Here is a 72,089-nt window from a genome sequence, read left to right as displayed (position 1 = left end):
GACCTACCACCGGAAGAAGCCCACGACGATGAAGATCCTAGCAACACTGGTGCCGACAACCGACGGAAGTGATGTGCACGGCCAAGCTAAGGAGAGAAGAGAGGGTTTGGTAAGAGAGAAATGAAAGGAAAGAGAAGATTTCATTTGAAATGGAGAAGATATTTTTTAATAAAGTTAAAAAAAGAAAAAATAACTGAGAGGTCTTTAATGTTGGTTTTAAACCGACATTGTAGACCATCTTCAATGTCAATTTAAAACGGACATTAAAGATCCTTTTTTTTAAACCGATATTATACATCCGGTTTCACTTTTTTCAACCGACATTAAAGCCCATAATTCTTGACATTAAAGCCCATAATTCTTGTAGTGGTTAGAAACGAAGTAGGCCTCTACAATACAACTCAATAGATAAGAGAAGAAGATTCTTCTCTTACTCAAACAAGAATGGAGAAACTAGAACTTGAATATTACTTTATTTTCTTGGCTTGATTACAAATGACAAATCCTACACATATTTATACTAGTAGGAAAATACAAGAATGGAACGACCACCATTTTGTTTCTCCTTTCCTAACACGAAAATGCCACATCAGCAACCAAGGAGGAGTCAAGAAGATACATCAGTTGAAGGTTGCCATGTCACTGTGAAGAGTCATGAAGAATTATTCCATTTAATGCTCCAAAATTTCTATTAGGATTGGTGATAACAAACAAATATTCCTTCCTCATGTATTGGACCACGTGTCCTCACTTTATTAGTTGTTCAGTATATAATTCTTTTAATTCTTTGAATCCCTAAAATAGGGAACAATGTATAAATCGAGCATGCTGCCCCTTTTCAATGCAATACAGAAAGAATAGTCAAAAGCCAACATCACTCTATCTATTGCTTAGTAAATTTATTTCATCGTGTACAACAATCAGCTAAACGATTGAATACATCATTCATCATTTAGCACCTAGAGTCCATTGTGTACAACAAAAGGATAGACAACAACCTCCATCATGTAGCGCCAACGTTCTATCGTTTAGTAAATAAAGGTAAACGATAAAGTGAACGATACTACTATCGCTTAGCTTCTGCGGCTCCATCGCCAGACAGAGGAGTTGCGCATATGTGCTGATCCTGGTGACTTGCCTTCGTTTTGGCTTGTCCCCATGTATGTCATGCAAACATCCAACTTCGAGTAAGTGCCTTTCATAGCTTAACTCTTATCAACATAGGTTTCCCTATTGCGTTGACAGTGGAGTTATTATTCTCAAAATCTCACTTCAACTTTTTTTTTTGAACAAATGATTGCAATATAATGAACGCAATTCTCCGAGACCACTGCCACCCCCAAACTTAGAGGTTGGCAGCATTCTCACCGCAAAGCTAAAAATAGAATTATAAGAATGCAATAATAAATGTTTGAACAAAGGTTTGTGCAAAATAAAACTTAAGACTTTCAAAATTTGAGGAAGCTAATAAAAGTAAAGAATGCCTTGCATTTATTAGTTAGAAAATGTGGTGAACTATACGTACCATCATAGAAACATCACAAAACAACACAATCGGGAAAAAGAAAATTTCAAAAGGATGAGGCATACAAGATAACAAGAGAAGACCTTAGGCAGAACAATGCATGCGCTCATGCGTTGGAATCCACGTGATTGAAGCCATGCGTTGAAGGGTGAAAGGAATTCTTCCGTTGAACTACGAACCAAGGAGACTTATTGTTACACCTACAAGAGCAAATTCTTCCGTTGAACTACGAACCAAGGAGACTTATTGTTACACCTACAAGAGCAAACGTACCACAACCAAGGAAGTAGCCATATATCCAAAATAAAAATGAAAATAAAATAAATAACCTATACTAAGAAAGCAAAGTAAAGATAGAGTAGAAGACGTCCTTGGAAAAATAAGAGTGTTGTCACCGCAAGGAGTCTTCCATGCAGGAGATGGCTCTCAACTGCTTGGGTCAGGTTGCCCTGACCATTGGAACTTCCAGCAATTGTTGGGCGCATGTTGGCCACCATGAGCTTAGAACTGCCTTCAGCTCTTTCGCGACTGATTGCCCTTCTACCTTGGGGTCAACATTGGCTTTCAGCGTATCGCCTACACTTCAATATTGTTTGCAACCTGGTCGCACAAGCTGTAATACACCCAAGATAAAAAGTTTGCTTGCAGAGACAAAAAATTTGACAAACATTTAGCTGCCAAGTCCCCAACAACGACAGCAAAAACTTGATGGGGGAAAATTAGAAGTCAATTTTACTCGACAACCAAAATCCCGTGGATGCGTTATGCGATGCATGTTCCTAAGATATGCGTTGATAGTCATGCATCAGTGGTCATGCGTTGGACTGATAATGCGTTAATGAATGTATGCGATGACCATTCATTCTGCCACAAGTTTTCTTGCCTAGATCCTGTCTTTAGACTACCCTCTCGAGTATCCCTAATGGACGAATGAAGCATACATAATACAAGAAAATCGCATGAACTTGGTTGATGCAAGATTGTTACTATCCCTAGTGAACAATGCATACATTGCTTATGCATCCAACCACTTACCCTCCTGGGCAGTTGATTGTTGCTGACTTCACTCATAGACAAGCAATGCGTTAGCCTATAGACAGGCGTTGCAGCAGCTTCACACTAAGCAAATAAGATTACTCACACATTCGCATAACGCACACCTCTCGGTGGGTTGCTACATGCTTCATATCCCTAATCCACATGACTAAGTATGCGATACCCAAGCAATCCCACTAAGTGTTGCAATGAAAGTAAGTATGCGATACCCAAGTAATCCCACTAAGTGTTGTAATGAAAGTAAAGATGCTAAGCAAAGAAGATGGAGATGGAGTCGAAAGAACAGAGAAATGCATTGAAAACAAATTATATTAATTCCTTAATTCCAAGATGAATACAATATAAAAAAGAAAGGAAAAGGAAATGACCAGCTGGAAGCAAAGATTTGCTCCCATCGAATGTGCGTCAAGGCTGCCGTTGGTACCATAGATGGGCAAAGGAACTAACTCATTCGAGACCTAGCTCCGGTCGAAGACTCCGGTCGTCACTCGGAATGGATGAAGGAGGTGAAGAACTCTCTACCATCTCCACACGCATTTTTCTGGTTCGCAAGGATCTGCCCTAGGCAAACCTCTGGCGAAAACCTTGGATCCTTAAATTTCTGCTCATCGACTTTTATTTATAGAGCTTGGGTCACCGACAACATTAATTGGACTGCTCTGAGTCTGACGTTTGGCGCGTTAGTCCTTTCTGGACCTCTGCCACTAACAGCGTGGTAGGTGAAATGTCAGCATCATCTTTGGATTTTCTCGAGGTAGATGCGTTGATGCGTTCATTCCACCTACCTTGCATTAATCCCATGAGAATGCATTGTTGCGTAGCCGCAATCATTCAATGGCCGTATTCGTTTAATACCGCAACTCTACATGATGACCGCAATCACTTGACGAGCGCAACTCCCATGCGATGGACGCATACGGCTGATTACTACAACATCCAAGCATTGATTGATGCATTTGCCTTTGCGATGGAGTGTTTCTCGGCATGTGGTCGTCTATGTGGTGGTCCAATTTCTGCGTTTGCATTCGTTTCCTGCGTTAGCTACAAAAGTAGAACATTGAACGCATAATAACGCAAAATAACGGGTTAGCTGAGATTCAACATGCTAATCGACACAAGCTCACTTTCTCGTGAATTCCTATCATGATTGCCAAATATTCTGCCTAACAACCTTCATAATTCTAAGTAAAAGGCCTAAGATAACATGCATATCTACATGTCATCACTTAGTAAGACAAGGTAGAAGATAAGGTAAGCGATATCACTATCGCTTAGTTTTCGAGGCTCCATCGTTTAGTAGAATAAGGTAGACGATAAGGTAGGTGATACCACTATCGCTTAGTATTCAAGGCTCCGTCGCTTAGTACGATAAGATAAACGACAAGGTTATCTTGCATCGTTTAATCGCGTGACTCGATCATACACAAAGAAGAGGTAAACGATTCAGTTTCCATCTCTTTATATTTTCTAACTTGGTATCAGAGCTACTAGGGCAGACACCACTATCACAGGACTGACTTAACATAATTGGTGAATCATCGAAGCTCAGCACACCTCCTCTTAATCAACTGCTGAATCAGATAACCAGCACCAAGTTGGAGAGAGGTAATTTTATGATGTGGAAGACTTTAGCTCTTCCCATTTTGAAGGGATACAGACTAGAAGGTCATTTATCAGGAACAAAGGTTTGTCCTTCTTTGTTCATTGTGTCTACTTCGTCAGCAGTTGAACCTGGAGAAGCAGACTCTCAAGCCTCAAAAGGAGCTTCGAGCTCCACTTGTGTGAAGTCCTTGAACCCACAGTATGAAGCATGGGTTACAGCAGATTAACTCCTGTTAAGGTGGTTATACAACTCCATGACTTCTGAGGTCACCATACAGTTGGTGGCGTACGAGAGTGCAAAGAGTCTATGGGATGCCATACACTCGTTATTTGGAGTTCAGTCTATGGTAAAAGAAGACTATCTTCTCCAAGTTTTTCAACAGGCACGCAAAGGTAATAAGTCAATGTCTGAATATTTGAAACTTATAAAGCTTCACCATGATAATTTAGCTTAGGCTAGGAGCCCAGTATGTACAAGCAACCTAGTGTCTCAGGTACTACTTGGATTGGATGAAGAGTACAATCCATTGGTTGTCGTTATTCAAAGCAAACCAGAGATATCTTGGTTGGATATGCAATATGAACTACTATCGTTCAAAAAGAGGTTGGAACATCAGAACACTTCAAAAGCCACCACAGCGTTTACTCACAATGCCTCTACTAATGTTGCTTACAATCGGAATAACTCTTCATACAAGGCCCCTGGACAAAACAACACACAAGGAGGTAAAAAACAACAGTTTAATGGATCTAGAGGTTACAACAATAGTGGAAGAAATAGAGGAAGAGGTCGAGGCACAGGAAATAGGCCTACATGTCAGGTTTGCTCCAAGTATGGACATGCTGCAGATGTGTGCTACCAGAGGTACAACCGAGAGTTTGTCCCAAATCAAAACAGTGGTAAAGGAAATACTCAGACTCAAAATCAAGGCAACCATGTAGCAAATCCCTCAGCATTTGTCACCTCATAAAACCTCAATCCGTTTCTTCAAACAGAATCAGCAAGGGACTTCAATTGGTATGCAGACAATCATGTCACAGTAGATCCCAACAATATAGCAAACCTCTCTGAGTACACAGGTAACAAACAAATTATAGTAGGAAATGGACAGTAGTTAGATATATCTTCAATAGGAAATGCATGTTTAAGTTCCTTTAGTTGCAATCTGAATCTGAAAAACATACTATGCGTGCCAAATATTGCGAAGAATATAGTTAGCATATCAAAATCGGTTCAAGATAATGATGTTTCTGTTGAGTTCTATAATGATTGTTGTGTTATTAAGGACAAATGTTCAGGACAAGTACTAGTGAAAGGAACTCTTAAAAACAAACTATATCAGCTAAATGAAGCAGAGGTGATTCTAGTTGATGTAAATATCATAGAGGCAAGCTTTTTTCTCAACCCAATGAACAAAAATAACAATTATACAGCCTTTGTTCTGACCAAAAGTGAAGCAAACTTAATAGAATCTAAAGGGTTGTGGCATAGGAAACTAGGTCATCATTCTCTTCGAATTTTGGAGAATATATTGAAAACTTGTAATCTTCCTACTAAGCTGAATGAAGAGATTAAGTTTTGTGAACCTTGCTGTCTTGGTAAAGCTCATTCCCTACCCTTCCCTAATTCTTTGACTCGTGCATAACACAAATTTGATTTAATACACTCAGATGTATAGGGTCCAGCCTCTACAAACTCCACTAAAGGATATAGATATTACATATCGTTTATAGATGATTACAGTAGATATCTCTAGGTATATCCACTTAAACAGAAGTCTGATACACTATAGGCCTTTAAACATTTTCTCCAAGTTGTTCAAACACAATTTAAAACAAACATAAAAGCACTGCGATGATAATGGTGGTGAATATATCAAATTGCATCAGTTGTGTAGCTCACAAGGCATTGCCTCTTGGTTCTCTTGTCCCTATACATCTCCACAAAATGGAAGAGCTGAAAGAAAACATAGACACCTAGTAGAGATAGGGCTGACTTTGCTAGCACAAGCACCAATGCCTCTTTAGTTTTGGTGGGATGCATTTCTCAATGCATGTCATCTAAGAAATGGTCTTCCCACACCGATACTAAATAACCAGTCACTTATACAACTGATGTATGGTAAACTACTTGAGGTCACAAAATTAAGAGTGATTGGTTGCGCCTGTTTCCCATGTCTGCGAGCATACCAGCCGAACAAGTTTTAGTTTCACTCTGATAAATGTGTTTACTTGGGTCCAAGCATGGTTTACAAAGGACATCGATGTCTCAACAGAGATGGTAAAGTATTCATCTCCAGGAATGTTATCTTTAGTGAATCTGATTTCCCTTTCTCCTATGGTTTTCAGGTACTTGGTCCTTCAACTAACAAAAGTACAGTGAATAGTGGCCCTCAAGTCCTCTTTCCCAATACAACTCCACTATTGCAAAGTGCCTCCTTTCACTCATCAACATCTATCCCAAGTTCTTATAATAGTATCTCACCATCAAACACTTCCATACCAAATGACAATCCAGCTTCTCCCTCCTACCCTATACCTACTGAACATGTCTCCTTTCCTCAAACTTCAAATGCCTTGCCATGCAACTGTCCAGAACATACAGCCACCCAAACTCCCATGGCCAGCCCTTTCAATCAGCCACCTAGCAAAACCCTTCTGCATACCTCACATACAACCCATGTTCCTAACACCTCTCATCCTTTGCAGCCTACGCATCCAATGATTATGAGAGGCAAAGCTGGCATTTTCAAACCAAAAGCTTGGCTAAGCACTACTCAACATGACTGATCTTTGGCTGAACCAATGCGGGTGTCTGATGCACTTGCAACACCTCAATGGAAGCAAGCTATGGACAATGAATTTCAAGCACTCATCAACAATCAGACATGGCAGTTAGTTCCTCTATCGCCATCCTTCAATGTTTTGGGCAACAAATGGATTTTCAAACTAAAGAAAAATTTAGATGGCTCAATACAGAGATACAAACACGTCTAGTAGCCAAAGGGTTTCATCAACATCCTGGAATTGATTTCTTTGAAACGTTAAGCCCAGTGGTAAAAACAATAACAATCAGAGTTGTCTTAAGCATTGTTGTCTCCAAAGGATGGGTCCTTCGTCAACTTGACTTCAACAATGCCATTCTAAATGGAAAATTAATAGAAGATGTCTACATGCATCAGCTACCCGGGTATGTCAACTCTAAGTTCCCTAATCATGTATGCAAATTGAACAAGGCAATATATGGACTAAAACGAGCCCCTCGGGCTTGGAATGATCTTCTCACCATTACTCTAATTAGTTGGGGATTCACTAACTCGAAGGCAGACATCGTTGTTTATACTTAACTCGAAAGGTTCAACTATATTGCTCCTTATCTATGTGGATGATGTCATAATTATAGGAAACAACAACCACTTGATCTCTCGATTAGTAGCTACTTTAGATAAAATGTTTGCTCTCAAAGACCTAGGAAAGCTGAATTACTTCTTAGGTATCCAAGTTTAATATCTAGAGCATGGGTTTATATTGAATCAGTCGAAATATGTTGATGATTTGTTACAAAGGATTGGCCTTTCAGATCTGAAACCTACAACCTCACCGAGCAACCTAGGTAAGCATCCATCTACCAATGATGGAGTTTCTCTCATTGATCCATTTCTATATAGAAGCACAATCGAAGCACTCCAATACTTAACCAACATTCGTCCGGACATAACTTACATGGTGAATCACCTTACTCAATTCCTCAAAGCTCCCACAGATGCTTACTGGCAAGCTACAAAAAGAGTTCTTCGATACATTAGTGGTACCAAGAACTATGGCCTGCTGTTTTAACCTAGTCATTCACTTGAAGTATCAGCTTATTCAGATGTAGATTGGGCAGCAAACATTGATGATAGGAAGTCAGTAGCTGCATACTGTGTATTTGTTGGTGGAAATCTTGTCTTCTAGTCCTCAAAGAAGCAAACAGCTGTAGTTCGATCAAGTACCGAGTCAGAGTATCAAGCCCTTGCCCACACGGCCTTAGAAATCGTTTGGCTTCAACAACTACTAAGTGAAATCCAGCAGTCCCATCAGCCAAACCAATAATCTGGTGTGATAATGTGAGTGCAGGGGCCTTAGCCAACAACCCGATCTTCCATGCTTGAACCAAACCCATAGAAATCGATGTTCACGTTGTCAGAGATCTAGTCCTCAAAAGGAAACTTGAAATTCGGTATGTTCCTTCATCAGATTAGCTAGCTGACTACCTCACAAAACCATTGACACACTCTCAATTCTTCAACTTAAAGTCCAAACTTGGGATAGTTGAACTCCCCACAAGTTTGAGGGGGATGTTAGAGAACATGCCACATCACCAACCAAGGAGGAGTCAAGAAGACACATCAGCTGAAGGTTGCCATGTCACTGTGAAGAGTCATGAAGAATTATTCCATTTAATGCTCCAAAATTTCTGTTAGGATTGGTGATAACAAACAAATATTCCTTCCTCATGTATTGGACCATATGTCCTCATTTTATTAGTTGTTTAGTATATAGTTCTTTTAATTCTTTGAATCCCTAAAATAGGGAACGGTGTATAAATCGGGCATGCTGCCCCTTTTCAATGCAATACAGAATACGAAGAGTCAAAAGCCAACATTACTCTGTCTATCGCTTAGTAAATTGATTTCATCGTGTACAACGATAAGCTAAACGATTGAATACATCATTCATCGTTTAGCGCCTAGAGTCCATCATGTACAACGAAAGGGTAGACGACAGCCTCCATCGTGTAGTGCCAGTGTCCTATCGTTTAGTACGACAAAGGAAAACGATAAGGTGAATGATACTACTATCGCTTAGCTTCCGCGGCTCTATTGCTTAGCAAGACAAAGTAGACGATAAGGTAGGCGATATCACTATTGCTTAGTTTCCAAGGCTCCATTGTTTAGTACGATAAGGTAGATGATAAGGTAAGCGATACCACTATCGCTTAGTATCCAATGCTCTGTCGCTTAGTACGATAAGGTAAACGACAAGGTTGTCTTGCATCATTTAACCACGTGACTCAATCGTACACAAAGAAGAGGTAAACGATTCAGTTTCCATCTCTTTATATTTTCTAACTACTCTCTCTCTCTCAAAGAAGCTTTGTAAAGCTTGAAGCCATGGTGTTTAGGCTTCGAAATCCTAATTTACTTTCCTTGATCCTTCTATCTCTCGTTGCTATCGCTTCGGCTAAGGTTTTTTTCGAGGAGCGTTTTGATGATGGATGGGAGAAGAAGCGGGTTAAGTCCGACTGGAAAAGAGACGATGTAGATATTAAAAAGAAAAAGAAAAAAAAATGCTAAAGTAAAATTAACTTATATTGTTCCAAAAAAGAAAGACAATGTAAGTTATATTGAATTCTACTCTAGTAATAAGGGAATGAAACTTTTTATTATATCTTCAGTAAGTATCAATATGTAATTAAAAAAAAATAAGGGAGAAGTGGGGAAGCTTACGAATGAAGTTGCAAACAAGGGTATTGTCCAAGAAGCCCACAAGCAGTGCAAACACTCCTCATAATTAAGGTTAATGAGGTTTTCAGTATGTTAATGAGTATTAATGATAGAAAAATGGCCCATAGAGGCAACTAGTTAGTGAAGCCACAGACACACAAATTGCAGCCAAAAGCTTCTTCTTGGTCGAATCTACAGCAGATGAAGCATAACATTGTCATAAATTGTATTCATCTTCACAACATACATTCAAAATAGCTAAAAGATGACATAGAGAACAAAGATCATTAAAATCAAGAAATGATACGAACATTCTAGTTTAAGAAAGCTGAAGAAAGTACACTGAAACAACATATAATAATGCTTAAAGCCATCAAATCAAAGTTAAATAGCACCTGAGCAAAAACTGAATCAAGAAAATCACAAAGCGGAGGGAGCAGCTTGCTTACTTTGACTGAAATCAGATTGAAAAGTGTTCCTTTGAAAAGATTGCTCTTAAAAGAGAAAAGTAGAAAAAGAAACGAAATGAACTACAAAATAAGATCTGAAATTTGGGGGAAGATAAAATTAAAAATAAATACCATTAGAATAAAAAACAAAAGAATGAAACAACTTTAAATTACTAAATTGAAAATAAATATCAAAAGAAAATTTCACCTTTAGGGCAAGCAAACAACTTAAACAACCCACACGAAAATTGTGAAGAGCTCCACTCAATCCACAAGCTTGAACGGATCTGACCTGAAGCTTGAAGATTGAAACAGATTTGAGCTGAGATTGGTAGATCTGACGAATGCACAACATTGACAAGCGGTGGACTTGACAAATGGAGTTGAATCGTGACGTCAACGACTGGATTTGAAGACCCACGAGCATATTCGACAGTGGCGACGAGTAGATCTCACACATGAACAACGAATAGAGTAGTATTAGCTGAATCACGATCAAACGACCTGCACAACGCCGAGATCTACACGACGACGAGCTGAATAAAGTGTTGGGAATGTCCTAGAACTCGCAGTTCGTAAACTTCGTGTTAAACATTCTATTTATTGATAAAATATTATTGAGTATCTTATTCGATAAAGTTGTTGATATTGCATTCTATTATGAAAATCCAATAAACATATCCATGGCTATAGTATGAATAGTTTAACCCTGTGTAGTGACATAAACAAGATCAAGTTAATGGTATATAGCCAAAATGGTCTATAATTATGTGAATGAAATTGGTATCTCATCTTAGTAACACTATTGGATTCGGATCATTTTGTATAGGCAATACAAATGATGTAATCCACAGATCATTCATGTAGAGACATGTGAGTAGGGGCATCCTATACAATGAGTTTGCATAAAGTCTCTATCTTAATCTTGAGCTAGCTATGAACTCTTGTTTATTCAAGATTGTCTTTTGATCTGCATGGGTGAGAGTAGTCCAACAACACTGCTCAATAAGTCTTCTATTTTGGGGATAAGATTGGATAGATAGCTAAAGACATAGCATTGCGAGATGGAATTCACTCCTACCTGTCTTAGGGTTAGCAGATAGGTTGTTCTCTTAAATGTTGATTCCTGATCGTGAGCAATCGGGGCCCCACGCTCTCATGGTAGAGAGGGACATGATTCATAAGTGGTATAATGAGTCAGTATTAGAGGGTCAGTGGGAGTTTAAGGAACAATATGTATTTACAAGGGTAAAATGGTAATTTTAACCCAGCTGTAAATACGAACAACCTATAAAGGATCGACTTACTAATTATAGTTAACATGGACAGAAATACATCTACGGTGAGAAGAGTACAATTATTGAGCTATAGTGATATGGCTTGATGGTTAACGAAAAGTAATTAATTTGGTTTAAAGAGTGTAACCAATTGATTACAAATTGTTGGAGCTCATAATCTGTAGCTCTAGTAAGTCCCTCTACTAGCTCATAAATTGGAATAATAAATTGAGTATTGATTGGATGAATTTTGAATTTAGGGTTATGAATTTGAAATATTCAAATTCGGTTTTAGGGTTTTCAATTGATTGTATACGATATAATTAAAACGTTTAATTTAGTTGAAATTAAAACAAGGTTGGAGAATCAATTAATATTTAAATTATGATTTAAATATTGATTATATGAATTTGAATCATATTGGTAGAATTGATGTTTTATTAATTTAATATTGAGGTATTAAATTAATTAAATTAGTTTTATTTAAATTAATTAATTTTGAATTAATTATATAAAACTAAATTTTAAATAAAATAGTTTTATTTAAAAGAAAATCAATTTACTTGAAATTGATTAGAGTTAATGGATTTTTTCCAAAAATTGAAAAAATTCACTAACATCATTTATGGTGTTTTATCATCAAATTCCACCATAAGTTCTTCAATTAATTCTAAGTAGGAGTTAATCAAGATTTTAATTAGCAAAGTTTTTGTTGGAGAGGGTATAGCTCAACTTTATTTTCTTATATCATTAATGAGGCTGAAACTTGTCATTTTATACACAGAGGATCCCTAAATTAGGGTTGCCCAAGAATGGTAAATAAATAATAGAATAATATAATGAAAAATCAGCAAATATATTAAAATAACCAATCAGAAAAGAATGAGGGAATAAGCTTTGTTATGGAAATCGTAACAACCAGAAGATATTTGTGCTTCCTCATCCATGACTAGGACTGGTGACTTGGCATGGTTATCTTGACATGGCATCAGTTGACCTCTTGACTTGGGCCACTCTGTCATTGTCTCTAACATCCCCCTCAAACTCGAGGGAAGGTCAATAACTCCGAGTTTGGATCCTAAAATTGCGAATAAGACAAAGGTTTTGTTAAACAGTTGGCTAATTGATCAGTTGTTGACACATATCGAACTTCAAGATTACCCTTGAGTACTTGATCTCTCACAAAGTGTACATCTATCTCTATATGTTTTGTTCGGGCATGAAAGACTGGATTTGCTGCGAGGGCTCCTGCACTTATATTGTCACACTATAAAATTGGCCTGTGAAGAGACTTCATTTTTAATCCATCAAGAAACTTCTGTAACCATATTACTTCTGAAGATGCATGCGCAAGAGCTCTGTATTCTGACTCAGTGCTTGATCGAGCGACCGCCATTTTTTTTTTTTGACGACCAAGAGATAAGATTGTTTCCAATAAAAACATAATAAGCAGCTACAAACTTTCTGTCATCAATATTGGACGCCCAATCAGCATCAGAAAAAGTAGAGACATCAAGATCATTTCTAGGTTGAAAGAGTATTCCAAAATGTTTAGTGCCACTGATGTAACGGAGGACTCTCTTTGTGGCTTGACAATGAGCATCCGTGGGAGCTTGAAGGAATTGGCTGAGCTGATTGACTATATATGCTATGTCAGGCCATATGTGTGTTAGGTATTGAAGAGCTTCGATAGTACTACGATAAGTAAACGGATCTTGTAGTAAGATACCTTCATTAGCAGACAATCGTTTTCCCAAAGTACATGGCGTAGAAGCAGGTTTAAGATTTGTGAGCTCTAACTTATGCAGCAAATCATCCACACATTTTGCTTGATTTAGTAAAAAAACTAGATTCAAGATAGTGTACCTGAATCCCAAGAAAATAGTGTAGAGCCCCAAGATCTTTGAGTGCAAATGTTGAATCTAGAGCATGAATCAGACGCGAGATCATAGTAGTGTTGTTCCCAGTTATGATAACATCATCAACATAGACTAAAAGTAACACAACTGATGGTCTAGAATGGTAAATGAACAAGGAGGAATCAGATCTTGAGTTATGAAATCCCTAGCTGGTAAGTGTAATCTGTAGCGTGTTATTCTATGCTCTCGACGTTTTTTTCAGTCCATATATCGCTTTATCTAATTTACAGACATAATCCGGTTGTGTGGTATCAACATATCCTGGTGGTTGGCTCATGTACACATCTTCATGCAGGTTACCATTCAAAAATTCGTTGTTAAAATCCAACTGTCGAAGAGACCACCCTTTTGTCACAACTATACTGAGGACTACCCGAATGGTTGATGGCTTGACAAAAGGACTGAAGGTTTCAAAGAAATCAACTCCAGGATGTTGAAGAAATCCTTTGGCAACCAACCTTGCCTTGTATCATTGGATCGATCCATCATCATTCCTCTTTGGCCTGAAAATCCATTTGTTGCCCAGCACATTGTACTCGGAGATGGGGGATTCAGATACCAGGTCCAATTGGCCATTAGAGCAGAGTATTCAACGTCCATGGCCTCCTTCCACTGTGGAGTGGCAAGAACATCCTTAACCCTAGTGGGTTCAGTTAAAGACCAATTTCTCTTGGTCTCGGTAATCCAAGCTTTTGGCTTAAAAATTCCGGCCTTTCCTCTAGTGATCATAGGGTGAGATGGTAATACTGCTTGATTGGTTTCTGTCGAGGGGTGTAGGTTAGTGTTTAAGGGAGACTTGGGTTGTGAGGTCGAAGATGACTCTTGTGATCGATCCGGAGATGGAATAGACGGCACGTGCGATGGAGTAGTAGTAGGCGAGTTTAAGATTGGGCTTAGGCTATGGTCAGGTGATGGAGAAGATAAAGGATCAAGTGAAGAGGGAGATAACAGATTAGGAAGTGTTGAAGGTGTGGTAGAGAGTTGATTTTAGGTAGTAGATAAATTGGGTTGGGCCAAAAGACTAGGCAGGTTGTTAGTTAATAGGTTAAGATTTAGTGTAATATGTTGTGGATTATGTAGGGCTGGGTTTGAATGGGCTGTGGGCTCATTAGTGAAATTTGGGGTACCAGAGGAGAAAGGAAACTCATTTTCATTAAAAACCACATGCCGTGATATGAAGATTCGTCCATCTGAATTTACACATTTGTGACCTTTATGAATTGGGCTTGGGCCCAAGTAGGTACATTTTTCTAAGTGAAATCCCAGTTTGTGGGCTTGATACGGTCTTAAGTATGGAAAACAGGCGCATTAAAAAAATTTTAAGTTAGTGAGATCCAATTTCTTATCAAACAATACCTGCATTAGAGATTTGCCTTGTAAGACTGACGTTGGTAGCCCATTTATTAAATAAGCAGCTGTAACAAATGCATCCCACTAGAAGTGCAAAGGCATGGAAGCTTGTGCCAGTAGTGTTAGAGCCATTTCAACGATGTGCCTATGCTTCCGTTCCGCTTTTCCGTTTTAGGTAAAAATGTAGGAGCAAGATTGTCTCAAAATGATCCCTAAGAAGCTACACAATTGATGAACGCGATTATACTCCCTCCATTATCTGACTGTAAAGTCTTGATTGTCACATTGAACTGATTTTTAATCAATTGTAGGAAATGTTTAAAAGTTTCCAATGTGTCTGATTTTTGTTTTAACGGATAGATCCATAGAAACCGACTATGATCATCTATAAATGACATATAGTAGCAATAACCATTAGTTGATGCGACGGGAGCAGGACCCCAAACATCTGTATGAATAAGATTAAACACTTGATCAACACGAGAAGTAGAGTCAAAGAATGGCAACGCTTTGGACTTGCCCAGTTGACAGGAATCACAAAAATCACATTCTTCATTAGATTTAACTTGCAGATTACATTATCTAAGTAAGGAATTTAAAACTTTGGATGCTGGATGACCCAACCATCTATGCCAACAGTCTTTGATTCAACAACATTAACACTGGTTGATAACATTAATGTTGTTAAATCATTATTTTTGTCCATTGACTGCTGTGAAGCTACACCATCTCTTCTTGAAATATCCACAGGATTCACCTCTACACCATTTAGTTTATAGAGACCATTGCTAAGAACTCCTTTCAGCAACATTCGACCAGTAAGCTTGTCCTTAACAACACAGCAATCATCGTGAAATTCAACACATGATTATCTTTAGCAAGTTTTGATATACTGACTAAGTTCTTTGCTATATCAGGTATTAGGCACACACAACATATTTTCCAAACTTAATTTATAGCCACCATCAGTCAAACAAGAGTTTCCTACATGAGAAATTTGTAAACTATCACCATTACCCACTATAACACTTTCTTTACCTTCATATTCAGTAGGGTTTGCAATGTTGTTGTAATTGGCTGTGACATGATTTGTGGTACCACTGTTCACATACCAACTGGGATCGGTTACTGTTTCAAGTGTAGCAAGGAATGGATTACTGTTTTGTGCTTCTACAAATGCTGATGGGTTATTGCCTGGTGGAATAGAACCATTTCCATTTCCTTTGTTTTGATGTTGTTGAGGACTGAACTCCTTATCATACCTGTGATAACACACATCAGCAATATGTCCTATCTTTTTACATACCTTGCACATAGGACGATTTCCACGACCTCTTCCTCGGCCTTGAAATTTGTTTGATCTTCCCCCTCCATTGTAGTTATTGTAGTTACCTCTTTGACCATTGAACTAAGACAATTTGTTTGTTGGATGTTTTCTGTAACATTATTCTGATTGGACAATTTCGCACCATTTGGAGATTTACTGAAGGCCACGTTCACAGATGCATTATGACCAAATTGAACAGTTGTTTTGGAGCTGTTCTGATGTTCTAGTCGTTTCTCAAAAGACAAGAGTTTTGGCTGCATATCAGGCCACAAAATATCAAGTTTACTCTGAATGACCACTATAGGGTTGTATTCTTCATCCAGGCCAAGTAGAACTTACGATACTGAGGCCTTGTAGTTACCGGACTTCCAGCCTGAGCCAAATTATCAGAGTGTAACTTCATTAGTTTTAAATATCCACTCATTTTTTAGTTACCTTTGCGGGTTTGTTGAGATGCTTGATGAAGATAATCTTCCTCTACTCTAGATTGGACTCCAAACAGACTATGAATGGCATCCTAGAGTTCCTTAGCATTGTTGAATCCCATAAGTTGAACAATAACCTCTGATGTCATCGAATTATACAGCCAACCAAATAAAAGTTTATCTGCTGTGATCCAGGCCTCATACTAAGGATTGACTACATTTGCTGCAGCAGAGCTAGATGCTCCTCCCGCAAGATGCTATGAATCGGGTTCAGTTGAGCTGACAGGGGTGGATTGCATAGTAGATGGAGAAATAAACATCTGAGGACAAGGTTCACCCCTCGTTAGGTGACCTTCTAATTTGTATCCACGTAGAATCGGGAGGGCTAGGGTTTTCCATAACATAAAATTTCCTCTCTCAAGCTTGATACTCGTGATTTGATTTAGCAACTGATTCAGCGGAGGACTGCTGAATTTGGTTGACCCGGAATTTACGCTAGAGAAATCGAAGAAGAAGGCGTCTGCCATTGCAGCTCTGATACCAAATCAAGATTTTAATTAGCAGATTTTTTATAGGAGAGGGTATAGCTCGACTGTATTTTCTTATACCATTAATGAGGCAGAAACTTGCCATTTTATACACAGAGTATCCCTAAATTAGGGTTGCCCAAGAATGGGAAATAAATAATAGAATAATATAATGAAAAATCAGCAAATACATTGAAATAACCAATCAGAAAAGAATGAGGGAATAAGGTTTGTTATGAAAATCGTAACAACCAGAAGATATTTGTGCTTCCTCATTCATGACTAGAATTGGTTACTTGGCATGGCTGTCTTGACGTGGCAGCAGTTGACCTCTTGACTTGGGCCACTCTATCATTGTCTCTAACAAAGTTGCCCTACATACAACCATCTTCTAATGCATGAAATCAATCTATATAATGAAGCTTCATGCATGGGATAGAATTCTGAGTTCTTTATCCAAGTTGCTGCAAAACTAAAACCCTACTACATTCTCTCAAGTTGATCCTCAATTCAGCTTGATTAAAGTGTTTCCACCACACATTCCTTCTTGAACATAGTGGAGAAGATCTTTTTGGTGGTCTATCTAAAGAATCCAGCTCAAACTTATGGAAATTCTGCTAAAATCGTGAAGAGAACTACAAAGATATTGTCTTGTTCAAACCTTTTTATGAAAGCCTCAAAAGTAGCATGTTTAAAACTCAAATTAAGTATAGTTTAAGTGCCTATTGATTCTGAATTCTTCCATTTCATGTTATATTACTCCTTCAATTGATATCAGAGCATGATTTAAGTGCTTAACTATTGTTAATTTGAGTTTGGTGGGTGTTCTTTATGAACTGTATGAAAATGGTGTATTGATATAGTTTTTCAGTGTTTTGGCATTTGAATCTTTTCAATTATGTTGTAACTCTTGTATTTGGCTCTTGTTTAATGGGCCTTAATATGTGTTTAAGAGTTTGTAGTTCGTTTGGAGTCATTAGAGTTGCAATTAGGATATAGTTGAAGAAAGAAGTAAAGAAGGTCGAAGCAGCATGAACTGAAAATTCAAATTTCTGCCAGATACTCGATGCTCGATGGGATACTCAATGGCATTCTCGATGAAATTTCATGAAATACTCGATGCACGATGCCATACTCAATGGTACTCGATGATATTTCATGAAATACTCGATACTTGATGCTAGATACCTTACTTGATGGTCGATGGCATCTACTCGATGGTATTTTTTGTAAAATATTTGATGCTCGATGACATACTCGATGCATACTAGTATACTTGGTGTTGGTTGCTTGTTGTTACTCAATGAGTTTTGCCCGATTTGGGGCGATTTGAGCGGTCCAAAATTTTTTTGAAGCCAGTTTTGCTGATTCATGTAATAGTTAGACTTTTATTTGTTTTAAAATGCCAAAGCCAAAAAACATATCAGTTTTATGTTTAATTATTAATGCATTTGATGTTTGTTATAATTAATTTTTTTTATAGGCATAAAGTATGCTATTTAGATTTAAAATCTCATCATAGGTAAACATGTTACATGCATTATTGTATGTTAGAATTAGTTATAATATATAGTATGCATGTTTTAGAGTTTGCTAAAACTTGATGTAATTGTTATATTGATTTTGAATACCTTTGAAGCATGTTATGGTATGTTAAAGCTTGTTTGTTTTATGAGTTATTTATAAAATAAAATTAGACTTTAAAATCCATAACAAATATAAACAACATGCTCACTTAGGTTAACAACTAGTTTTAACAGTTAAAATAGATTGTTACCTTATAAAATTTGGTTACAAACTTAAATCGGTTCATAAACTTGTTTAAGGCTGGAGGTACTTAAGTTGGCGGTTTACGTAATACCTCCTACCTGGGGATTAGGACTGAAATATTAAGTATTGTTAACTGATTTTATGAAGCTTGCGTGAGTTATGTGAGGTTTAAAACTGGTGTAAACATTTAGACATCGTAGGTTAATATCCAAATAGAATGTTATACTTGGATAAAAATCATATAGACTTAGGTTATTTAAAATTGGCCGTTTATTTACTAACACCCAAACATTTAGAACACTTTAGTGGGAGATTAACAAAGCCAATATTTCTCATGAAGCTATCTCTCATATAAAAGATTATTGTGGCCTTTAAATCAACAAAAACTTCCTCATGCACCCTTCACCAACAATCTCTAGCTATATTTGTCCTTTCCAATAGTCACATCTCGCACGTGTTTTTATTAGCTCAAATTTTTTAGTGGGATTCACTTATCTATTAAGTGCATATTAAATATATAGTTGAGTTTTTCTTCCTTCCTTGGATCAAATACCTCTTAGTGGACTACTACTCTTCATATAATTTGATGTTGATTAAAAAATCAGCATGTTCTTGATAATCATATATTCGATAAAGTCTTTTTACCATACTTATGTACATTCAAAATGGTATAAATTTTATTAGTTGCATTGTGGTGACTTCTTTTAACTAAATGTTGTTGCAAATATAGTATTGCTCTTTATTTTCCCCTAAATTATTAAGGCGTCGTTTAATAATCATTTAATTTTTATTTTTGAAAATTGTGCTTATTTTTTTATCACCATTTCTTTATAACAATCTTGATCTCTCTTAAGGTAACTAAAAATTGAATTTAAAAAATAACTCTGTTTAGTTTTCAAAACTTGAAATTTTGAAAATTGTTGTTATAAATTAAAATAGATGATTAAACAAAATTATCAGCTCGTAAGTAAATTAAAGGTAGTGTTTATGAGTTTAGTTTTCAAAAATTAAATAAAATATTGTCATCAAATGGAGATTAAGGTGTTGCTTTGTTAATATTTACATGATATAAAGTATAATACTAGTTTATAAAATGTCACCAAAGTGAGAATAACTTGGATAGAATACCATTTTGGTCATGTTACTTTGAAGTAATTTGTTCACTTTATTTTATTTCCTTGCATGTAATTATTTTTATACAATTTAATTTCAAATGACTAAATTTAAGATTTATTAAAAATACATAGGTTAAAATAAGATATTTAAAAAAACAAGGTCTAAAATTGAATAAATCTCAAAGTAGAATCACCAAAATGGTGTTTTAATTATATGTTCGTTTTGAAAGAGTGTTATAATTGTTGTAAAATTTGAGAGCACAACCGGAATATAGATATGAAAAATATAATATAATAATAAATAAATATATAGATATAAAATAAACAACTTAAATAAAATAAAGAAATAAAGAAAATATGAAATAAAAACAAATTCTCTATTTTTCCCAAAAGTTTGGATTTCTCACCAATTTCCTCCATCCTACAAAATGTATAAATGATCAATATTTATAAGAGAATTGGTATGTAAGATGTGGCTATTAGGACACTAACCATGTATAAATTTGTGATATATAGAGTAACGTATTTAAAGACACATGGTTGGGATGGACATCTATATTGTATAATATTTATAATAATAATAATTAATTTTATTAATTATGTTTGTTGATCTCACTATTTTCGGAGGTACAAATGTCAAAAATACCGAAATAGAAGTAGTTTTCATTGATTTTCCGTTCAAACGAACCGTTTTGAGCAAAATTTAGTAGGAAGGAAAACAAGCAAAAATAGCAGTTGCCGGGGATCGAACGCGGGTCACACGCGTGACAGGCAAGAATACTTACCACTTGAAACAGAATATTAATTATTTAATACTGAAGATATTTAATATATTTCCCACAATGAATATTAATAAATAAATAAATAATGTCTAACGTAAGTGTATATATATATTTTTCAATACAAAATCCCATTATCTTTTTTATAGTTAAGACAATTGTAAGATAAGAAATTAAACCGTTCGTGTTATTTGAAATGATAATAAGTTTCATATTTATTGACAAAATCTAAATTCATCTAAATTTATTCAATAAACATAATGAAAAAAATCAATTAAATTATAATTATGGATACCCACAGATTAGAATTTAACTTCATTGGTCAAAATATTCTTTATCTTTCCAAAAGAGAGATGCTTGAACCTCCATTTCTCTATTTGAACAAAAGAATAAAAGATGATATGAATTAAAAAAAAAAAAAACACATTATACTTTTAGTCGAATTTATAATATGAATTTTATTTTCTTTTTATTCTTATTCTATTTGGTCCCGAAACTTTAAAAAATGTCCGTTTTAGTCCCTTAACTTTTTAAAAAAATATTAATTTTGATACCTTATTATCAAGATTATGTTAATTCTTTAAAAATGAAATCTATTTAAGAATGAAATTGCATCTAGCGTTGAGTAAGATGAATATGAATTAAAATATCAACAACTAACGTGTCAAAATAGCGAACAACCAAAATTTTAGAGCAAAATAACTTTGAGATCTCGTAGGGAAAATCGTTTTATCATCTAATTCAAAATTGAAACCGTAGATTTTTTTAGCATGACTAACTTATTTAGTAGTCTAATCCTCCAAAAATATAAGTAATTTCACCATTATGTTTGAGAATAACAAAATCTTAATAGTAGAGACCAAATTAAGTACTTTTTTAAAATTCTAGAACTAAAACGGATGTTTTTAAAGTTTAAGGACCACAATAGAATAAAATGTAAAGTTCAGGAACCAAAATAAGATTTAGACATTTCTTAATTATATATTCATGTCAACAAAAGAAGAAAAAAAGAGAGAGAGAGAGAATCTTTTTGGAAAATCACTTCATTGGCGCAAAAAAAAGTCATGTATTAAAGAATAAAAAGATTAAAGTTCATTACAAATGTAATATACGAATTTTCAAGTTTGTGTCTATTTAGTTAAATTTTAAAAGGTGTCTAATACATTTTTTAACTTTTAATTTTTTTTTTTTTGCCTAATATTAGGTAACCTACATATTTGAAATTTACAAAAATCAACTGACTTATTAGATATGGACTTAAATTTTATAGTTAATAGAACTCTAAAACTTGTAATGTTGTCTCTAGTAGTTCCATGAATTATATATATAAAAAATAATTTAGGTCTCTTTAGTAATCATTTTATTTTTTACTTTTGAAAATTAAGCCTATAGACACTACTTTCACTTCCAAATTTCTTCATTTGTTATATACTTTTTACCAATAATATAAAAAGCTCAAACCAAATTTTGTAAACTAAAAAATAGCATTTAAAAAGTTGTTTTGGTTTTTGGAATTTAATTAAGAATTCAACCATTTTACTTAGAGAAAAATGCAAATTTGTAAGAAATAAGGAGAAAATATGCTTAATTTTCAGAAACAAAAAACAAAAAACGTAATGATTACCAAATGAGATTTTAGGGACCTACAACTTACAAAATTGATCTATTAAACATTATTTAATTTTAGAGATCAAATAAATAAAAACCTGTTAATTTAGGACTAACCTTCAAATTTAAATGAATAAAAATTAAATCTTTCTAAAAAATATATAACATTATTTTTTCAAAAAAAGTAAAAAAGAAAAAGTCTCCTGCTTCTCTCTCTCTCCTACTTATCCTATACCAAAAAATGAACATAGTTGATGATCAATGGCTCTTGCATCTCCTACTTATTTTTGTCCATAATTCACTAGCTTCTCATATATGGTCTTCAAATTCAATTGCTTGTTGATCAGTGGCTTGATGTTCAACCCTTAGCCAATTGCTCCTTCATTGTCATGGCTGGCGATGTACTCATGGTAACCATACACCAATCCCTTTTCTGCTTTTTCGTATCAAAATTTAGCACTCAAACTTTTAGGTCCTCGTCGAAATACATCTTCAAATTGTAAAACATAAGTATGGTAAAAGAAATAAGTTTGTCTTGTAAAACCATGTGATTAGAGGCCACAAGGTTGGATTGCAAAAAATGGTTGCTATCTAGCTAGTAGCAAAATAGTATTCTTAAAAGATATATTAAAATATAAATACGAAATTACAAATTCTATCTATCAACTTTATGGAAGATTTGTGTTTATCAAATTACAAATGCTTTTGGTGGGTAGTTTTTTCTTTTCTATTCAAATGTTGAATGAAATGTGTAATAAAGTGGGTTTATTATGATTTTGGTATTGTTTTTCTTTAAATTTCTTGTGGAAATTTGTAATTGCTCACATGTTTATGAGCATTAATGTGTGAAAAAGGTTTTGTAAATTTGTTGGAGTTATTAGAGTTGAAATTAGGATGTAATTACTCGATTTCGAGAGAGATGACAGCTTCAAATTTGGAGAAAAATGGCTCACAGACCCGAAGTAGCCACTAGACCCGAGAGATTGCTCCCAGACCTGACCCAAGAAGAGATCCGACCTGATTCGGAGTAGCCCGTGCGCCAGCTGTCGACGAAGCGCTCCGGCCCGTTTCGAGACCCGACCCGATTTGCCGTCCACGATTTCCGTTCGACCCGTTTCGTGCTCCGACCCGCTTCGAAGCAGCCTCGCACGCCTCCCGCCTCCGCGACCCGCGCGTTCCATTCGACCCGACCCAACTCGCGCCTCCGTTGACCGTGCCAGGTGCATTGACCAGTCGGTCCAGACGGTTTGGACCGGTCCGTTTGACCTGGTTGAGTCGATTTGACCAGTTCAACTTGGCTTTTGGTGTTTTTAGGCCGGTTCGAGTGAATTCTGAGCGGTTCCAGGTGGTTCAAAGTGTTTGGAGCCGGTTCCGGTAAGCTGGTTGCTATTTTTTGTAATAAATTAGTTTTTTTATTTTTTTTAATGCCGAAATCGATCCACTTTAGTGTTTTTTACCTATTATGTATGTGATGTATAATGTTGTTTGATTATGTGTGCATATAGTATGCCATATAGTTTTAAAACCCCACCATAGGAAAAGCATGTGACATGCATTTGTTATATGTTATAAGTGTTATATTAAAGCATGTTTGTTTGAAGGAAGCATGTTATAGATGAATGCTCTAGGATTATAATTGTTATAATTTATTTTATAATTGTTATAAAATAACCTAGACTTCTAAAATCTATAATAAAGATAAGATGCATGCTCACTTAGGCTTAACCATCGAGCAATCCCTTTTTTCATAGAAAATAGGCCGATATCTTATAAAACCAAAGTTACAAGAAAATTCACCTAGCAAGATTTTGGCAAAAATTCAGATAAGATGACTAAGGTTGAAGGTTTTTAAGTTGAGGATTCACAAAACACCTACTACCTGGAGATCGAGTCGGCGTCTGAGTTAGGTTAAACCGGTTTTATGAGCATGCGTGGGCTGTGTGAGGTAATAAAATTTGTTTATCACCTAGACATCGTAGGTTAAAAATCCAGTATAAAAGTTATACTCGGATGAATCACCTAGACTTAGGATATGTTTAGTTAGCCAAAATGTATTGCTAAGTATTTTATACCCTAACCGTCTAGAACACTTCAGCTGGAGAGAAGTAATGTACTTTTAGCTCTAGCGTCCCTAAGAGTTCACACCGTGAGATTTATGCTCGGCTTTGGGCCACCCTGGAAGCGGACTCCATTCGGAGAGTGTTTGCATGAGTCAATACCAAGGTGAATAAAGGAAGTTGTTCATAGTAAGTAGGAGAAGGAAGTGTGTCAACACATCCTACGATCTCTTCCATTAGGTCGCACCATGAGATTCCTATAATGCGCTTGCATGTCTGCCCTGGAGTGACCTTACCAATCGGAGGGTTGTATTATAGGATTCGGAACTCCGCGAACTCTAAAAATTGATAGGGTCTCTCAGGTCCGTTTTCATTCTTGTCTTTCCAACTTCGGGAGCATAATGATTCCGATCTTTGAAGTTTGAAAATGGAGGGTCACACTTACGAGAATTACTAAGTGTTAGTAAATTCTTGACCAAAGTAGCGATAACTAAAGTGCTATAAGAATAAAGAGTTATTCTGGGGTTAGTATCTAGTCAAGATTGTCTTGGTTCAAAAGAGGAATAATCGACTGCTCTTCGGTGGAGGTTATTCTAAAATTTTGAAATATCGTTGCAAAATATAATAATGAAGGGTACATTATTAGTTTTTTTGCTAAACTTGATTGGATTTAAAAGATTAATGTTTTTTACTAAAAAGGATATGTTTTTCTTTTCAGTATGACTAGCTCTTTAGATCAACTATTAGCTTCTGAAAAACTTAACGGCGACAACTACTCAACATAGAAAACAAATCTGAATTCAACACTTGTAATAGATGACCTGAGATTTGTCTTAACTGAGGAATGTCTTTAGGCCCCTGCCTCGAAAGAAGCACAAGGTAAATATGATTTACTGGTTGCTGAAACATGTTTATTGGAGTATGATACCTCAACCTGGATATTGGATTCAGGAGCCACTAATCATATTTGCTTCTCTTTTCAGGAAACTAGTTCCTGGAAAAAGCTTGAAGAAGGCGAGATCACCCTCAAGGTTGGAACAGGAAAGGTTGTCTCGGCCGAAGTAGTGGGAGATTTGAAGTTTTTTTTTTTTTTTTTTAAGATAGATATCTAGTACTTAAAAATGTTTTGTATGCACTTCTTATGAAGAAGAATTTGATGTCTATCGAATGTATTACGGAACAAATGTGTAAAATAATTTTTGAAGTTAAAGAAGCATTCATTTTCAGAAAAGGTATTCAAATTTGTTCTGCTATACTTGAAAATAACTTATATAAGTTAAGATCAACTAAAGAAAAATTTATCTTAAATACCGAGATGTTTGGAACAGCCGAAACTCAGAATAAAAGACAAAAAGTTTCTTCTAATGTCTATCTATGGCACCTAAGACTTGGCCACATAAATCTCAAAAGAATTTAGAGATTGGTTAAGAATGGACTCCTAAATCAGTTAGAAGGCAATTCTTTACCCCCATGTGAGTCTTGTCTTGAGGGAAAAATGACTAAGAGATCTTTTACTGGAAAAGGTCTCAGAGCCACAATACCCTTAGAGCTCGTACATTCGAGCCTCTGTGGACCGATGAATGTCAAAGCTCGAGGTGGGTATGAATATTTCATCAGTTTTATTAATGATTATTCAAGATATGGTCATATTTACCTAATGCATCACAAGTCTGATTCTTTTGAAAAGTTCAAAGAATATAAGGCCGAGGTTGAGAACCAGTTAGGTAAAACAATCAAGACACTACGATCAAATTGAAGTGGGGAGTACATGGACTTAAGATTCCAGGACTATATGATAGAACATAGAAACAGGTCAATACTCTCTGCACCTAATATGCCTCAGCAGAATGGTGTATCTAAAAAAAGAAACAGAACCTTGTTGGACATGGTTCGCTCAATGATGAGCTTTGCTAAGTTACCTGATTCCTTTTGGGGACATGCATTAGAAACTGATGTCTATATTTTGAATAATGTTCCCTCTAAAAGTGTTTCAAAAACACCTAATGAACTATGGAAAGGGCGTAAAGGTAGTTTACATCACTTTAGGATTTCGGGATGCTCGACACACGTGTTGGTACAAAATCCTAAAAAATTGGAACGTCGTTCAAAACTATGCCTATTTGTAGGTTATCTAAAAGAAACAAAAGGTGGCCTATTTTACGATCCTCAAGAGAATAAGGTATTTGTATCGACAAATGCCACATTCTTACAGGGAGACCACATAAGAAGTCATCAACCTCGCAGTAGACTAGTATTGAATGAAATTTCCAAAAACGCTAAAAATAGAGCTAGTTCATCTATTAAAGTAGTAGATAAAACTAGTACATCTGGTCAGTCAAATCCTTCTCAAGAGTTGAGAATGCCTCGACGTAGTGGGAGGGTTGTTCATCAGCCTAACCGTTACTTGGGTTTAACAGAAACACAAGTCATCATACCTGATGACGGCATAAAGGATCCATCAACCTATAAACAGGAGATAAAAGATGTGGATCGTGATCAGTGGGTCAAAGCCATGGATCTTGAGATGGAGTCTATGTACTTCAATTCTGTCTCGGAACTTGTAGATCAACCAAATGATGTAAAACCAATTGGTTGTAAGTAGATCTACAAGAGAAAACGAGACCAAACCGATAAAGTATAGACTTTTAAGGCTCGACTTGTGGCAAAGGGTTATACCCAGAGAGAGTGAGTGGACTATGAAGAAACTTTCTCTCCCGTTGCCATGCTTAAGTTGATTAGAATACTCTTATCCATTGCCACCTTTTATGACTATAAAATTTGGCAAATGGATATCAAGACAGTCTTTCTAAATGACAATCTTGAGGAGAGTGTCTATATGGCTCAATCAGAGGGGTTTATTGCACATGGTCAAGAACAAAAGGTTTGTAAGCTTCAAAAATCCATTTATGGGTTGAAACAAACATCTAGATCTTGGAATTACCTTCAGCTCTTTTGCGACTGATTGCCCTTCTACCTTGGGGTCACTACTGGCTTTCAGCGCATCGCCTACACTTCAATATTGTTTGCAACCTGGTCGCACAAGCTGCAATACTCCCAAGATAAAAAGTTTGCTCGTAGAGACACAAAACTTAACAAACAATTAGCTGCCAAGTCCCCAGCAACGACGCCAAAAACTTGATGACGGGAAATTAGAGATCAAATTATTCAACAACTAAAATCTTGTGGACGCAATATGCGATGCATGTTCTTAAGATATGTGTTGATAGTCATGCGTCGATGGTCATGCATTGGAATGATGATGCGTTAATGAATATATGTGATGACCATGCGTCCTGTCATAAGTTTTCTTGCGTTCACACCAAGTATAACGCGAACGCAAGTATCTCGGGTGATCCGAGATCGAACTCAGGGACTTGTAGCAATATAAATGCTGTAATATGCATGCGACGGTTTAAATAAAATAATGGAAGGGAGGTTGCTAAGTTAACCCTACTCCTACTCCTATCTAACAGACAACTCAATAAGAATATGCATGAGAGGTAGAGACACGAAAACTCTTGACATGAAACAAATGAATGGGAAAGATAGATAAAATGTGGAGATGTTTTCATTGCAACCCTTAAGAGTGACCGCAAGGGCAACCTTAGTCAACGCAAGCCATGCGATCATGCAACACACATACAATAGTAAACCACCTCTCGATGCGAATGCTACGGCTTCTAATGCTAGAATGTATGCGATATATGCGATAAGTCTATAGAACCTACACATAAGCCTCTATTCTTATTTATGCGATGACAAAATGACACACACACAAATAAGGCGACCACATAATATCATTCCCATCTCTAGGATGCATGCGATGCAGGTTGACAAACAGAACTTATCTCTAAGTCCCTATCTCTTGCTTATGTCGATCTAATCTCGCTCTCTCGAGTCTAGATTCTAACCTAGCTCTCTCGAGTCATTAGGTTCTTTCTTTAGACTCTCTCTCGAATAGCTTTAAAGGGGTGTTGGGCACAACATAAAACAAGACAATCACATGAACTTGGTTGACGCAAGATTATTCCTATCTCTAGTGAACAATGCATACATTGCTTAATGCGACCAACCACTTACCCTCTCGGATAGTTGGTTTTTGCTGACTTTACTCATAGACAAGCAATGTGTTAGCCCATAGACAGGCGTTGCCGCAACTTCACACTAAGCAAATAAGGTTACTCACACACTCACGTTGCTACATACTTCATATCCCTAATCCACATGACTAAGTATGCGATACTCAAGCAATCTCACTAAGTGTTGCAATGAAAGTAAAGGTGCTAAGCAAGGAAGATGGAGATGGAGTCGAAGGAAACAGAGACATGCATTGAAAACAAATTGTATTAATTCCTTAATAAAAAAATATCATACAATACAATATAAGAAAAGAAAGGAAAATGAAATGACCGGCTGGAAGCAAAGACTTGCTTCTAGCGGATGTGCGTCAAGGCTGCTGGTGTTGCCATGGATGGGCAGTGGAGCTGAATCTCTCGAGATCTAGCTCCGGTCGTCACTCAGAATGGATGAAGGAGGTGAAGAACTCTCAAGCGTATTCTCACGCATTTTGTCTGGATCACAAGGATCTGCCCTAGGCGAACCTCAGGCGAAAACCTTGGATAACTTGAATTTCTGCTCATCGGCTTCTATTTATAGAGCTTGGATCGTTGACAACATTAATGGGCTGCTCTGAGTCTGACATTCGACGCGTTAGTCCTTTTTTGAACCTCTGCCGCTAACGGCGTGGTAGGTGAAATGTCAATATCATCTTTTGATTTTCTCAAGGTAGATGCATTGTGTGTTCATTCCACCAACCTTGTGTTGATCCCATTAGTATGTGTTATCGCGTAGCCGCAATCATTCAATGACCACATTCGCTTAATACCACAACTTCACACGATGACTGCAATCGCTTGATGAGCGCAACTCCCATGCAATGGATACATACGACTGATTACTTCAACATCCATAAGACTTACATGCTCACTTAGGTTGTATTCATGTTTTAAAATGTTTACTTGGATCATATAGACTTAAGATCACAGTTCTAATATGAATGAGAAATTGGTGAAGAATGGACTTCTAAGTGAGTTAGAAGAAAATTCTTTACCGGTGTGCGAATCTTGCCTTGAGGGTAAGATTACTAAACGACCTTTTACTAGAAAAAGTTATTGAGCCAAAGAGCCTCTTGAGTTAGTACATTCTGACCTTTGTGGTCCTATGAATGTGCAAGCCTGAGGTTGCTATGAGTATTTTATTAGTTTTACTGATGATTATTCTAGGTATGGTTATGTTTATCTTATGCAATAGAAGTCTGAATCCTTTGAAAAGTTCAATGAGTTCAAGGCTGAAGTTGAAAATGTATTGGGTAGAAGGATTAAAACACTTTGATCTGGACTCGGCATTCCAGGATTATTTGATAGAACATGGAATCGTTTCCCAACTCTCAGCACCGGGCACATCTCAGTAGAATGATGTAGCGGAGAGGAGAAATAGAACCTTGTTGGACATGGTTTGTTTGATGATGAGTTACGCTTCCTTACCGGACTCATTTTGGATTGCAGTGGAGACTGCGGTATATATACTCAACTTTGTTCCCTCCAAGAGTGTTGCGAGAACACCTTTGGAGTTGTGGAACTAGCGTAAAGCTAATTTACGTCACTTCCGCATTTGGGGTTGCCCTGTATATGTGCTTGAGGCTAATCCCAAGAAGTTGGAACCATGGTCGAGGATATGCCTCTTTGTAGGCTACCCCAAAGATACACGAGGGGGTTATTTTTATGATCTTTCGAAAAATAGGGTGTTTGTTTCAACGAATGCTACTTTCTTGAAGGAGGATCATATAAGGGAGCACAGTCCACGAAGTAAAGTCATGTTGTGTGAGCTTTCCAATGAAACTACTGAAACTTCAACAAGAGTTGTTGAAAAGCCTACTATATCAGCAAGAGTTGTTGATAGGAGTTCATCTAGTAGGTCGGTTCCATCTCAAGAGTTGAGGGAACCTCGACATAGTGGGAAGGTTGCGAACTCACCCATTCGCTATCTGAGTTTCATGAAAATCCTTGCTGTGGTAGTAGATGGTGATGTTGAGGATCCGTTGTCTTATCAGAAGGCAATGAAGGATGTTGACCAAGATGAATAGGTCAAGGCCATGAATCTCGAGATGAATTCGTTGTACTTCAACTCAGTATGGGATCTTGTAGATCAGCCTGATGGGGTAAGACCTATAGGTTGTAAATGGATCTACAAGTGCAAACGGGGTGCTGATGGGAAGGTACAGCCTTCGAGGCTCGACTTGTGGCAAAAGGTTATACCCAGGTAGAGGGAGTCGACTATGGTGAGACTTTCTCGCCTGTTGCCATGTTAAAATCGATCCACATCCTCCTGTCCATTGTAGCTTATTATAATTATGAGATCTGGAAAATGGACGTCAAGACAGCCTTCCTGAATGGCAATCTTAAGAAGACCATTTACATGGTGCAACCTGAGGGATTCATAGCCCAAGGTCAAGAGCAAAAGGTTTGAAAGCTAAATCAGTCCATTTATGGGCTGAAACATGCATCTCGATCTTGGAACATACAGTTTGATATTGCGATCAAGTCATATGGCTTTAACTAGAACGTTGATGAACCTTGTGTCTACAAGAAGATCATCAACATTTTAGTAATCTTCTTAGTGTTGTATGTAGAAAATATACTACTCATTGGGAATGATGTAGGTCTACTGACTGCATTTAAGAACTTGCTAACGAACCAATTCCAAATGAAAGATTTGGGAGAGGCTCAGTTCTTTCTAGGTATACAGGTCTTTCGGGATCATAGGAACAAAGTGCTAGCACTGTCTTAGGTATCATACATTGACAAGATGTTGCTCAAGTACTCGATGCAGGACTCCAAGAGGGGCCTACTGTCGTTCAAGCATGGAGTCACTTTGTTTAATGACATGTGTGCTAAGACGCCTCAAGAGGTTGAGGAGATGAGATAGGTCCTAGATTCGTTTGCTGTTGGCAGTTTGATGTACGCTATGCTCTGTACTCGTCCAGACATCTGTTATGTTGTGGGCATATTCAATAGGTATCAGTCTAACCCAGGCTAGTGTCACTAAACCGCAATGAAGAACATTCTCAAGTATCTTTGGAGAATGAGGAACTACATGATCGTGTATGGATCTAGGGATTTGATCCTTACTGGATATACGAATTCTGAGTTTCAGACTGATAAGGACTCTCACAAGTCCACATCAGGGTCAATCTTTACTCTTAACGGAAGAGTTGTAGTGTCGCGAAGCACTAAGTAGGGGTGCATCCCGACTCCACTATGGAGGCTAAGTATGTAGCGGCTTACGAAGCTGTTAAGGAGGCCATCTGGCTCAGGAATTATTTGACAGAACTGGAAGTTATTCCAGATATGTCTAGACCCATTACCCTCTATTGTGATAATAGTGGGGCAGTGGCGAACTCCAAGGAGCCTAAGAGTCACAGGCATGGCAAACACATCGAGCAGAAGTATCATCTGATCCGCGAGTTAGTGCATCGAGGGGATATGATCGTAATGAAGATCGATCAGAGCACAATGTTGCTGACCCATTTATGAAGGCTCTCACAGCTATAGTGTTTGAGGGTCACCTTCAGAGCATGGGTCTACAGGATCGCCCGCGGCTGGACTAGGGGAAGTGGGAGATTTTCTTGTACTTGGCTTTTATGTCATAGTTTATTATTTTGTATTAATTTTATGTACCCCTGATAACTTGTAGAAATACAAGTTATTTATGCCACCTTATCTAGATATTGTGGCCAAAAGTTAGTAATTATGTGCCAATTGTATGAAAATTAACCTAGTATGAAAATAATTATAAATTTTTGCAATTACACCCACTAACACCAAAAAGATAGAGAACAAGCCAAACTTTACTCTGTTTTACAGGAGACCAAGTCACCGCTTGCGCTCAAGGCTCATGAGAAACTAATCAATGCATATTTGTCACATTGCGCCCGTCGATCAACCATGAAGAGACGATTATCGAAGTAACGGCGCAATGCGACAGTCGGTCCAGAGCTACGCTTCGACCACATGTGGTAATAAAAACAAACACCGCATGCGAACCCATGATCGAAAGATGCAACTGAGCAACACGAGAGTGGAGGATTGAGACATGTGTACAACTAACGGTTGTGCAGAATTGATGGTCTGATTGCATAACAGAAGGAATAATATCCCTCCATCTGCGGAATTACAATAACCATCTTGTGGGGACCACAAGGCCAGAGTCAAAGGATCTGCTCCTATAAATACCCTTGTGATTTTAGAGAAAAGTATGCTATTTGATACTGAGCTAAGTGCTGTAAGATTTTAGAAGAGAAAAGGCTGAGCTGAGTGTTGAAGAGAAGAAATCCAGGAAGAGAACGAGATAAGGCAGAGAGGTGAATCTCAGATCCGACCTGTCATATACCCAATCGAAGCTCTGTGTAGAGACCCTTGCTACCGGTGGAGCAAGCCTGAAAGGGAAGCTCTTCCTGCCATTGAAATCATCCGATCTAGCAAGCTAATCTCCATCGAATTTGTGCCAAGACATTGGCACCGGATTGTATCTATTCTATCTCTCTTTCATTGTATTCCATATTTTCTTTATCTCTTCATTCATACATCATGTATCAAACACTTAGTAGAAATATTAAATGTTTTGATAGATTTTGTTTACCATTTTCTGTCTATTTTCGTTCACCCATTAGTCACTTTCTTCATGATGTCTTCTTAATCCCTTGATTTGCAATATGAATCACCAAGAATTGAATATGTATTAAAGTTATAAAATACATTTAGCTAAAGCATTCTAGATGGCATCTTCACCTGTGAGAGCAGAAGTGAAGATGTCATTCTGATCTATCGAGAGAATGTCAAAAGAGTGTGTTAACTAAAGCAAGTAGTACTTCCAAACATGGAAGTAACCTTGCGTTCATTACGTTAGACTCTGTTTCACAACAGACATGTGGGAAACGCGGCCGATCATTGAGAGGTGTACGCTAAGAAAAGAGCGGAACAGTATTTGTATCTTCAATTCAATTAAGAACTTGCATTGTTTATAATACTTATCTTTCTCTTTCTAATCTTTTCACAAGACTTGTCGTCGCATCCCACGTCTTCGCACAACTTTCACAACCAGCCTTAATCCTAGTATCTTGCACATAAAGCCTGTATCTTGTAACATCTAGCTTAGGTTTATTGTATTTTTAGGTCTTATCGCATCTTTACCGCTTTCCTTTATTTTACTGCAATTTACATATTGTACACACCTTTTATAAAGAATTAAAAAACCTGGTCACATATACCATGAACATACCGCAATAACCAGCACCACTTCCCCGTGTTCGACCTCGGATCACACCGAGAAACTTGCGGTGGAATTACACTTGGTTCCATCATAAGGAAACTTGTGACAATGCAGGGAATACTACCTGAGCATTCTCTAATTAATGCATAAATTGTAGTAGTATTGCATCATTGTGAGAATTTAATATCATACACATATCCCATTGCGTTACAAGTTTATGGCACCGTTGCTGGGGAGCTGTTCAACGGTTTATTGTTTGAGTGGTTTTTGGTATTTTGCAGGATAGATCTCATTGTACTGGCTGTTTAACGTGGAAAGCGGCCTGATGGTTTATGAGTTCTGGTGCTGAACCAGAATTCGTAGCTGACCCTGAGATCAAGCGAACCCTCCACGCGAGGATACACCAGAATAGGAATCGGCGAAAAAAGGCGGCCAACATGGCAAATAATAACGATAACGCGGTGCCAGATGTGAATCAAGGGGTTGTTCGACCGGCCCAGGATCCCGTATTCTTAGCAGCCGATCGCAATATCCCAATGCGAAACTATGCGGCACCCAACCTGTACGATTTTGCACCTGGAATCTCAAGTCCAACTATTGAGGAAAATGCCTGCTTTGAGATCAAATCGGTCATGTTACAAATCATTCAGAAAGCAGGGCAATTTGGGGGTCTGCAAGGTGAAGACCCGCATGCCCACCTGACCAGCTTTGTTGAAATGTGCGGCAATTTCTCCCTACCTAGTGTGACTCTAGAGAATATTAGTTTATATCTGTTCCCTTACACCTTGAGGGATGAGGCTAAGAAGTGGGCTTATTCACTAGAGCCCAATGAAATCACGTCATGGGGGTAATTGGTTGAGCAGTTTACGAAGAAGTTCTTCCCACCGGCTGTCAACGCAAGAAGACGGAAGGATGTGCTAAACTTTGAACAAAAAGAGAATGAGACCCTGAGCACCGCCTGGGTGCAATTTAGAAGATTGGTGAAAAACTGCCCGTATATCGAATTCCCGATTGTGTCTTGATGGAAACATTCTATAATGGTTTGAACAGAGCAACGCAGGCTGTTGTTGATGCCTCCGTAGCAGGAGGTTTTATGGACAAGACATACACGGAGGCCAAAGTCATCCTTGATCGCATCTCGAGGAATATGGATGACTGGATAGATGACGGATATAGAGGCTGAGGTGCCGATCGAAGAAAAGCTGAAACAGTCATTGTCCCGGTGGAGACAATGACTACATTGGCCACCCAGATGGCCATGGTAACCTCGATCCTCCAATCAATGGCCATTAATCAAGGATCCATTGCTCCACAATCAGCGCAACCCATTGCACCGGCTCAAGTGGCCGCAATTGGCTGCGTTAGCTGTGGAGGGGCTCACGGAGCTGAAGGATGCCCATTGAATTTGCAGCAAGTGTGTGCTATCCAGGACAACCCATTCAGCAACACCTAGAATCCAGGGTGGAGGAGCCATCCTAACTTTGGTTGGGGTGGCAATCCCAACCGTCAAGGGGGCAGCAGAGGGAATTCTCCATTTCACCATAATCAGGGGCAATCAAGACCGCAGAACCAGCAATCTTCATCATCATCTAACGCCTCGAGAGGATCGTTGGAGGCACTGCTAAAACAATACATGGACAAGAATGATACAGCAATGCAAGCCCAAGCATCCTCTATACGAAATCTAGAGATCCAACTGGGCCAGCTGGCCTCTGAGCTGAGAAGTCGGACACCTAGAACACTGCCCAGCAATTCTAAAGCCCCGGGATCAACAGGGAAAGAGCAATGTCCGTGAAGACGTTGAGCAGGCAAGCCTGACCACCTGCGGGGATGTGGATTGCGAGCATCAAAGACAACGCAAATTTTCAGTTCATATCTCAATACTACATTTATTTTGCTTTACTAAATTCCTTCTTTGATTTCTGAGCCAAGTTTTAATGATGCATTAAATGAAACTTTTGACTCTTCGAATTTCATTCTTCAATTACTTATGTGCATTTAATTCATTCCTGCCTTTAATTCTTTGAGTTTTCTGTAGTTAGCGTATGAACTTTAATTTGTGAATGATTGAGTCATAAAAAAAAATAAACAATAATATTAATAAAATAAAATATATGTGTAAACATAAGTTCCAAAAATAAAACATTGAACAACAAGAAAGCAAGATGACAGTGGACACATCCCAAACCTACTAGGAATGCATTGCGATCACTTAACTCAACTGTATTGAGTTGAGGGGTGTGTTGCGCTCGTATATGTCCTTTGCCCGTCCTTAGCCAAATGCACTATGTCGAGGTATCCTCTAGAAATGCGTTGGTTAAGGGATGTGTTGCGGGGATATATACGCTGTGCCCATCCTTTGCAAAGATGCAGTTGCGTTATTGAACACAATGCATTATACCTTATCATGCGTCCATTCAAATAAAATATTAAAGAAAATTTTGTCTGGTAATTCGGGAAGAAGGCCAATCGATTCGTATCCCCAAGCAATTATGGCCTAGTAGAAGAAAGGACGCTTTTTCTGAAAATTCCATAAATGCGGGAGGTGGAACGATGCGCCTGTTGAGATGCTCGAGGTCAGTCACCGCACAAATCGCATTGGGCCCCACCACGGCCCAACCTATAAATACCCCCTCCTCCGTCTTTGGAAATTCTTTACCAGCAAATCAGAACCCCAAACATTTTGCTTTTAGAACCCTTTCTTCTCCCAAAAGCTCAGAGTCAACACCAAACTAACCTGCTTCACCTTCCATCCATGTCCAAGTAGCCATGCGAGAGGCAGCATTCTTGGTTGCCAGTCGCAGGATTGCCGCACAAGCCCGTTCTATCCCTAGTCCCACTGGAAGAACTCGGAGAAATCCCTTGGCCGCTAGGCCTCCTGCGTTCAAAAGAGAAGGAAGTACTGAAAGCTTACCAACACCAACATCGTCCGTCTCCACTGAAAGTGAACGGAAGAGGCGAGACGACACGGAGGTATTTGGCAATATCCTAAGTACCTTAGAGCAAGGAGGAGGACTGCTCGAGGTAGGGGTTGTCAACCAGCCACTGCCTACGGAGGAGGAGACAGTGGTTGTGGCGGAAGAAGCAATAAAAGATGAAGTAGTGGTGATGGAAGATGTGGTGGCTGAAGAAAAAGATAAAGGGAATGATGTCCTGGTTCCAAAGACTCTAGAGGCCACCATCATCGCAGAAATTTTTGATGAGCCTCCACAAATGGAAGAAGAGAAGATTGCGATCATTGAAAGAGAAGAAAATGAGATCGCAGTTGAAAAGGTCGGAGAAGCGGAGATAGAGTTAATAACCCCTGACCTTGCGATGGAGGAGATTGTAGGGGGTGTGCTGCCAAAAGAGGCCAAGAAGAAAGAGTTGAAGGCAGCTGAGGCAGAGAAGGAAGCCGGAGTTAGATTGAAGAAGGTAGCAGAGGCTGAAAAGGAAGATAAGAAGAAGAAGATGAGTAAGGGAAAGAAGGCAGGAAAGGAGGAGTCATCACATCATCACAAATCAAGAAAGAGAAAAAAGAAAAAGGATGATGACGAAGATGAAGAGGCAAAGAAGAAGATGAGAAAGAAGAAAGAAGAGAGAAGATTGCGCCGAAAAGAGAAGAGGCGCCTGAGAGAAGAAGAAAAACAAAGCAGAGGGCTGCAAGCCCTAGAAGGATGGAGAGTCGACCTCCGTAAGGGAGGATAGGGGGAAACGGCGCAATTGATGGAGCCGCCGCAACCTAAAGCAACGCAATTGGTTGCAGCGGACGAAGGTGAAGAAACAGATGGAACCCCCTAATGCGGCGTCGCAGGAAGAATACGCCGCAAAGGTCTAATATCGACCCTCAACAATTAATGTTAGCATTAGAAGAGAAGGAAAGAAGAAGAAAAGAAGAAGAAGATAAGCAAGAAAAGATGGAGCGGGGCAAGCTCATCATCGCAAAAGGGAACAGAAGAAAAAGATTAGAATTTGAAGAAATGCGAAGAAATAACGAGCTTGCCTGACTTGAAGGGATCCGAAAACGCAAAGAGGATCAGCGCCTATTACTGGCCTCTGAGCAGTTTGAAGAAGAGTTCCAGAGAGAAGAGAGAGAGGCAGAAGAAGAAGAAAGGAGGAAGAAGAAAGAAGAGGAAAGACTGCTTTTGGAAGAGAAGAGAAGGAAGCGCGAAGCTAACAAGAAACGCTTGTATAAAAGTAAGGGCAAAGAACTCGCTGAACGAGAGAAAAAGGAACAGCGCAAGGAGCGGGAAAAGAGACTAAGGCAAGTAGCCCGCCTTGCGCAAGCAAGAGGCAAAGACGTGGCAGAGAGCAGTGAGCCTGCATCGGCCAAGAAGCGATCAGCTAAAAGAAAGGAGAATGATGACATGCTGATCGAGATGGGCTTCTACCCTGCACCGACCCCACTACCTGATCTTATCACGAGTATCATTGTGGAGCATGGGTGGGACACTTTCTATCAGTGCCCATCCATCATTGTGCCTCAGGTAGTGCATGACTTCTATCGCGGGCATCTGCACGAAAATAGGGATGCAGTGACATTTAAGGGCGAGACAGTATATTTCAGTACAAAGAACATCAATGGACTTTATCAGATGAGGGACAACCCTGATGCACCAGGGAACAAGATCATTGATGATCCTACAGAAGAACTAATGAGAAACGCGCTGAAGGTACTAGCGCAACCAGGCACAAGATGGACAGTCTCCCCTAAAGGCATCCGCACTCTGGAGTCTAAGTCTTTGCTATCGAAAGGAAGGCTCTGGGTGTATTTGGTCAAGAAGCAGTTGATCCCAACAACGCATGACAGAACTGTATCAAAGGATCAGGTGATGGCAGCATATTGTATTGCGCGCGGCATTCCTATTGACATGGGAAGGTTGATCGCAGGGCAGATCAAAACACTAGTGGGGCATATACGGGGATAGTACTTCTTCCCGTGGATCGTCTCAAGTTTATCTTGATGAGGAGGAGCCCATGCCAAAAGTCCACGGCCTCATCAACATCAAAATTCTGAGGATGCTTCTCAAGGATTCCCCACATTGCCCGGAACTGCCAGCAAAGAGACCTGCGATTGATTTGAATAAGCCGTAGAAATCCAAACCAAAAAGAAGAAAAAGAGAAGATAAGGGAAAAGAGAGGGTACATGAGTCACCAGCGCATGATTCAGAGCCCATAAACCCTCTTCCCTTAGTCATCAGATCTTCAAGCCCTCCAAGCCCACCAGCGCAAACTTTCTCCCCTCTTCATAAACCTATTACCAACCTTCCTCTTATTCCCAACTCTCCTATTCAACCAGCAACCCCACATTCACCACCAACTTCATCACCACATCCCACTACACCATTGCCGCAAGTTGATGACCCACACGCTTTGGGTGAAGGCACATCTGCCCAACCCCAAAATGGTGCTAGCGAGACATCGCAAGCACAACCATCCTCCACCTCCTTGGCTGCTGAGCTAGCTGAAATGAGAACCCTCTTCGCCCAATAGCAAGAACTTGTCTCTCAGCAGCATCACTACTTCAACCATCGATTTGAGGTAGCAATGGAGCGCATTGATGAGATTCAACACAGTGCTACAACTTCAACGGAAGCACTCATCAATATCTAGCACAATATGCATAGGATCTTCCAACACCAGCGATAGATAGCGGAGCGCAATCAAGAATACTTCAACTTTCTCACCGCCTATCTGCATGGTTCGATGGTGCCTCCACATCTAAGACAGCCCTTTATTTTTTACGATGGCTCTGTTGCACCGCCTCAATACCCTCCACCAAATCCCCCTGCTCCTCAACCTTAGTTTTTATTCTTTCTTCAATTTTAAGTTTTAATGCAACCATTCTTTAATTGTACTCAATTCTTTTATTATTTTGTAACTTTACCAAATTCTTTGACTCTTGTACAGGCATGAGAAAATTTTGTTTGTAATGCAACCATTTGTAATCTATTCACATACTTTGTTAATAGTCAATACAATCAAAGTACATAATTCACTATACTCTTTGCCTGCGCCTCTGTCTTTATCTTCCTTTGTTAATCGTTGCTATATTTGTACTCTTGTATTTTTACAATCTTCATTGCGTTGCTATGACGTATTATATGTTACACTTAGAAACATTTCCCATACATAGTAAATTTTGACTAACACTTAGTTAACTCGTAGTTTAGCAGTACTTTACCTTTTATCTTTCAAAGTCCTGCTCAAACCTTCTTTTTGAAATTTTCTTCTAAATGTTTATCTAATCTATCCAAACAACGCAATGAGGACCTTGCTCATCTTTAAATTTAGGGGTGGGGAAGGTCTGAGCAAATGAACTCAGAAGTATGCAGTATTTCAGAAAATGCATCCCTTTTCGTTTTCAAATAAAAAAAAATTATGCAAAACTCCAATGTCGGCGCAAGGGAAAATTTCAAAACTGTCCCCAACCTGATAAAAGTTTAGTTACGAAAGGAGCCTGCTCGTAGTTGGATAATCGTATGACACCCGTAGGAGCAAACCAAAATGAAGGTGGGTTTCCAAGAGCAACGTTGAATAAACAAAAAAAATGCAAGGGACAACTCCTCTGATTATCACGAGTTAAAGTTAGAACTGGCACACTACCGTAGTTGGATGTTCGCATGACACTCGTGGGGACAAGCCAAAACGAAGAGTGTAACCATGACCAATTGTCTCTAAGTGAATAAATGACGCAAAGTGTTGCTCATCACATATAGATACATCAAGTTGTTTGGATAACGAAAAGATAAACTTTCTATTTTGAAAACTCGAAAAGTGTCTTTGAGCAAAAATTTGTTACATAGAAGAATAAAGTAAGACTTGCTAAGAATTAGCAAGGATAGAAGGGAAGTGCGATGTCAGGTAATGTGCCTAAGTGTAACATTTGGAGCAACCAATCATCGCAGAAATATAGGATAGGAATGGAGCATGATTGCCTTAAGTAGAAGATATGCTTGAGGGCAAGCATATATCACACCCCCAAATTTAGATATATGCTTGTTGGGGTTGATGCCCTAAAGTCTCGTGTCCTGTAGTTTATAAACAGTTTATATGAACACTTGTGTTGTATAATATATGATATTTTACTTCACATTTTGTTTTTGCTCAGTTGTATGTTTTATTTGCTTTACCATAAACCAATAAACCTAAAATCCCTGGTTATCTGTGTGTAACTTAAACATGTATGTGGTGATATACAAGTGGATCATGTCTTGAGTGATAACCAAAATGGTCTGTAGTATATGGATATGGGAGGGAAACCTTATCCTGGTAACTCTACGGATGCGACCCGCTTTGTGGAATGGTCACAAGTGTTGTGACTGATGGTCTGATCCCTATCATTCGTGCAGGGGACATGTGAGTGGGAGCGTCCTATATAAAGAGTTTATATAAGACCTGACCACGAAGTGTTAACGACTCGTTATATAACACCATTCATGACAGAGACTTCACTTCACTAGGATGACCATAGGTAATATGACCTCAATCCTGAGTGAGTTAGGAACTCCTGCCATTGAGGGCAGTCCTTTAATTTGTATGGGTGCGAGTGGCTAGGTTGCCGATTCAAACCTACCATTTTGAGGATTTTTCTGATTTGGGAGCTGGGAACTCAGCTACATAAAATAATTCACTCCTTCCCCGAGGCAGGGGCAAGTAGATAGATAGCTCCCTTAAGGGCTAATTCCAGGGCTTGAACGATGTAGCGCTCCACACCTTCTCAGTGGTACTTAAGGAGTGAGATGTAACTACAGGGGAAAAATGGTAAATTGGCCCAGCTATACGTACGAGCATCTGTAAAAGGTCATCATACTCATAATTGGTTATATCCGAACACAGAAATATATTTGTGGTAAGAAGAGTTCAGCTGTTGTTCTTTAGTGGAATGCCTGGCAGTTAACGGATGGTGGATCTCGTGGCTAAAGAGTTTAGTCAGCTATTCACGTACCGTTGGAGCTTCGAGCCACAGGTCCATAAGAGGGAGTTCTATTATATATGATTTAATTGAACTGGTTAATTATATATGATATAATTGGCTATGAGATACATTATTTTAGAGAAAATTAGATATAAATATGATTTATATCAAGTGGAGGAGAAATTACTATAGTAGATATACGATATCAAACTATAGGATAAGAATATAATATGATTATATTCATTTATTAATTAAATTGGTTAATTATGTGAAAATTTACCGAAATCTTCTCTTTGATCGTGCGTTAATGGGAAATTCCTTATTCGATTATTATAACTGAAAAAAAAAATGAAATTTTGTTTCATTTTGCAATGAGTTAGTAAAAATCGCTCATGGTGTGAAAATGTTTTGATCGCTTAGTTGAGAGTCTATATGATAGCGCCCTATAGTCTAAACGATCGCACAACCTGCATCTAAATGATCGCTTAGATTTTCTTAACGATTGCTTAGCGTGCCGAGTTTTCTAAACGATCGCTTACCTATTACTAGACGATCGCTTAGCAAAACCTACAAGATCATGTAGCTTTCTCTAAACGATAAGCATCCGCTATACAATAGCCTTCTCTCCCACTTGCTTATCGTTCTACACGATCAGCCCATTCCTCCTTCCTCTACAAATTCAACAAAGAGCACTCCTTGGATTCTAACTCTGAGATTACCAAGGGTTCTAAGCGGTGGTGTCATGCCCACTCCTGCTTGCTCGTGCTTGTTCGTGATGTTGCCGTTCGTGTAGACAATCGTGTTGCTGTATGCGATTGTTTGCTGGGCGATAAAGAACGTAGAGGTTGCTTCCGTAATGTTGAGTTCAAAGTGAAGAGAGTCTTCAACTGGTATGTGAACTCAATCCCTTGTATTTTATTTATCAAAGCATGTCGTTAATTAGTGTAAATTGCATAACTGGTTGATAGAATATGTGTGTCGTAATTTCAGTCACAATGAAATAGGAAAGATCTGAACACATCATGGATGCTCTTCGTTAAGAGTTCCATCAGATCGCCTACCTTTTCCTACACAATCGTGTACTTCATCTAAAGGATCAAGAACTTTTTCTATATGATAGACTTAGCTTTCTCCCACTTGCTTGATCGTTGTGTATGATCTCTTTTCCTCCTCCCCTCTACCAAATCCGAATAGAGCCCAATCTTTCAATTCTCACACCAAGAATACTAAGGGTTCCAAGTGGTAGTGTCATCCCAATCTTCCTACTGTTCGTGTAGAGGTCGTTCATAGTAGACGACCGAAGTTTTGGTGAACGATAGCTTGTCTTCCCACTTGCTTGTCGTTTGTGGAGATAGCGAAATTTTCCGAGAAGAAAGAGTCTTCAACTTGTAAGTTTCCTTATTCTCTTGGTTGTTTATTTCTAAGCATGCCTGTCATTTTACAATACGATGCATATCTGTTTGTTAGAATGTAAATGTTGTAATTCTGTCACGATGTCTTTGAAAAGATTCGCTTCTGCTCAGAGGTACTCTTGTATAAGAGTTACTTCAGTGACTACATCCATAAAGTACATATCCAGACTTTCATACATAGTCAGGCTAATTAAATATCTTAGTGTAATCGCATCCACCACTAGAGAATATGTCTCCTCATAATCAATACCAGGTCTTTGTGAAAAACCTTGCTCTTGCATTGTATCTTGTGACCTCATTATTTTCATTTCTTTTTCTCACAAATACCCATTTTTACCCCCACAGGTTTGACATCTTTTGGTATTCAGACTACTGGTCTGAAAATATGTCGTTTTGAAAGTGAGTTTAATTCTGTCTCAATTGCTTCTTTCCACTAAAGCCAATCTTTTCTATATCAACACTCTTCAACAGATTTTGGTTCAGGATCCTCATTTTTAGATATAATGTCAAGAGCAAAATTATACGCAAAAATATTGTCAATAATTACATTAGTTCGATTCCATATTTTTCCTATCATGACATAATTTACTGAAATCTCATTATTATCTTTAGGTATTTCACCTTCCTCACTAGTCATGTCAAGTATTTCTTTATGGGTATTTACATCCTCAACCAAGTCTTTTTCACTATTAATTATTTTTCGTTTTCGAGGATTTTTATTTTTGGAACCCACTAGTCTATCATGCATCTGGTGTATTCTAGACTCATTAGTGACAATTTGTTGCGTTGGGATATCAATTTTTTATGGAATATTTGCAGCTGGTATATGTGACTTAGTTACTTTCTTTGTATCTATAAATACATATGGTAATTGATTTTCTATATTTTGAAAATGAATTATTTTCTGAACTTCAAGTTCACATTGATATGTATGGGGATCTAAATGAGACAATAACGATGCATTCTACGTAATTTCTTTTTCCAAATTCTTAATCCTTCCAACATTAACTTCTTAATTCCTCCCCCTAATGTTGGAAAATTTGTCTCATTAAAATGACAATCAGCAAATTGTGCAGTAATATATCACCCGTTAGGGGCTCAAGATATTTAATAATTTATTGGGAATCATATCCAACATATATTCCTAATCTCCTTTGAGGACCCATCTTAGTGCGTTGTGGTGGAGCAATTGGAACATATACTGCACATCCAAAAAATCTCAGATGGGAAATATTTAGCTCATGACCATGAGCTAATTATAATGGCGAGTACTTATGATAAGCTATTGGCCTAATGCGTACAAGTGACGTTGTATGCAAAATAGCATGTCCCCATACAGATAAAGGAAACTTAGCTATCATAAGTAATGGTCTTGCAATTAATTGCAAACGTTTTATAAATGATTTTGCTAAACCATTTTGTGTATGAACATGAGCTACATGATATTCAACACTTATCCCAATTGACATATAATAATTATCAAAAGCTTGGATGTAAATTCTCAGCATTATCAAGACGAATGGTCTTAATTGTATAATTAGGAAATTGTGCTCTTAACTTAATTATTTGAGCAAGTAATCTTGCAAATGCAAGATTTCGACTTGATAATAAGCATTTGTGTGACCATCTGCTAGATGCATCTATTAATACCATAAAGTATGTAAATGGTTCACTTGGTGGGTTAATGAGTCCACATATATCACCATGAATTCATTCTAAAAATGTGGGTGATTCAATTCCCACTTTAGCTAGTGATGGTCTAATTATCAATTTTCCTTGAGAGCAAGCATCACATGATAATTCATTAGATTGAAGAATCTCTTCAATGGGTGTCCATTTGAATTCTCAATAATTCTCCTCATCATTATAGATCCTGGACGACACAGTTGGTCATGCCAAATGATAAATATGTCTGGATTCATGAACTTCAGGTTCATTGTTGCATATTTTCAATTACTCGTATATGATTATAATATAGTCCAGAAGATAAAGCAGACAACTCTTCCAATATACGTTTTTCATTTGATACAGTGGATATGATATATAGATATTCTACATTATTCTTATTATTAGTCTAATATGATAACCATTGCAATGTATATCTTTAAAACTTAGAAGATTTCTCTTTGATTGACTAAAGAACAATGCATTTTCAATTGTAAATTTTGTTCCTCTAGGCAAAATAATATTTGCTTTTCCAAAACCTTCGATCAAGTATGCAGAACCTGATATTGTATTTACTTTTTCTTTCAGCATTGTCAATTTGGAAAAGTATTTTTTTATTTGTAAGTATTGTATGTGTAGTTGCACTGTCTGCTAGACATAGATCTTCTTTACTCATTTTTTAAACACCCAATATATGAAAATGATCCATGTTTCTTCGTTTAAAGAAAATAATTACAATAAGAAAAACAATACTTAATCTTTGTATAGGACACCCCCGTTCGCATGTCCCCAACACGAATGATTAGGATCAGACCATTTGTGATAAGTCACAACACTTGTGACCATTCCACAAAGCGGGCAGCATCCATAGTGTTACTAGGATAAGGTTTTCCTCCTATATCCATATACTACAGAGCATTTTGGTTATCACTCAAGACATGATCCACTTATATGTCACCACATACATGCTTGAGTTACATACAGATAACCAAGGATTTTATGTTTATTGGTTTGTGATAAAGCAAATAAAACATGCAACTGAGCAAAATACAAGATGTGAAGTAAAATATCTTATATTATACAACACAAGCGTTTGTACAAACTGTTTACAAACTACAGGACACGAGACTTTAGGGCATCAACACCAACAATCTCCCACTTTTCCTAAAGCGAATTGGGGTGTACATGAAACTAGTACAAAACAATAAACTAAGGCATAAAAGCCCAGTACAAGAAAATCTCCCACTTGCCCTAGTCCAACCGCGGGTGATCCTGTAGACCCTCAAACACTATAGCCGTGAGAGCCTTCGTAAACAAGTCAGCAACATTTTGTCGTCGATGCCAATGGCAGACACATATGAGACCTGTCTCATCTCCTCAACCTCTCGAGGCGTCTTAGGACACATGTCCTTAGAAAAAGTGACTCCATGCCTGAACGACAGTAGGCCTCTCTTGGAGTCCTACATCGAGTACTTGAGCAACATCTTGTCAATGTACGATACCTAAGACAGTGCTAGCACTTTGTTCTTACGATCCCGAAATATCTGTATACCAAGAACAAACTGAGCCTCTCCCAAATATTTCATTTGGAATTGGGTCGCTAGCCAGTTCTTAACTGTAGTAGGTAAACCTACATCATTCCCAATGAGTAGTATATCTGATAACGGGCAGAAATGCACGTTATCATAGTGCTAAGTTCTTAAAAAATGTTGGATCGCGTTGATGAAATATGTTAAATTGCATCCATTAAGCATAAATTCTATAATATTGCGGTTGCATGCGTTCAGCGCATTAGAACAGTTGATCTTTGTATTTTTGTGCAAAATATGCATTAACGTAATGCAAGATTGCGATCATAGGAAATCATCGGTCGAGCGCAACTTCACCGCAAGGCTTTTCGTTGATCGTGCTAGGATAGAAAGCTGATAACAGTCGAATCCAAATTAAGAGAAGGATCGACGCAACTTGGTCAGCACAACATGGTAGGCGCATCCGGGTGAAAGGATAATTAAGAGCGATAGGATAGAAAGCTGATACCAGTCGAATCCAAATTAAGTTAACAGCCGACAATGGTCATAAAGTACATTCAGCTTTATCGGTGACAATTATGCAGTGCATTAGTCAGGAATTAAAGTTGTCCTATCTGTACAACCAGGAGAGAGAAGCCGTCTTTCACCATGGGTGCTCTATAAATACCAAGTGCATTCTTCAAAAAAGGAGTTCACCATTTTTACAATCTTTTGTTCCACAAGTCGCACGTCTGTGTTCTTAGTTTTCTTTCATTTTATAGTGGACGCGAGGGAAGAAGTTATGCCAGTAGATCGTTTTGGTAAGCTTGGAAGAGTGTCGGAAGCTCCAAGGACAGAGAGAGGGCTGACGCCTGCAGAAGCGTTAACATCTTTAGATCAGAATAGAGATTTCAGTGTAAAAAGCCTCGGTCAGCAAGGAATTGCTACCAGGCTCTCTACCTTTACTTTCCATTGTCATTTTGTACTCAACTCATTTATAAGAATGAAATTTCTTTCTCTATATCTGTTCACTCTCTGCTATTCACGCATGGGTAGCTAAATCAGTTGAATGGTTTGAGAAGCATTTAGCTAGCACAACTAGGGAATCTTCATTCTTTACGATTATCTTGTTTATGTATGCTTCATTCGTCCATTAGAGATACTCGGGAGGGTAGTCTAAGGACAGGATCTAGACTTGGGAAGGTTAGGTTAGAATCTAGACTCGGAAGAGTCAGATTAGAACACATAAACGAGAGATAGGCACTTAGGAATGAGCACTATTTATTATCAACGCATTGCATGCATCCTAGAGATAGGATATGATTATATGCGGTCACCTTACTTTCATGCATTTTGCATCATCGCATAGGACAAGAGTAGAGAGAGCTCTATGGACATTTTGCATTCAACACATGTGTTCTAGATTTAGGAGCATCGCATTTACATTGGAAAATGACTTACTGTGCATGGTTGTAACATGATCGCATAGTCTGACGCATTCCCCAGTAATGCTAGCTAAAGATCTTCTCAACTCGTTCATCGCATACTCATTGCATCTATCAATGCAACTGTCTTTTCTCAAATCCGCCACCTTTCTTTATTTCTTTTTCATCAACGCAAACAACAAACCCAACACTTATTTATTTACTTGGTTACCACAAAGTTTTCATCAAAATTACCAACGCAACTTATTTTCACAAGTCCCTATGTTTGACCCTGGACTTACCAAGAAACTCAAAGGAATTTACACTTGAATTCCATTGGGGAAACTTGAGTGCACAACGTAAATTCATCAACGCATATCATCCATATTTCCACTTCATAAATACGAGCATCAAGTTTTTGGCACCGTTGCCGGGGACTTTGGCATGATAGTTTGCTAACGGTAATTTTTTTTATTTCTTTGTAGAACTCTCAATCTCTGGCGAATTACGACCCGGAGATTGAAAGGACTTTTAGACGAAGATTGAGAGACCACCAACAGCAACCACAATCCGATAAAGAAGAGATGGCGGAGCAGCTTGGAAATGGAGCACCAAATGATAATAATGTAATGGCAAATCCGATTCTGTTGGCAGACGATCGCAATAGACCTATTAGGGTCTATGCATCGCCCAACCTCTATGATTTCTCTCAAGGAATCATGAGGCCTACCCTCGATGGAAGCAGATTCGAAATGAAATCAGTGATGCTGTAGATGATCCAGACTGCAGGTCAATTCGGAGGAAGGCGTGGCGAGGACCCGCATGCTCACCTCCGAAGTTTTATTGAAATCTACAACATTTTTGTATTCCCGAATATCTCTACTGAAGAAGTACGACTAACGTTGTTCCCATTTTCTCTATGTGATCAGGCTAGGAAATGGGCATATTCTCTCGAATCGGGAGAGGTCTCTTCTTGGGAGCAGGTAGTGGAAAAATTTATGACGAAGTATTTTCCACCTACCGAGAACGCAAGACGAAGGAAGCTTATTACAAATTTTGAACAAAATATGGACGAATCGCTCAGCGATGCTTGGGCGAGGTTTAAAAGGTTGGTCCGGGATTGTCCGCATAATGGGTTACCAGACTAGTTTCAAATGGAGATTTTCTATCATGGTTTGAATCCCACTTCGCATACCACTGCCAATACGGCAGCTGCTGGTGGTCTGCTTGACAAAACTTATGATGAGGCGAAGAATATCTGGATCGCATCTTCAAGAACCATGAAAACTGGAGAGAGAGTGACTAGAGATTGAGACTTAAAGACTCTGACACAAACAACAGTGCTATTACTTCATTATAAAACCAAATGACCGCAATGATGAATAACGATCAGCAGCCCAACACCGCAAGGTGGGAAAATCAACGCAATCAGTCAAAACACCGCAAGGTGTGCGACTTGCGGTGATGGGCATGCGATGGAAGATTGCCCATAAAATCCACAATCTATCTACTTTGTGAAAAATAATTCCTTTTCAAACATCTACAACCCCCGAGTGGAGAAACCACCCCAATTTTCTTGAAAGAATCAACAACAAAATTTTCAACCTGTGGCGTAAAAAGAAGGGCCACAAGGATTCTTTCAACGCAACAACGGTCAACCAAGCAATCAAGCAAGTAGCTCACAACAACCACCGCAATCCTCTTCTTTGGAGAGCCTATTGAAGCAATATATAGAGAAAAACGAGACGATACTTCAAAGTCAAGCCATATCCATCCGCAATCTTGAATTACAGATGGGCAAGATTGTGAGTGAGCTAAAAAGTAGGTCGCAAGGGGCGTTGCCAAGTTCAACCGAACTTCCGTGCAACTCGAGGGAATCAAGTAAGAAGCAATGTCAGGTTGTGACATTGCGCAGTGGGAAGACTGTGGAGGGAGAAAAGAAGGAGCATGGTAGAACAACTTCCATTGCAACTAAACCTGAGATTGCGGTAACTCAAGAAAAAGAAAGAGAAAATGAAGCAGAAGAACCCGAGGTTGCGTCGACCTCGAAGCCTAATGAAATGGGAACCGTGAAAGTTCAGTTACCATCTTTCCCTCAGAGACTAAGGAAGAAGAAAAATGAAGAGGTACAGTACCAATGCTTCTTATCTATGTTAAAGAAATTACATGTTAACATTCCTTTCAATGAAACAATTAAGGAAATGTCTGCCTACGCCAAGTTTCTGAAGGACATGGTAAAAGAGGTGTGCTGAAAAATTTGCCACGGGGGCATTAACGCAAATTTCCAAATCCATAATCCCACCGAAGATGAGCAATCCTGGGAGCTTTACTATTCCTTGCTCCATAGGAGGACTCTACATTGGGCAAGCCCTGTATAACTTAGGGGCCAACATAAATTTGATGCGGCTGTCAATTTTTAGACAATTAAATGTGGGGCAACTTGTGCCCACATCAGTGACTCTCCAATTGGCCGACAGATTTCTGGTCCATTCAGAAGGTGAGGTGAAAGATGTGCTGATAACAATTGATAAATTTATCCTACCAGCTGACTTCATCATCTTAGACTATGAGGCCGACAAAGATGTGCCCATCATTTTGGGGCGACCTTTCCTATCAACGGGTCGTGCTCAAATTGATGTGCACAAGGGAAAATCACTTTGAGTATTAACGGACAGAAGCTCAACTTTAATATAATTCGTTCCATGAATTTTTCGGATGAAGAAGACCTGCAAGATTCTGATGATGACCTGAATTTGATTGAAGAAGAAAAGTTTGATGAAGAGTATGAAGAAGAGGATGCCAGCGCATCCGTTGCTGCCTACAATGCGATTGCAACAAAAACAAACAAGGAAAAAGAAATGATTGCAAAGCAAGAAGTAGAGCCGACAGAAGAAAGAAAAACAACGTAACCTTCCTTAGTGGAGCCACCAACACTTGAACTAAAGACCCTACCAACCCATTTGAAGTACGCATTTTTGGGGCAGAATTAGAAGCTGCCAGTGATCATTTCCTCTGCGCTCAACAAAGATCAAGAGAATGCATTGATGAGCATTCTCAAGAAACATGTGCGAGCAATTGGCTTGACACCAGAGGAATTAGCCCCGCGTACTGCATGCACCACATTCGTCTTAAAGACGACCACAAAACAACAATTGAAAATCAACACAGACTCAACTCTGCGATGAAGGGGGTCGTCAAAAAGGAGATTATCAAATGGCTAGATGCGGGAATTATCTACCCCATAGCATGTAGCACGTAGGTCAGCCCCATGCAATGTGTGCCGAAGAAGGGCGGAATGACGGTAGTCCCAAATAAGAACAACGAATTAATACCACAAAGAACCATCACTGGATGGCGCATATGTATGGACTACCGCAAGTTAAATGCGGCCACAAAGAAAGATCATTTCCCTCTGCCATTCATCGATCAAATGCTAGACAGACTTGCAAGGAATGATTTTTACTACTTCTTGGATGGGTATGCTGGATACAATCAAATCATGATAGCTCCTGAAGATCAAGACAAGACCACATTCACCTGCCCATATGGGACATTTCCTTTTCGTCGCATGCCATTTGACCTCTGCAATGCGCCAAGCACATTCCAAAGGTGCATGATGGTGATCTTTTCAGATTATCTCGAGGACTCAGTGGAAATATTTATGGATGACTTCTCCGTTTATGAGAACACTTATGAAGTCTGCCTAGCCAACTTAGAGAAAATTCTGAAGAGATGTGTAAAGACAAACCTAGTGCTCAACTGGGAAAAATGTCATTTCATGGTCAAGGAGGGTATAGTGTTGGGACATAAAGTCTCCCGGGAGGGGTTGGAGGTGGACAAAGCAAAGATCAATGCAATTGAAAAGCTTCCACCTCCAACCAGCGTGAAGGTTGTGCGAAGCTTCTTGGGGCATGCTGGATTCTATAGACGATTTTTCAAGGACTTTTCTAAGATAGCACGACCACTGAGTGCGTTGCTAGAGGCTGACAGAAAATTTGAGTTCGACAACAACTGCCTCAATGCATTCAGAGTTTTGAAAGATGCACTGATTACCGCACCCGTACTGATTGTGCCGGATTGGACATTGCCTTTTGAAATCACATGTGATGCAAGCGAGTATGCGATGGGAGCAACTTTAGCGCAAAAGAGAAAAAAAATCCCATCGCATATGCGAGTAAAACTTTAAACCGTGCTCAAACAAATTATACCACCACAGAGAAAAAACTCTTGGTTGTGATTTTTGCGTTGGAGAAATTTCGGGCATATCTGTTGGGAACCAAGGTACTCATCCACACCGATCACTCAACGATAAAATACTTAATGACAAAGAAGGACACAAAGCCGAGGTTGATCAGATGGGTTCTCTTCCTTCAAGAATTTGATATCGAAATAATTGACCGGAAGGAGACAGAGAATCAGGTTACGGGTCATTTGTCTAGACTGAAAAATCTTGAAGTCGACCACAATGAGTCTGAGGTGAGTGTCGTATTCCCGGATGAGCAGCTATTCCACATAGAAGAATTACCTGGTATGCGGACATCGTCAATTATTTGGTTTGTGAACAATTCCCTGAAGATTACACTTATCATCAACAGAAGAAGCTCAAGAATGAATGCAGACATTATTATTGGGATGAAACAAATCTGTATAGGAGAGGTGCAGACCAGATTATTCAGTTATGTGTACCAAATGCTGCTCAACAACGCATATTGTCACAATGCCACGACTCACCATATGGTGGGCACTTTGGAGGGCAACTTGCCATAGCCAAAGTTTTGCAAAGTGGATTCTTTTGGCCTACATTATTCAAGGATGCGGCTGACTATGCAATGAAATGTGATCAGTGCCAACGCACAGGCAACATTTCATGGAAGAACGCAATGCCAATGAACACTATCTTGGAGTTGGAATTATTCGACGTATGGGGGATTGATTTCATGGGACCATTCCCCCTTCGAATGGTAAACACTAAATTTTATTAGTCGTCGATTATGTCTCCAAGTGGATAGAGGCAATAGCATGCGCCGCAAGTGATGCAGCGGTAGTCTCCCAATTCCTGAAGAAATATATTTTAACACGTTTTGGCACTCCTCGTGCCATCATAAGTGATGAAGGATCCCACTTTGTCAATCACAATATCAAGGAGTTGTTGCACAAGTACAATGTCCTCCACAAAGTGGCCACCGCATACCATCCGCAAATGAATGGTCAGGATGAAGTGTCCAATCGAGAAATTAAGTTGATACTTGAGAAAGTAGTAAAGCCTTCGCAGAAAGATTGGGCAATGAAGCTTGATGATGCGTTATGGGCATACCGGACCGCATTCAAAACACCAATAGGTATGTCCCCCTATGCGTTGGTATTTGGCAAGGCATGTCATTTGCCTTTAGATCTGAAGTATAAGGCATTGTGGGCAGTCAAGAAGTTGAATCTTGATTTAAAGAAAGCAGAGGAAGAGCGAAAAATGCAATTGGTCGAGCTAGAAGAATGGAGGATCAACGCATATGAGAATGCGAAGATTTATAAGGAGCACACCAAGCGTTGGCATGACAAACGCATATATGCTAAAAACTTCCAAGTCGGGCAAAAGGTCTTACTCTTCAATTCAAGATTGCGGCTCTTCCCGAGGAAATTAAAATCACGCTGGTCCGGTCCCTTCATCATTAAAGAAATATTTCCACATGGTGTAGTGGAACTGATCACTGAGGATGGTAGCCGGACATTTAATGTTAATGGACAGTGGGTCAAGGCATATTGCAGAGGTGATTTCCAGCCAGAAATAGCCTCCACAAAATTGAAAAACCCGGATTACCCCCTACATGATTCTTGAACTCGTATCCCTTCGTCACTTTACTTTTATTTAAGATATCTGCATCACTGCATCATTGTTGTTTTGTTTTAAAATCATTTGACCCTCTCTTTGTCTGTTTACAATGATTAAGGCACAGGATTGCTGTTACACGAAGAACAAATGATCTCACTCCATCACTGCAATCCACAGAAGAAAAGATCGCCGCAAGGATGGATGCATCAATACACAATGCAGGCGACAGTGCAAAATTTGGGGGTGTACTCTTCCTTATCTTTATTTCAAAGTTTGTGCTATCACATTGCAATTTACTTTTCAAAGTTTTATCATCGCATCCTCCTTGATCACCACAATCATTTAACAAGTAGATAAATTTAGTAGTTCATCGCATTCTGTTTCTTTGCCAAGTATGATTTCAATGATGAAAAATATGCTTCTATGTCTTTCATATATACTAGAGTCAACTTAATCTTAAGATCGTCACCTCATAAATATTTCTAGAAATTAGGGGTCTACTAGCTTTTTTTCAAACTCTCTTTACAATGCATTATATGAACATCGCATGACTTATTTTAATTTTTTGGCAATGAGAACATTGCCGTATTTTAAATTTGGGGGTGGGGTATTTCTTTCCGACCTTGCTATTTCAATATATATATATATATATATATATATTGAGAATAACAACTCCACTGTCAATGCAATGGAAAACCCATGTTGATAAGAGTTAAGTTGTGAAAGGCATTTACCCGTAGTTGGATGTCTGCATGACACACGTGGGGGTAAGCCAAAACGAAAGTAAGTGTTAGGATAATTTATGGACGCGTTTTGTTTTGTTTTATTTTTATCATTTAAGGACGGATGAGTTTGAACATGAAATCATGTGTTAGACATAACTGATGCGTTTGCTCCCATGCGTCTGAGGTCATACGTCGGAATGATGATGCGTTAATCTTAGCATGCAATGATCACGCATTCCTATCACAAGTTTTCTTACGCTTGCGTCAAGTATAACACAAACGCAAGTTTCTCGGGTAATCCGAGGTCGAACACAGGGACTTGTCACTCAATAATATTTGTGAGGTGATGCGTTTGAGGCGATGAATAAGAATAAAAATAAAGCGAAGAAGGTTTAAAGGTTTTATACACTACTCCAACTCCTAACTAAACAGATTGAGCAATAGAAGACTTGCAATGAGAATAAATAGAAACACAACAACCAATAATGCCTAGTAATGTTTACTATCTTAAATCGCCCGAGTAATCCCAACTTGTTGTACTAATACATCACACCTCTAAGTGGTCAGCCGCATGACTATATCTCTATAGTGCATGGTTGCGTCGAGCATAAGAGTGTGCTTATCTCTTGGAACAATACGAACCTTGCTTAGTGCGTTCCATCCCTTACCTTCTCAGGTAGTTAGATGTGGCTATTTAACTTATAGACAAGCAATGCAACATCTCATAGACAGGCGTTGCCACAGCCTTTCACCAAGCAAAGAGGATTAACTCACTTATACTTGCACAACGCACACCTCTCGGTGGGTTGTTACATGCGTCCTATCTCTAGGCTACACGATTAAGCATGTGATTGACTTTGATAAATAAACACTGAATAAAAACTATGATAGAGATGAAGATGATGAAGAAAACGGTAATGAAGGAATTAAGATTTGCATTGATCACAAAATATTTTAATATCTCAAGCTAAAATGTAATACAATACAGAGATTAAAAGGGAGATGAAGGACTCTGCGTCAAGGCTGCCGGTGGTGCCATGGTTGAATGGTAGAGATGTCTCTCTCGAGCTCTATCTCTGGCGAATGCTCTGATCGTCACTCGATCTGGGTTGTGGAGATGAAGAATTCTCACTGGAAACCTCTTTCAAGTACTCATATGTGATCACAAACTTCTGCCTTGAGGCAGAAACTAGGATGTCTCAAAGGCTATTTATAGAATTTGGACGCTGACAGCTGTAATGATGAAGGTATGGCTCACTGCTGCTTTTATCGTGGTATGGACGTTGTCAGATCGCCTTATCTTGTTGATACTATCAAGGTATGTGTCCGAGCTTAATTTAGCTGAAGTTATCAATGCGTTCTACCCATCTTGCGATCTTCTATTATGGCTGTCACTCCGTGGCTACAATCTCTATTGGTTCACCGCGTTCTCCATGCATTGGACGCATGCGTTTACCTCAACTTCCATGTGTTGGACGATGGGGTTGCTGTCTGCGTTCGTCTCTTGCAGTCGCCTGGCTTCAGCACATGTATTTGTCTTTGATTGCTTATTACAAACGCATGTGTTTGATTCATGCGATAGCTACAAAAATAGACACTTTGGCACGAAATAATGCATAATATTGGGTCAGTGAGGTTTTAGGTGCTTATAGACGCAAAACTCAATTTTTCACAAATTGTAAGTATTATCACTGCGTTTTCTACCTATTAGCCCTCATAATTCTAAATAAAAGGCTTATAATAACTGGTATTTCTGCCAGTTATCAGTAAGTCATCAGGATCAACGCATAAATCAATGACCGCAACTCCATTGCCAAATCGGTATGAGTTTAGTCTGAGAAAGAGTGCATTGCTCGTAGTTAGATATCCGTATGACACACGTGGGGGCAAGCCAAAACGAAGGCAAGGCACTTGGATCAGCACAAGGTCAAAGAAAAATAAGCAATGAAGAAAATTTTTATGCAAGGATAAAATCATTTGACACCCCGGAAGAAAATTTTCTTTTTTGAAATAAATCATGCGATGTTTCGGAATTTAGTAAAGTCCATTTGAATGGTAAGCTTGCAGTCCCTAGGTCTTAGAAATATTTTAAGAAGAGACTTGAATAAGACTTAAGAAAATTCTGGTATATAGGATTTGAACAAAGTATTCTTGAGAAATCTAGGAAAAGAACTTTGCGGTTGACTTGCTAAAGGAATCTTTAGCTTATGCTTGAGGACAAGCATTGTTTAAATTTTGGGGTATGATAACAGGCAGAAATGCACGTTATCATAGTACTAAGTTCTTAAACAATGTTGGATGGCGTTGATGAAATATGTTAAATTGCGTCCATTAAGCATAAATTCTATAATATTGCAGTCGCATGCATTCAGCGCATTAGAACAGTTGATCATTGTATTTTTGTGCAGAATCTACGTTAATGCAATGCAAAATTGCAATCATAGGAAATCATTGGTCGAGCGCAACTTCACCGCAAGGCTTTGCGTTGATTGTGCTTGCAAACATTCACCCGAGAAGGATCGACGCAACTTGGTCAGCACAACATGGTGGGCGCATCCGGGTGAAAGGATAATTAAGAATGATGGGATAGAAAGCTGATAACAATCGAATCCAAATTAAGTTGACAACTGATAACGGTAAAGTACATTCAGCTTTATCGGTGAAAATTATGTGGCGCATCAGTCAGGAATTAAAGCTGTCCCATCTGTACAACAAGGAGAGAGAAGCCGCCTTTCACCATGGATGCTCTATAAATACCAAGTGCATTCTTCAGAAAAGGGGTTCACCATTTTTACAATCTTTTGTTCTCGAAGTCGCACGTCTGTGTTCTTAGTTTTCTTTCATTTTACGGCGGACGTGAGGGAAGAAGTTGTGCCGATAGATCGTTCCGGTAAGCTTGGGAGGGCGCCAGAAGCTCCAAGGACAGAGAGAGGGCCGATGCCTGCGCAAGCGGGAACATCTTTAGATCAGAATAGAGATTTCAGAAGCCTCAATCAGCAAGGAATTTCTACCAGGCTCTCTACCTTTACTTTCCATTGTCATCTTGTACTCAAATTATTTATAAGAATGGAATTTCTTTCTCTATATCTGTTCACTCTCTGTTATTCACTCATGAGTAGCTAAATCAGTTGAATGGGTTGAGAAGCATTTAGCTAGCACAACTAGGGAATCTTCATTCTTTGCGATTATCTTGTTTATGTATACTTCATTCGTCCATTAGAGATACTCGGGAGGGTAGTCTAAGGACAGGATCTAGACTTAGGAAGGTCAGGTTAGAATCTAGACTCGGAAGAGCCAGATTAGAATGCATAAACGAGAGATAGGTGCTTAGGAATGAGCACTATTTGTTATCAACGCATCGCATGTATCCTAGAGATAGAATATAATTGTATGCGGTCACCTTGCTTTCATGCATTTTGCATCATCGCATAGGACAAGAGTAAAGACTTAGGGATGAGCTCTATGGACATTTTGCATTCAACACATGCATCCTAGATTTAGGAGCATCACATTTACATTGGAAAATGACTTGTTGTGCATGGTTGTAACATGATCGCATAGTCTGACGCATTCCCCAGTACCGTTAGCTAAAGATCTTCTCAACCCGTTCATCTCATACTCATTGCATCTATGAACGCAACTATCTTTTCTCAAATCCGCCACCTTTATTTATTTCTTTTTCATCAAAGCAAACAACAAACCCAACGCTTATTTATTTACTTGGTTACCGCAAAGTTTTCATCAAAATTACCAACATAACCTATTTTCACAAGTCCCTGTGTTCGACCCTGGACTTACCAGAAAACTCAGAGGAATTTACAGTTGAATTTCACTGGGGAAACTTAAGTGCAAACGCATATCATCCATATTTCCACTTCATAAATACGATCATCAATATCGTCTACGTACAATACTAACAAGACTAATGAAGCATTGATGATCTTCTTGTAGACCCAAGGTTCATCAACATTTTAGTCAAAGCCATACGACTTGATCGCAGTATCAAACCGTATGTTCCAAGATCGAGATGCTTATTTCAGTCCATAAATGGACCGATTCAGTTTGGAAACCTTTTGCTCTTGACCTTGGGCTATGAATCCCTTGGGTTGCACCATGTAAATGGTCTCCTCAAGATTGCCATTCAAAAAGGTCGTCTTGACGTCCATTTGCCAGATCTCATAATTATAATAAGCTGCAATGAACAGGAGGATGCGGATCGACTTTAACATGGTAACAGGCGACAAAGTCTCCTCATAGTCGACTCCCTCTACCTATGTATAATCCTTTGCCACAAGTTGAGCCTTGAAGGTCTGTACCTTCCCATCAGTACCCTGTTTGCGCTTGTAGATCCATTTACAACCTACAGGTCTTACCCCATCAGGTTGATCTATAAGATCCCATACCGAGTTGATGTACATCAACTCCATCTCGAGATCCATGGTCTTGACCTATTCATCCTGGCCAACATCCTCTATTGCCTTCTGATAAGACAACGGATCCTCAACGTCGTCATCTGCTACCATAGCAAGGATTTTCGTGAAACCCAGATAACGGATCCTCAACGATATACATTCCATACTAACAGTTATGCAAATTAAATCCATCAATGGCATGCTTAGAATACAATAAAACATATAGAAAAAGGGTTCATACCAGAGGAAGACGGTCTTTGTATGCGTGGACCCAAAGCAGCGGAAAACTCCAACCGATCTACCAGCACCCGGCGAGTCTATCAACTGTTACTACACGATCCGAACGTACACGAACAAGGCCGATGGGACAACACCACCACAAGGGAAACCCAATTATCCTTGGCATCAAAAACCCAAAGATTGGGCTCTGGTGAGTTTGGTAGAGGACGGAGGAGAAGACTTCGTGTAGACGACAAGCGCGCACGAGAAGAACTCTGCTATCGTATAGTAGAGATGCTTATCGTATAGTAGAACTACACGATCATTTAGGAAAAACTGAACGATCGTTTATGAAAGAGGTATACAATCGTTTAGAGAACGCGTGAACTAGACGATCGTTTAGACGAATGAGATTCTATCGTATATGCTCTCGTGATCTCTTTTTAACGGTTTCTTTTTGGGCGCGGGATATCAAAAGCATGACTGAATTAATTCTAAAATGAAAATGATTTTCAAACTTTAACCCACCGGATATCTTAACCTTCGCGGCCCTATGTTCTCACCTTCAAACGTCAATTAATTGGTTAATTATTAAATAATTAATCAATTAATTTAATTAATTAATAAGTATAATCATATTATATTTATATTCTATAGTTTGATATCATATATCTACTATAGTATTTTTTCTCTACTTGATATAAATCATATTTATATCTAATTTCCTCTAAAATAATGTATCTCATACATTTAGACAATTATATCATATATAATTAACCAGTCAAATTATATCATATATAATTGAACTTCCTCTTGTCAATTTGAACATTTCAAATTAACCCAAACACTGGTTCTCGACTTTATCCAAGCTACCTAAGTGACCTAATAGACCTGTGGCTCGAAGCTCCAACGGTACATGAATAGCTGAATAAAATCTTTAGCCACGAGATTCACCATCCGTTAACTATCAGTGATTCCATTAAAGACCAACAGCCAACTGAACTCTTCTTACCACAGATATATTTCTGTATCCATTGGATATAACCAATCATGAGTACGATGACCCTTCACAGATGCTCGTAAGTACAGCTGGGCCAATTTACCGTTTTGCCCTTGTAGTTACATCTCACTCATTAAGTACCACTGATTCCTCTAATGAACAATACAACATAGTCCAACTATGTGTGAACACCTCTCGGGCCAAGAGAAGGTGTGTGTGGTGCCACATCGTTCAAGCCCCAGAATCAGCCCTTAAGAGAGATATCTGTCTACTTACCCCTACCTCAGGGAAGGAGTGAATTCCATCTTGTGTAGTTGAGTTCCTAACTCCCAAATCAGACGTATCCTCAAAATGGTAGGTTTGAATCGACGACTTGGTCACTCGCACCCATACAAATCAAAGGACCGCCCTCAATGGCAGGAGTTCCTAACTCACTCAAGATTGAGGTCATGTTACCTATTGTCATCCTAGTGAAGTGAAGTCTCTGTCATGAACGGTGTTATATAACGAGACATTAACACTTCGTGGTCAGGTCTTATACAAACTCTTTATATAGAACGCCCCCACTCGCATGTCCCTAACACGAATGATCAGGATCAGACCATCTATGGAAAGTCATAACACTTGCGACCATTGAACAAAGCAGGTCGCGTCCGTAGCATTACCAGGATAAGGTTTCCCTCCTATATCCATATAGTACAAAGCATTTTGGTTATCACTCAAGACATGATCCACTTGTATGTCACCACATACATGCTTGAGTCACATACAAATAACTAGGGAGTTTATGTTTTTTGGTTTGTGGTAAAGTAAATAAAACAAATAATCGAGCAAAACAACAAGACGTGAAGTATATTAACAATCACAGATGTTTGTATATACTGTTTACAAACTATAGGACACGAGACTTTAGGGCATCAACCCCAACACCCATTATGTTGAGGTTCCCTTAACTCTTGAGATGGAATCGACCTATTAGATGAACTTCCATCAACAACTCTTGCTGATGTAGCAGGCTCTTCAACAACTCTTATTGAAGTTTCAATAGTTTCATTGAAAAGCTCACGCAACATGACTTTACTTCATGGACTGTGGTCCCTTATATGATCCTCCTCCGGGAAAGTAGCATTCGTTGAAACAAACACCCTATTTTTCGTCGGATCATAAAAATAACTCGCTCGTGTACCTTTGGGGTAGCCTACAAAGATGCATAACCTTGACCGTGGTTCAAACTTCTTGGGATTAGCCTCAAGCACATGTGCAAGGCAATCCCAAATGTGAAAGTGACGTAAACTAGCTTTACACCCGTTCCATAACTCCAGAAGTGTTCTTGCAACACTCTTGGAGGGAACACAGTTGAGTATGTATATCGCAGCCTCCACTGCGAAACCCCAAAACAAGTCCGATAAGGAAACGTAACTCATCGTCGAGCGAACCATGCCCAACAAGGTTCTATTTCTCCTCTCCGCTACACCATTCTGCTGAGGTGTACCCAGTGTTGAGAGTTGGGAAACGATTCTATGTTCTATCAAATAGTCCTGGAATGCTGAGTTCAAAAACTCTCCACCTTGATTCGATCAAAGTACTTTAATCCGTCTATCCAATGCGTTTTCAACTTCAACCTTGAACTCTTTGAACTTTTCAAAGGATTCAAATTTCTGTTGCATAAGATAAACATACTCGTACCTGGAGCAATCATCAGTAAAACTGATAAATAGTCGTAGCCACCTCGGGCTCACACATTCATAGGACCACAAAGGTCATAATGTACTAACTCAAGAGGCTCTTTGGCTCTATAACCTTTTCAAGTAAAAGGTCGTTTAGTCATCTTACCCTCAAGGCAAGACTCGCACACTGGTAAAGAATTTTCTTCTAACTCACTTAGAAGTTAATTCTTCACCAATCTCTTAATCCTATTGAGATTTATGTGCCCTAAACATAGATGCCAAAGATGGGCATTTTCTTTTGGAGAAATACATCGACGTTTTGATTGAGTTACGACAGTTCTAAACAATTCAGTATTATGAGGGGAATTAATGACTAACGGCCTTAGCACATATAAATTCGATTCCAAATTTATAGTACAAATAAAAACACCATCTTTATGAATAAACGTTTTATCCACATTAAAAAAGATAGTATATTTATATTGCAATAAACACTTTACAGAAATAATGTTTCTCTTTAGTTCGGGAACAATATATACACCATTCAAAACAAGAAACATATTATGCAAAGCTAACTGGAGCCCTCCCACTGCCACAGTTGAGACGACATGCCCGGTGCCTACCCGCATCGTCATTTCACCAGCCTCGCACTGCTGCCAAGATCTAATCCCCTGAAAAGAAGTACAAACGTGGTTAGTGGCACTCGAATCAATTATCAAGGCTGAATCATTATTCTCCACTAAACAGGTTTCAAGAACTAGTAAATCATATTTAACTTTATCGGTCTTGGCCTTAGCCTTGGCTGCTTTCTTCTCTTTCAGATACCGAAGACAATTCCTCTTCCAGTGCTCATCTTGGTTGTAGTGGAAAAACTTTCCTTTTCAACCGATGGACGCCTCCTTGGGGCGACAAGCGGTGGGTTAGTAGGTGCCTTCCCTTTTCCCTTACCACCCTTCTTCGTCTTCCCCTTTACAGAGTTAGAAGTAGAAGGTGCAGACTTCATTCTTGAGGTCGAACCTCTATGGAACATCCTGGAGGATGAAGCAACATTTTCTTCACCCTTCTTCCTCTCCTTACTTTTCAGTAAAGATTGGTAGGTCTGCAACTCGTTGAGGAGAGTTGTAAGGTTATATTTCACTTTGTTAAGAATCACATTGCTAACAAAGTGCAGGAAGCTCTCCGGCAATGAACACAGGATTATGCTAATCTGGCTGCCCTCATCGATGGTAGACCCATTCAACTCCACCACATTAAAGTGGACCATCATGTTAAGCACATGTTCATGAACAGAGGTGCCTTCTTCAATTTTGGAGTTGAATATGTATTTAAAAGTCTCATGCATAAACTATTCAGACGGTTGTCCAAACATCCCCCACAGGGACTCCATGATCTCATGCATTGAGACCATAGGCTCATGTTTCTTGGCCAAGACTTCAGAAAAACTTGCCAAGATGTAGGCTCCGACCTTCTCATTCCCCTGTGTCCATCGCTTGTATACCTCCCGAACATTTTGAGCGAAATTTGGAGCTGGAATAGGAGGACAGGCCTCCGTGAGAGCGAACATGAGATCCTTGATGATTAGGATCATCGTGATCATGTGTTTCCATGTTGCAAAATTATCGCCAGTTAGTTTTTCGATGCTTAACAAAGCCAACGTGGTTGTTGCCATTTTAAAGAGTTGTTGTTGAAAATACAAACAAAACTTTATTAGATTTTGCTAAACAACTTTTAAAACAATCATTTTTGCAAAATAGTTTCAAGTACCCTAAGTTACAAACTTCTATTTTGCAATGATGCCTCAGTGAGGTAAGACAAAACTTCATTAGTGGGGTGATCAGTTACCCTTTCGCTGGGATGAGACATTCTCAACCATTAGGCAGAACCAACTCTTGGAACTTAACCTAACAACCACCATTTTTTGGTCCAGTACTGTTAACCTTTAACAATTCTGTGTAAGTATGACCCCTTGCTTTCGGTGTCAGAGTCCCGCCCTAATGAGCCCACCATAGGAAAGAAGCAGATTAGGACAAGAGACTAAGTTACCTAATCCTTTTACAAGAGATCAAATAAAGAAACGTGCAAAATTGCCATCCTTTAGGGGGACACTCCCAGGGTGCCTCGAGGTGAAGCACAGTAACTTTATTCAACCTAACCAGGGAGACCGAGGGATATACTGTCGCACTTCTCGCTTCCACTTACTATGAACACTTTCTACATCCACCTTGATATTGACCTACCCAAACACCATCCGTTAGGGGGACACGTCAAAGGTGCCTCGAGGCCGAGGGTAGATCTCACGGTGTGGACTATTTAGGAGAAACGTAAAAGGTTTAAGTGAAGCATCTTATGTCCTAAGTACCTCCCACCGAATGTTCTACCTAGGGGTCCATTAACCTAGAAAATTCAGCTACTGATTTTAGTCTAAGTCGTCTTTTTAATTCCCGTTCATAAACAGCGTTTGTCTAGAAATATGAACAATTCAAGTAGTCACATTTAAACACTTTAATGGATTGTCCTTAACATTCATGCATGCATCAAATCTATCTAATTCACCATTTTAGGTAAGTGCCCAGATAGGGATGTTACATTTCTGTCAATTTAAATACCCTAGCCTAGACAGAACCCGCCTTTGACAAAAGGTCCCTTATAGATAGATTTGCTACACTTTAACCTTTTATTAGCCAATTTAATCCTATTAAATTGATTAAAAGATTAAAACCTTAGGGTTGCTAATCATATTAGAACCGTGATCTTAGGTCTATATGATCCAAGTTCTAAACACTTTAAAACCACAAATTACCTAAGTGAGCATGCATGACTTTCTTATTTCTTTTAGTTCTAATTTCTCTTTAACTTTTAAAAAGAAACAACTAAAAACCCATTGCGCACAACGAGGTGTTTATAACGTTATAAAGAAACCTATGTGTCATGCTTCATGCAATGTCCGGTCATTACTATACATAACTTTTATATAACACATAATAACCAAGCAAACATGCTTTGATTCATCCTTATATCATAACAATTATAATATAAAGATGATGCATGTTAATGTTTTTTATGCATGCATAAATATAACTCTTATATTATATAATGCATGAGCATGTACTTACATAATTAAATAATGCTTCTCTAAATTATAACAATTACAATAAAGAGATGATGCATGATCATTGCATAACCTAAGGTGGGATTGACTATATGTGCATACCATATGACATATAAGAAACATACATCGCATGTATTAAACTAAGGATTAATGGACTCGGATGAGCCTTTACAAAAACCAGAATGAAATAACCCTATCTATTACATTTTTCATTGAGCGAACTGGTTCATAGGCGGTCTGGGTCTTGAACCGCCAGGAGGACTCTATCGTGTAGTAAACTCCAAAGGTAGGAAATCGCCCAGCGTGCACTAGATGATAGACGCAAAAACTAAACAATCGCGTAGATGACAACGAGGCTATAAAGCCTGATCGTCTATGTGATCGCTTAACGCGGTGACGGTAAACGATATACTTTGCGTTACTAAGCGACCATTTAGTCAGTTACTAAGCGATGAAGCTTGTTAACCTAAATAATTGTCTAGTGCATACGCACATGAAATGATACGCGAGCATCCCATCGTCTACACGACCCGATACTTAGCGATCGCTTACCTCATCGTCTACACGACGCGATCAGCCCTTGATCGTCTCATTCCTTGAAGAACTGCAATGCTTGCTCCGATCTTCTTCACGAACGACTCAAGACTCAAACAGACTTTGAATTACTTATTAATGCCCAAAAACGCAGGGGCCTTTACAAACAACCACAAATGTAAAAGAATTAAATCAAACCGAGGCTAACATCCACGAAAACATCCATTAATCCGCACATCCACAATCATTTAATGATTAAACAAAGTAGAAATGCACCCACCAAGAACGTATATGTAATTCGTTGCAACAATGAAATTGGAATATCAAAACCTGTCTCTGATACCAATCGAAGGATCTCTTAACGAAGAGCATCCATGAGTGCAGTCGGATCTTTCCTATTTCACCATGACCGAAATACAACATATACATTCTAACATATAGCTATGAAAATAAACAATAATTAACGGCGTGCTTTGAACACTAAAGAATAAGGGAAAGAGTTCTCATACTAGTTGAAGACGCTCTTCAAGCTTTGGAACTCAAATGTAGCGAAAGACCTCTACGCGCGATCTCTATCACCCAGCAAATACGTCGGCTGCAGCAGCATGATCAATCACGAACAAGTGAATGCAGCAAGGACGACACCACCAAAATGGAGCCCTTGGTATTCTCGGAGTGAGAATCCAAAGTGTGGTCTTTGATGAGTTTGGTAGAGGTTGGAGAAAGAACTAATCGTATAGACGATAAGCAAGTGGGAGAGAAAAGGAAGCTATCGTATAGCTAAGTGTTTATCGTTTAAAAGAAGCTACACGATCGTGTAGGTCTTACTAAACGAATTTTTAATAAAAGGTAGACGATTGTTTAGAAAACAAGTCACACTATATGATCGTCTAGAAAAGCTATCCGATCGTTTAGCAACTAGCGTGGATCATTGAGGCGCGAGGTGTGCGATCATTTAGGTGCTGAGCGACTATCGTACAGGCTCTCGACTATGCGATCGTTTAACATTTCCACACCGATGCCAAAATTTTTCGAACCTTTAGAACTTTTGCAAAATGAAACAAAATTTCATTTTATTCTTCGGTTACAACAACCGACGCAGCTGCTCCCACTAACGCATGTCTGAGAGAAATTTTAGGCCAATTATCATATAATTAATAAATATAATCATATTATATTCTTACCTTATAGTTTGATATCACATATCTACTATAGTAATTTCTCCTCTACTTGATATAAATCATATTTATATCTAATTTCCCCCAATAATGTATCTCATATAGTTAGCCAATTATATCATATATAATTAACCCGTCCAATTATAGCATATATAATCGAACTTCCTCTTGTCAATTTGAACATTTCAAACTGACCCAAACACTGATTCTTGACTTTATCCAAACTACCCAAGGGACCTAATGGACCTGTGGCTCGAAGCTCCAACGGTCCATGAATAGCTGACTAAACTCTTTAGCCACGAGATCCACCATCCGTTAACTGTCAAGCATTCCACTAAAAACCCACAGCTGAACTCTTCTTACCACAGATATATTTCTGTGTCCATCAGATATAACTAATCATGAGTACAGTGACCCTTCACAGATGCTCGTAAGTATAGCTAGGCCAATTTACCGTTTTGCCCCTGTAGTTACATCTCACTTCTTAAGTACCATTGATTCCTCTAACGAACAATACAACATAGTCTAACTATGTGTGAACACCTCTCGGGCCAAGAGAAGGTGTGTGGCGCCACATCGTTCAAGCCTTGGAACAGTTCTTAAGGGAGCTATCTATCTACTTACCCCTACTTTGAGGAAGGAGTGAATTCCATCCTATGTAGCTGAGTTTCCAGCTCCCAAATTAGACGAATCCCCAAAATGGTAGGTTTGAATCGGTGACTTGGCCACTCGCACCCATACAAATCAAAGGACCGCCCTCAATGGCAGGAGTTCTTAACTCACTCAGGATTGAGGTCATGTTACCTATGGTCATCCTAGTGAAGTGAAGTCTTTGTCATGAATTATAAAACCCAAACCCTAATTACTTCAAGTAAGAGTAAGTAATATGATATCTTCTAATGAGCTAAATGAAGCCATGCCTTAGGAAGGGTAGAAGAAAGAAGTAAGAAGAAATAGGCTCTTGGGTAGCTAGGTGTAAAAGTAGGACAAAACCCGGCTAGGCTAAGGAAGGTCATGCTTGATGATGGAATGCATAATAAGCATATGAATGAGACCATGCCATCTAATAAGATGTAGTGCTGAAGTAATATTGTGAGTGAAGTTAGAAAAAGGATTTTTGCTAAATCCTAGCCTTCATCACCAATAGTGGGCCAAGTGGCACAAGGAGGGTTCATGCTGGATTTTGGGCGGTAATATAAGCAAGAAGGACGAATTCATTAGGTCGGTTTGGACAAACTACTTAGGCTATTTGTGTAATTCTATGGCATTCGAAAGCTCTATGTCTATTTTCTGTGGTTGGGCTGCTGGAAGGAAAACTCGCCAGAATAAGGCCGGAGTGGCAAAATAAATATGAAGGGTTCGTTTCTCAGGTGAATCTAGGCCATCAGGGAATAATTGAAGCTCCAGAACGAATTACGAAGCATTTTGAGCTAAAAATTTCAAGTAATATTGTTAACTCAGTTATGAACAACTTTGTAGAATGGAACTTTTTAAGATGAGGCCTGGAAATCGAGTTATATAATTTTGAAGTTTGAACTGGAAATTGTTGAACAAGCAGGCAGCTGCTTGAATTGGGGCCAACGATGAAGTTTTGAATCTCCAGATTAAACGACGAGGAATTTTGAGCTTAAATTTTAAGTGTAACAGAGAATCTGTGCATAAGCAGATAGCTGCTTGAGAGGAACAAGCAAATAACTCATCGTGGAGATTATAGCGAGATTTTGTAATGAGGATCTCACTCTAGAAGGGAATCTCGCTAGAAATTGGGCTGAATCTCGCTAGAAATTAGGCTGAGTATTGCTGGTATCGCTGGTAAGGTGAGTATCGCTGGTATCCGTGGTATCACTGGTAAGGGAGTATCGCTAGGAAAAGCTTGATCTCGCTCATAAGAAGAATCTCGCTCATGAGGAGAATCTCGCTAGTAAAGTTGTCTTTGATGATGAAAGTTGCATTAGTAAATGAACTATTTGAGGTATTTTGCTAAGAATTCTAAGTAGTTTAACCGAGAATTATGTCCTTTCAAGCCAAGAAAAACTAGGAGAGGCGTATAACCCGTTAAGAGGCCAACGAGCTGTGAGTGACCATGTGATGATTTACTGTTTTAATGATTTAGAAACTAAGAATTCTTGAAGATATTTCCCATTCTAAGTGTTTAAATGAATTGCCAAGCAACATATTTGTGAAACGGTTTCTCATGCTAAGTAAAGCATGTTTTCCATGGAATTGACATGATTTAGATATGTTATCTTGTCCAAATACTTTCAGTATGTTTAAGTAACTCCATTTTTATGATGAACCAGTATGATGGATGAATTAGTATGATGATTTGAGCACTAATCTTTAGTGTTCAACTAAATGTTTATGACTAGTTATATGACGGATACTGAAGAACAATGAGAAGGTATCCTTTCAACTAATTGTTTATGACTAGTTATATGACAGATACTGAAGGACAATGAGAAGGTATCCTTTTAACTAAATGTTTATGACTAGTTATATGACGGATACTGAAGAACAAGAGAAGGTATCCTAAAGATACTGAAGGACAATGAGAAGGTATCCTAGTCAAGTACCTAAGGTATGACGATACTCAGTTATAACCACGTGCACGTAGGGAATATGACGTCGAGGGATTGAGCGAAAGGGTTCTCCTCGATTAAGGTTGCATTGAGAGTTAGATCTGATAATTCACTCTCAACTAAGGATAAAGATAGTCATATCTTCTTCTAGGCTAGAAGGATAGTTTTGGAATTGCTAATGCTTATGAATGTTTATCAACGCAAGATGTTACTAATGTATAAGTTTTCCAAGTATGTTTCCCATATCTACGCATGCTAATAGTTTTACAAGCTAGTTCAACATGATTTTATTTTGCAAAGTATGAAGCATGCGTTAGGGTTAAAGCTAAGGTCGTATGAAGCTTGATGTACTATGCTTTAAATACCTAAGATTGTCAAAGTACATGCGTTAGTATTCCTAAATATACTGAAAGGGATACTGAAGGTAGGGAAGGTATCCTAAAGAGTTTTCTATGCCATATTTGAGAACTATTCTTTAAATGCTTTTTGAGAACTTGATAGCTTGAGTGAGCCAGATACCAAAGGTAAGGAAGGAATCTGAATAAATGTACCTAAGGTGTTGACGGTACATAGAAAACTCCATGAGCACATAGACAGGTCTGAATGAGAAGCCGAGGTATGGGTCTCTTAGCTAATAACAGATGTTGGGAGCTAGAGCGATGTATACTCGTTCTCAACTGAGGAATAATGATGTTAATGGTGGTTTTAAAGGTTTTATGTATATGTTTGCTTGGTATACTCTAGTTTCAATATTATGTTCTCAAGCTTTCGGTTTTAAGCATGAGATTTATATTTTTATTAAGTCACTCACTGGGCTTCTAGCTCACGTTTTTGAATGTTTTTCTTTTTCAGGTACCTTTTGGTTTTAAGCATGAGAATTATATTTTTATTAAGTCACTCACTGGGCTTCCAGCTCACGTTTTCGAATGTTTTTCTTTTTCAGGTAGCGTTCAGTTCCCAAAGGACTATTCTATTCTGCTCTGCCACTCAAAGAAATAGGTTGAAGGAAGCGTATTGAAGACCTGTATTAGTTAGTACACATGTGTCTGTCTAGTGACTAGTATTCTTGATGGGGCTCACTAGGTTATAATATCCATGTATAAACAATGCTGCGAAACCCTGTGATGTAAATGTGTAAAGTTCTGAGTTAATATGTATGTATTCAGGGTTTGAGTATTATTTAACAGGTAAGATAGGCAGTAAGTGCCAATAAAAGGGTTAGTAACTGCTACAGTCACCATTCCGTTCAGGTTAAGAGGATAATCTGGTACGGGGTGTGACATGAACGATGTTATATAATGAGACGTTAACACTTCGTGGTCAGGTCTTATACAAACTCTTTGTATAGGACGCCCCCGCTCATATGTCCCCAACACGAATGATCAGGATCAGACCATCTGTGACAAGTCATCACAATTGTGACCATTTCACAAAGCGGGTCGCATCCGTAGCATTACCAGGATAAGGTTTCCATCCTATATCCATATACTACAGACCATTTTGGTTATCACTCAAGACATGATCCACTTGTATGTCACCATATACATTCTTGAGTTACATACAAATAACCAAGGATGTTATGTTTATTGGTTTGTGGTAAAACAAATAAAACGTGAAACTGAGCAAAATACAAGATGTGAAGTAAAATATCATATATTATACAACACAAGCATTCATACAAACTATTTATAAACTACAGGACACGAGACTTTAGGGCATCAACCCCAACAGTCTGCCACATCCAAATTTGTCATATGGGATGGGTCAAATATATCATTATCCTAATATGCAAAATTTGCTTCCACATTTTTCTCTTTTTCTTTCAGAGAGACTTGATAGAGGTTAACTAAGTGTTTTGACATACGACAGGTACGTGACCAATGCCCAGTCATTCCGCATCGGAAACATTTATTTTCAACACTTTTTGAACTTTTATCTTGTGGAGATTTTCCTTTATGATCATCATTTTGTGTGGTTCTTTTGAAATTTAAATGATTAGAACGACCACCACGAAAATAATATTTCTTCCTCTGCCATGGTCACAACCTCGACCACGATTATTATTAAAATTCACAGCATTCACTTCAGGGAATGGTGTTGTTTCGGTTGGTCTAGATTCGTGGTTGTTCATCAATAACTCGTTATTTTATTCGGCCACGAGAAGACATGAAATTAGTTCATAATACTGTTTAAAACTTTATCTCGATATTACTGCTACAGGAGCATATTCGAGACATGAAATGTAGAAAATGTCTTCTCTAACATATCAACATCAGTAATTTTTTCTCTACATAACAACAATTTTGAACTAATTTTAGATAATGCGAAATTGTAATCACTTACTAATTTAAAATCTTGTAGCTTCAAATGCATCCACTCATAACGAGCTTTAGTAAGAATAACTATCTTTTGATGATTATACCTCTCTTTTATATTTTTTCACAAGATACGGGGATCTTTTATTGTAAGATACTTCATTTTCAATCCCTCGTGGATATGATGACGAAGGAAAATCATAGTTTTTGCGTTGTCCTGATTGTATGTCATATTTCCCTCTTTAATAGTCTCTCCAAGATTCATAGCATCCAAGTGGATTTCGACATCAAGTACCTATGACAAATAATTATTGTCGTTAATATCAAGGGCGGCAAATTCTAATTTTATGAGATTTGTCATGGCAACACTATCATAAATGTTGTACTTATGTTAGAAATTTAATAAATATTGAATATGCAAAATAACATTAAATTTATTAATTATAACGAAGAGAAAAAAATCGACATACCTTTAGAACCTACCTTTAGCGGGAAAAATGACAAGAGCTCGTGCTGATAACGTGTTGTAAAATTGGGGAGCACAACAGGAATACGGATATGAAAAATATAATATAATAATAAATAAATATAATAATAATATATAATATAATAAATAGAAAAAGAATATAAAATAATAAATATATATGTGGGAGAATTGACATGTAGGATGTGGCTATTAGGATAATTTCCTCCATCCTACAAAATGCATAAATGACCACTATTTATAGGAGAATTGACATGTAGAATGTGGCTATTAGGACACTAACCATGTATAAATTTGTGACACATGGAGTAACATATTTAAGGACATATGGTTGGGATAGGCATCTATATTGTATAATATTTATAATAACAATTAATTTTATTGATTATATTTGTTGATCTCACTATTTTCGGATCTTTTATTTGAATATTGTAGATTTAAAAACTTATTAGAAAAATATGGTTGTTTTAAAACTAATTAGAGATTTGGGGTAGTTTTGTCTGTTGAGGCTAGATATCGAGGGTTGAGAATTCGACGA

General features: G+C 38.4%; 1 long non-coding RNA gene across 1 annotated transcript; it reads left to right on the top strand.

The window, feature by feature from the left end:
* Positions 1-22,478: 22,478 nt before the first annotated feature.
* LOC150033617 (uncharacterized) lies at positions 22,479-25,503 on the top strand. Its single transcript, XR_016532351.1, has 3 exons — positions 22,479-23,589; positions 24,991-25,151; positions 25,256-25,503. It is a non-coding gene; the product is annotated as an uncharacterized LOC150033617 (long non-coding RNA).
* Positions 25,504-72,089: the final 46,586 nt, after the last annotated feature.

Source organism: Benincasa hispida, chromosome 9 (assembly GCF_027475165.1).
Source record: "Benincasa hispida cultivar pf3 chromosome 9, pf3_genome.v1.1, whole genome shotgun sequence".
Lineage (NCBI taxonomy): Eukaryota > Viridiplantae > Streptophyta > Magnoliopsida > Cucurbitales > Cucurbitaceae > Benincasa > Benincasa hispida.
The sequence above is the reverse complement of the archived record's forward strand: the minus strand, read 5'-3'. Positions and strand labels throughout refer to the sequence as shown.